The 60000-nt window shown below is 35.6% G+C and overlaps 4 protein-coding genes across 4 annotated transcripts; 3 read left to right on the top strand and 1 right to left on the bottom strand.

Moving 5' to 3' along the window:
- The first annotated feature begins 4822 nt into the window (after window positions 1-4822).
- On the top strand, window positions 4823-21274 carry LOC113060828 (XK-related protein 6-like). The gene is made up of 3 exons (XM_026230036.1): window positions 4823-5417; window positions 15560-15756; window positions 18412-21274. The coding sequence occupies exons 1-3, from the start codon at window positions 4837-4839 to the stop codon at window positions 19377-19379; spliced, it is 1746 nt and encodes a 581-aa protein (XP_026085821.1). The 5' UTR covers window positions 4823-4836; the 3' UTR covers window positions 19380-21274.
- Window positions 21275-28641: 7367 nt separating this feature from the next.
- On the bottom strand, window positions 28642-31561 carry LOC113060352 (ras-related protein Rab-39B). The gene is made up of 2 exons (XM_026229216.1): window positions 31240-31561; window positions 28642-29657 (listed from the first exon to the last, which is right to left on the bottom strand). The coding sequence occupies exons 1-2, from the start codon at window positions 31452-31454 to the stop codon at window positions 29234-29236; spliced, it is 639 nt and encodes a 212-aa protein (XP_026085001.1). The 5' UTR covers window positions 31455-31561; the 3' UTR covers window positions 28642-29233.
- A 10901-nt stretch (window positions 31562-42462) lies between these two features.
- Window positions 42463-46772, top strand: LOC113060826 (bis(5'-adenosyl)-triphosphatase enpp4-like). The gene is made up of 4 exons (XM_026230034.1): window positions 42463-42634; window positions 43827-44709; window positions 45551-45721; window positions 45880-46772. Exons 2-4 carry the CDS (start codon window positions 43860-43862, stop codon window positions 46248-46250), a joined length of 1392 nt encoding a protein of 463 aa, XP_026085819.1. The 5' UTR covers window positions 42463-42634; window positions 43827-43859; the 3' UTR covers window positions 46251-46772.
- A 2573-nt stretch (window positions 46773-49345) lies between these two features.
- On the top strand, window positions 49346-53028 carry clic5a (chloride intracellular channel 5a). Its single transcript, XM_026230035.1, has 5 exons — window positions 49346-49914; window positions 51756-51865; window positions 52120-52245; window positions 52324-52430; window positions 52652-53028. Exons 1-5 carry the CDS (start codon window positions 49864-49866, stop codon window positions 52864-52866), a joined length of 609 nt encoding a protein of 202 aa, XP_026085820.1. The 5' UTR covers window positions 49346-49863; the 3' UTR covers window positions 52867-53028.
- Window positions 53029-60000: the final 6972 nt, after the last annotated feature.

The raw sequence follows: 60000 nt of genomic DNA, 5'->3' as shown, positions 1-60000 counted from the left end.
AACTATAACATAGTTTCATATACATGTACATACAACATTTTTGGAGAATTGCGACTAAAATGTCACACCACATGTGAATAAATAAACATTTACAGTTAAATGACAGAAATGTATGAATATTCATATTTAATTAACACACATGTTAATATCTATTCTAAAAATAACATATATTTAAATTAAAAATGTAGATCAGTATATATTTATAAACTCATACATGTACAGTAAACACATCCCTTTTGGAGAAGATTTTACTAAAATGACCCAAATGTGAACATATTGACTCTTATGGTTTCAAGAAATAAAGGTGCATGAAGTCAGCATTTAAAATTAAGAGCCAAAAATCTAAATAAATTATAAAAAAATAGCAAACATATAAATCAATAAATTAAAAATACTTAAAGAGGCATTTCAATATTTCTATATTATAAACATTCTTAATTATTTTTTTATATATTTTATTTAAATAATGACATTTACAGAGACCTATAATAGTAAATATTAATTTTTTTTAAAAAAGAGTTAAATTCTCAATATAGATCAATCTATATTATTAGTAAACTCTTTGAAACTGAAACATTTTAGAATGTAGAAGTCTAGTATATATAGAAGTCTTCATATATAAACTCTGCATGTGTACATGAGAAGAAATATGACTAAAATGTTTCTATTTCAATGATGCTGCCGACCATATATTGATATATATTGATACCCATCACTTTGGTAAACATGAGCTGGAGGTTTCCTGAGATCAGACAGAATTATATTATATTTTTCCAAACTGCTTCCTGTATGAAATGGGAAATAAACAAATATATATATATTTAGAATGCTGTGCATAAAATATCCTTATAACCTGACAGATATTACTGTGACAACCCTAGATTCTGTTTCGAGTAAACTCTCCCGTGGTGACATCTGATTGGCTGAAATGTCATAGGGGGCGGGGTCTCTGAAAGCGCTTCAGTCTCACCTGAGCAGTTTAGCGAGCCCCACTCCCAGCTGACCCAGACCTCCTCAAATAAAAAACCAGACAGAAAATATGATTAAATCTCATCATCAGTGATGTGTTGTCATAGAGACTGCATTTCATGCTTCAGAATGTGGTAACCAGGGAAACATGGCATCTACAGGTTTATATAACACCCATTTAGGCCTCAAAGCTTAATCTAAAACACAATCTTTAAAAATAGGATAACACAATATAGGATGCATCACAAACACCAGGTCTCCTTCTGTCACACCGGTAATGAGAACTCCGTTCTATGTCATTTTACGTCATTCATGTGCTTTAAAATAGATGTGACAAAATAGATAAAAGAATAGTGATTAACTCATTTTTGCATGTCTAGGATAAAAGAGGAAAGGCCTACTTTACTAACTCTGCACATCCAGACTGTGCAATTTTTGCCTACTCTTCCTAAGTTCAGTTAAATTTGATGGTGAGAGTTATCCTGACTATAAGTGCTATAAGACATATAGTATAGTTTGGGGTTGAGGCCAGATAATTCAATTTTACTCAGAATCGTTTCTTGAGAGGTGGCTTTTTCTCGCAGCCCTTCCATACAAGCCACATTTGTGGAGAATCTGTGATATTGTTGTCACATGCACACAGTGGCCACTCTTTGTCATAGATTCCTGCAGCTGTCGAGCATCTTGGTCACCTCTGAACTCATCTTAAAAGATAACTTTAAACGTGAATTGTTAGGCTGATAAAATTATGTGTAATAATATAGTAAATTATTAAACAACAATTGTAACAAATATTACTGTTTTGTCCATCTCTCAAGAACCAGTGATTCCAGTCTTATGTCATTGGTCATTTGTCTTGTGCGTGCTGAATCAATGGTGCCTCTTTCACGGCATGAGCATTTGTGTGCAGCAGTCATGCAAGAAATATACATTTATTGTCTGCTTCAATAGCAGCCCATGAAAGCGCCCCTGAACTCCAGGGATCTGCAGGCAATTATCTCACTTATAGCATTCACTGCCCCTACAGTCACAACATTAGCTTTCATAAAAATTTCATGCCCTTGTGCTTTTGCATTTAGTAGCTGTTCTGTCTGGTTCAAACGCGCTGCAGAGAACAGTCACTCTTCTGAACAGGGAAGCATATGCTCTTTTCAATTCAGATTTTGTGTAAATGGGTTTTGCTTTTGCAGTCAGGCAGAACGCTGCACTCTTCTGAACTGTTTTGTATCTCTCATTTTTTCTTTCTCTACTTTGCATTAATTTATTTCTTTGTGCAAAACATTTGAAATAAAATAGCCTAGTGTACGATGTCCACTAGTGACAGCACAGTATATTCTACAATGCAATGCTTTTGACTTGATCTTACATTTCAAATGTGATGAATGAACTGGAACTAATTACAAATGCAAATTCTCTTTTAAATTAATTACATTTTTAAAGCAGACGTGGGCCTATGTAGGTCTATGTATGTTTTATTAATTTGAGATTGAAATATCAGGTTCAAGTTGTTGAGCCAGGTATGAAAGTCCGTGAAAATTGTTTCAGATCAATATACAAAATCCTACAATCGGGCATACAATCAATAACTTTATACATTTGTGAAGATGAAATAAGCCACAGAGAGTTAACAGTTATAACACATCATCCAGCTCCTTAAATCTGGATTCCCAAATCAAAAACAGTATACATTAATTATTTCAAAACTAAAAAGGTTGTTGTAAGCAGAGAACACAAGCCAAGATATTTATCTCCAAAAATCACATTCAAAAAGTAAGTGTGATATTGTTTCCATACAATATCTGTACATTGTGAAAAACTTCAAATTTAAATTCAGAGAGTAAAGAATTACAAGTTATTTCATCTGGTTAGGTATACAGAAATGTGTTAATACCAGAACATATTTTAATAGTAGAGAGAAAAGGGACATTTCATTTCCACTTTAAGGGTTATTCCAAAAAATTTACATTAGAGAGCTCCACTAAGAACTGTAACAATATGCACTAACCAAATAGAATTAATAACCAATTAATACACTCTAGTCAAGGTATCCACTTCAAAGATTGCTGAAAATTCAACCGAAGTTACCATCCATTTAAAAAAAAAACGTATGCCGTATATATAAGTCACACTTTTTTTCATAGTTTTGCTGGTCCTGCGATTTATAGTCGGTTGTGACTTATTTATAAAAATTAATTTGACATGAACCGAGAGAAATGAACTGAGAGAAAACATTACCGTCTCCAGCCGCGAGAGGGCGCTTTATGCTGCTCAGTTCTCCTGTAGTCTACACTGAAGACATAGAGCGCCCTCTCGTGGCTCTAGACGGTAATGTTTTCTCTTGGGTCTAAATAAATGCAACTTATAGTCCAGTGCGACCTATATGTTTTTTTCCTCATCATGAGGTATTTTTGGACTGATGCGACTTATACACAGGTGCAACTTATAGTCCAAAAAATACGGTACTCTGAAGGGCTCTGGCCCTCCAGGAAATTGAGCTTGACACCCTGCGTCAGAGGGTTAAACAGTCATGCTTCTTCATGTGCACTTTTGAGCATTTTTCCCTTTTACTGAAAATGAGGTTTCCACTACTCCTCTGGTTTTATCATGACAGTTTAATTAGCTCAGAGCGGTTAGGCAGCCCAGTGTCTCTGTCAGATGTGGCGCAGTGTCTGTTTGAAGATTTGGACTCTCTCCGCTGGGACAGAACTAAAGACAGGGGCTTTTGTCATATCCCTTTGGCAGAGGGTTTTGCTTGTGCTCTGCTAATCTAGAAAATTCCCCATGTGCTGGAAGCAACTGCATTGGATTTTATGGAGCTCACAGATAGTGTTCAAGGAGGCTTTTTTTTCTTCAGTATTTTTCTTTTTGACATAATAATCAATTTAAATATGAATTGAGCAGTGCGATGTGTTTTAAACAGAACAGTAATAGTAATGCACAGGAACTTTACAAAATATGTATGCCTGCATCTGTCTTCAAATAAACTTATAGAAAATAGATGATTTCTTTGTGCTTTATAAATGTTACTCTTAAAATTTCTGCAGATTTCCATTGACATAAAAAGTCAACATGTGTTAAACTATATGTTTTATTTATTTATTAAACCCACCTTCAGTGTATTCAGTGTTAATGAAAGGAACATTTACAATTATGGTGGAAACATTTTATTTATTTATTTGAAACCTTTACAAATGTGTACAGAAAATAATAATCATAATATATAGAATAAAAAATAAGAAGTGAGAAATATTCTTAAAATTCATAATTTTTGATTCATTAATTTATTATAATGAATTAGTATATAAATACAGTTCTCTATGTCTCTCTTTCTACACACACACACACACACACACAAATATACTTCTTATATAAATATTATATAAATATCTTATATAAATAAGAAATATTCTTAAAATTCATAATAATTCATGTAATTTATTTTAATAAATTATATATATATATATATATATATATATATATATATATATATATATATATATATATATATATACAGTTCTCCCTCTGTCTCTCTATACACACACACACAAATATATTTTAATATACAAAATATACTTCTATAGTAAACCTATATTGTACAGTACACAATATATTTTTTCGTATTTTATACGTACATTATATGTGTCACTACACGACTATGATATTACAGACTATTATTGTTCAACGTGAAAAACTCTCATAATACATGATGTGTCCAGACTTTTATCTAAACTAAAGTAGCATCGACTCACGCCAAAAACATGCAGGTATCACGGAAGTGACGTCACGGAGCACGGCTACAGGTATCGCGGAAGTGACGTCACTGAGCACGGAAAGAGGGTGGGGGGGTGAAGCGTTTCAGAGAGCAAGATGGCAGCAAAATCCGATGGCGTGGGGGTCGTTACCGGTTTCGCCCAGCTGCACAACCTGGACGAGGCGGTCGGCGACGACGATGCGCTGGACAGCGCGGCTATACACATCTGTCACTGCTGCAACACGTCGTCGTGCTACTGGGGCTGCAGGAGCGCGTGTCTGCAGTCGCTGCTGGGAGACAGGGATGCTGAAGGATGCGAGCGGCCGCAGCATCAGCACCAGCGGGAGGAGCGCCTGTGGCTCGACTGCCTCTGGATCGTCCTCGCGCTGCTCGTCTTCTTCTGGGACGTCGGCACGGACTTGTGGCTGGCCTTGGACTACTACTCGAAACGGGACTATCTGTGGTTCGGGCTCACGCTGTTCTTCGCGCTGGTGCCGTCGGTGCTGGTCCAGATCCTGAGCTTCAGGTGGTTCGTCCAGGATTACACGGGCGGTGGTCTCGCGGCCGTGGAGGGGCTCAGCGGAAAGGCCACAGCGGATCTGAGCTCGCGCATCTACGGCAGGGACAGGTGCTGTGTGATCTACATTTGGATCTGGCATGCTTGTGTGCACATCCTTCAGATGGGACAAGTGTGGAGGTAAGACGCGGAATGTCTCATTAGGGTGATGCACACATCCAGTTTTGATCAGATGCACGTGATGTGCTTCTTTAGAATCAAGATGTATTGTATATTGGATATGCACACATAAACATGCGGTTGCATGCAGATGCATCAAATAATTTCTTCTCTATCCATCAGTTGAAACACTGTGGTTTCTTTCTCTTGCTTTATGGCTCGTTCAGTGTCCTCTAACCATCTGTATAACGATGCCAAACTCTTCATTTCAGCAGAATGACGGGCTCACTTCGGGCTGGAGAGTGTGAAATCGATAGAGCTTGTAATTAATTTACTTGCATGACCTCTGCAAGAGGAAAACAAACCTCGGTCTGGTTGGGTTGGTTTTGCTGCATCCAGCTTGGGCTTGATCTTGTAGGATGTTGCTCTCACTTTCAGTCATGTCTTCAGGATGTTGTCAGTATTTAAGTTGTTCAATGGTCATATTTCATGCTGATTGAAAAGCATATGTGTTCTGGTGAGGGACTGCACTGACGTCTCTTATCTGTGAGAAAAAACTTATTTTAATATTATTACATATTTTCGTTTTGATATTATATATAATCTTTATTTTTTTCTTACTCCATATTAATAAAAGGAATAAAATAAAACATGATGCATGAAGTATTCTACAATTTTACTAATATATTCTTTTTTTTTTTTTTTGCATTAATGAGGATTAAATTATTGTGGGATTTTGAGGAGGTAAAATGTGCTGAACTGACATAATATTGTTAATAATAATAATAAGACTAATTTAATTAGACTATTTTGTTTTACAAAAAATATTTTATGAATTTACAATTTTAAAAGTTTATTAAATGTGTAAAATTGTAAATGTTATTCATTCTTTTTTTCTGCATTTAAATAATAACAATTAAATTATTGTGGGGATTCTGGGGGTAAAATGTGCTTAATTGTCACTAAATTAATAATGACAATAATAGCAACAATACTGTAGGAGCAAATATGTTGTTGACTGATTTTGTGCAATTTATCTAATTTCCTTTCATTAATTTACTGCCATAGTTTAGTCTGTTGGTGAAATTATACAGAATAATTCATATGAAGTTATATAACATAATATGAAGTGGGAAATTCTTTTTAAATTGCATCTTCATAGAAATAATTAGAAGAACGAAGAAGCTGCATGATTTTTCCGTCAATCCAGTTGTCAGAATAAAGTTAATCACAGTAAATTACAGTTTTGTGCTCCATTCTGTTCAGACGCCTGTGATTAGCTCCATACAGTGCTGTAACCTGTTATGTGAGAGTATCCAGTGATATGTAAGAATAGCTTGTAGTTGATGTTTTTCTTCATCAGCGGGGTGACAGGAGAAGTAGTCAGTGTCTGCAGGCCTGAATAAAACAATTAGTTGACTGTCACGCCGTTTAAGATCATGTGTCGTGCTCAGGGCTGACCAGAAGCTGACAGGCGCAGGCAGAGAATTCGTTCCCCGTCGGCAGCGCTCACACTCTCTGGATGCACATATGCTTCTCTTGGCACAGATCTAACACTGATGAGGACTGATTGTTGTGTTCAGAGTGTAAGACCTCAACTTGACTCTGAGCTCTCACAGCGTGTGAATCCTTTCAGCCCTTGCATGCATTTAGTTTAAACATGCAGATCATGACCAGTTGTTATTCTGTTATGACATTCTGATCTTTAAGACCAAGATAACATACAACTAGAAATAATCAACAAAGAAATGAACTGGCAGTTTGTCTCTTGTCTGCTATTTAATTTTATTGAATATTTCATCTAATATTGCAATAATAATATTTAATGTTCCATGCTTAATTGTATTTGGTTTTGTGTACATGTTATTTTTGGCTGCATATCTAGGCCAGAAAATTCCTTTAAAAGAGAGTTTTAATTTTGAGAGAGGATTTTTTGTTTTTCCCTGGTTAAACAACAATAACAACAACAATAATAATAATAATAATAGTTTAAAAAAGAATAATAATTAAGTTTTGGTGTTTTCATAGACTATTCAATTTGTGGTTCTTTGCACTGAAACATTTTTGTGAAACTATTTTCACTCAAAAATGCTAGAAAATTACACAAATAATTATAAAAAAGCCACATAGCATATTGAATTATACAGTATGTGACATTTTGAAATAAATAGACTCAAATAGTATTTTCTTGCAAAATATACTCCAACAGTCTTTGATTTATTTGTAACAATGTATTTGAAGTTACTGATTTGAACAAACCATCAGCCGTAAATACCGAACTTGCATTGCAAAAAAAATAATAAATAAAAAGATTTATTCACTGTCTTGTTTTCCTGTACAATTATCTAAACAATATTAAATCAAGAAACATTTACTTGACATTTAAAATTATTGAGTCTTCATTTCTGAATAATGTTGAATAACGTTTCTGAATAATGTGAATAAATAAAATAACTTTGAAAGAGAAAACTAGTTATTAAATTAAACTAGTATTTGCCTTATTAGCAGATTTTGTTCTTGTTTTAAGGAAAAATGTACTTAGGTTTTTCAGATTACAAATTTGTAATTGTACAAATTGTAATTGTAATTGTAATTGTAATTGTAATTTTTCCTCTAATATTTAGCTAGATATAGAGATTTAGCTTAAAATAAAAATGGATACAATCCCACAGACGTGCATTGAAGAAAAAGCTGAGCCATATCTAGACTTGAGCACTGGCTACAGGACCAGTGAGAAACCACCTACTGCAGCAACCTAATGGCATCCACCAATAGCAAGAAACACATAAACCTAAGTTGCATTCTAGCATCTGTTATTAACCCTCTGGACAATGTCCTGTAGAAGTGGGTGAGCTCTGGGTCCTAGCGGTCTTTTACAGGCATGAGATGTGGCTGTAGATGTTGGCACTGACCTGAATTCTCCTGTATCTGTTCAGTGCACTTTCGCTCACACCTTTCAGCGGCCCGACACTGAGCTTTTACTGCCTCCACTTAACCACAGCACGAGCGGCTCCTGGGACGAGACAGACACAGCTGCTCTACACACTTCACTGCTACACACACCCCTCTCACAAGCTGCTGCTTTCATGTTCTCTAGTCCACCCACTCATGCAACCGTCACCTTGTTTAATGTTCAGCACTTGTACATTGTTTAATTACTTAGCTTGAGCTCTTTCTGTCGAACGACATGAGAAATACAACAGAAGGTCTCCAGCACCAGTTGCTCATAGCGGGAGATTTATAGTTGATGTGTGGAAGGTGTTTGATGTTTAATTCTTTCTGCCATACAGTTTACAGTCATGCGTTTTATCCAAAGCAACTTACAATAGAGGAAAATAAGCAACCTGTCACAGAACCAAACAAAATGCATAGTTCTTATAGTGTACTGTACAATGCAGCTTTGTTAGAAAGCTATATTAAGAAGAAATGATGAAAAATGTATATTAATGCATATTGTTTTTTTTTTTCAAAATATGAAGTATTCATTTAATATTCAATACTGGTTATAATAGTGTTGCTATTGTAGTTTTTTAATAACTTCTCAGTTTTATTTGATGTCTTCCAAAAAAAGTTTGAGTAATTTTGTTGTTGTTGTTTTTTCGTTGCTGTCATTTACACTATATATATATATATATATATATATATATATATATATATATATATATATATATATATATATATATATATATATATATATATATATATATATATATATATATATTATGCTTCTATAGTTTATTAAATAAAAATGTGTATTGTGAATTAACTGAAATAAATATTTAATATTTTTAGTTTCTATTTCATTGAACATTTATTTAATTTCCCTGGAAAGTTATTAAAATATTGATTTCTGTTTGAATCAGTTATTTATTTGAATCTGTTATCTGTTATTTTTCAGCAGATAAGAATATGCATCAGGGTTTTTAATAGTTAACTACAACAAAAATGAAAACCATAAAAATAAATATTGAAATACTTAAACTGAAAAATAAATAAATAAACTTTTTATTTGTAATTTTAATTGTTTAATTTGGTGTACAACAAAAAAAGAAGAAGAAACTTTTAAGACTTTTTAAAAGCAATTAAAAAAATATTTACTATATTAAACAAAACAAAAAGAAACAAACAACTGATATATATTTACCTGACCTTTAGATGTTTTCATGATCGAGCCTCTTTAATAAATGCTCAGAAACATGTCTCAACAGCTGAAGAAGAGGTCTAAAAGTCTGTTTCCTCAGATTGTATTGCTAACTGCTCAACAGTCTGTTCAGCTGTTAAACGTTTTATGAACTAAGCCATGACTATTTCCTTATAAAAGATTCTGCTGCGAAAACCTGAGTTGTGCACAAACCTTAGTGTTAAAGTTGTGTTCAATTATTGATTGCAGGCACCATCTGTGAAATTTTCAGGGCAAAAGCATCAAGCCTGTGAAATGAATCTATCCTCCCTGTGGGGGTTTCAGTAACCGTTCTCCAGAAGAGAAAGAGAGAGAGTTTGCAGTGTCTCAGCAGGTTCTTTCTCTTAGTCATGATGCACTTGCTAGAAATAGCACCTGAATATTCATCTAGGGGTCAAACGAACGAGCAGACATGAAATTGTCTTGTTTCACAAAAATCCAGACAATTTACTGTAGACATGTATATCTTAAACAAATAGTACACCCAAAAATAAAAATCTGGTATCAGGCCATACCAGATGTAGAGGAGCTTTTGTCTTCATCAGATTTGGAGAAAAAGTAGCATCACATCACTTGCTCAACAACTGATCTTCTGCAGTGAATGGGTGCCGTCAGAATGAGAGTCCAAACAGCTGATAAAAACATAGTAATCCACAAATAATCCACATCGCTTCAGTCCATCAGTTAATGTCTTGAGAAGCAAAAAGATGATGTTTGAATGAACTGAAAATCTGTTTCAATGAAGAAACAAACCCATCTAGATCTTTGATGGCGTGCAGGTGAGTTCATTTTCAGCAAATTTTTCTTTTAAAAGAATGCATCCCGGTGTAATGCTTGTTCAGTGTTAAAATACTTTTTTTGTATGTATCCAGAGCAGTGCTTTAAGTGGCCCAAAAGAGGTGCCGGTACTCTATTATAGCCACATTTTATTTTATTTTATTTTATTTTCTGTTTTTTTGTTTTTGATGATTCCCCTCATCCCCTGAGGTAACAACAACTATATTGAAGGGGTTTTATATACAGCAGTCAACAGGCGACCTTAATAATAAATCCTTTTATTAGTTTGTGGATTTGCTTGAGCTAGAAATAACTACTCAACATAGATAAAATGTGCAAAAGGATTTTGAAAAAATACCCTTAGAAAGAGCTACTGCATTACTGCATTCAAACTTCCAAACTGATTCAAATGATTCACGCTCCGAACTTCCAAAATGATTCAAATGATTAGCGAATCCGCTTTGAACTCCCGAACTGACTCAAATGATTCGCAAACCCGATATGAACTCCCGAGCTGATTCAAATGATTCGCGATCCTGCGCCGAACTCCCGAACTGACTCAAATGATTCGTGAACCCGCTACGAACTCTCGAATTGATTCAAATTATCCGCAAAGCCGCTCCGAACTCTCAAACTGACTCAAATGATTTGCTATCCCCAAACTGACTTAAATGATTCGCGAACCCGAATCAAATGATCCGCGAAGCCGCTCCGAACTCCCGAATTGATTCAGATGATTTGCGATCCCGCTCCGAACTGCAAAACTAACTCAAACGATTCGCGATCCCGCTCTGAACTCCCAAACTGACTCAAATGATTCGCGATCCCCAAACTGACTCAAATGATTCACGCTCCATACTCCGAACTAGGAAGAATTAAGCGTGCATTGTGAAGGGAGCTCTGAAAAGCAGTAGCGCAGGAAAAGGATTAAAACCTCTATTAAAACAGATGTCCAAATGATGTACCGGTATGCTAAAAGCACGGTCTGGGCGCATGGAGAGGTGGCAGTACGCTCAAGAGCTATATTTGGAAGTGCCGGTACTGATACCAGTGCGTACCGGCCCTGGATGCACTGGAGTTTTGGAAAAAAGCACATGAAGGTTGTAGCTATTCCCTGACGTTTAGAAACACTCTGCATGTGGGAATCAAAATTTGATTCAAAACGTATTATTATCATTATTATTTTAAAACTTGTTCTGCAACATACCGTTTTAGAACTAAATTAAATTAATACCAAGCAACAAAATGATCTTTAATTAATGCATAGGCAGCATAACAGAATAAACTGACTGCTGGAATGCATTTGAAAAGCATTTTCTGATTCTTGTGTTGAATTATGCAGGTCTCTGCTGAAATCTGTCACCATGCATCTGAATGTATTTGTTGTTTTGCAGTTGTCAGTGTTTTTAAGGATGTTTTCTAGATGATATTTTATAGCTAGGCCTAGAAGAGCATTTTTGTGTGTGCATTTTACAGACAGTATCTGGGGCTGTTTTGTCTCTTTCAGTGGTAGTTTTGCATGATTTCTGACCCTCCTCAGTGTTTTCTTTAGCTCTTTTTCATGGCAGTTGTATGATTTTGATTTAATTTTCATGTTGTGGTGTTGATAAACGTGTGAGGGATAATGTAAAGTTATGATAATAAATCTCATATCACCCTGTATGGGGTTGATTCATGATTAATGACTGACTTTTATTTTGTTTTTTGAGCGTGTATAATATTTGTATAACTATAGAGTTTGTTTTGAATTTGTGGGGCATTTTTACATCTAGCGCTATAGCATTCAGGTTCAGAATCCTCTTCAGTCCCTCTGCTTTACAAGTTTCTCATTTCTGCCTTGTTTGGAGTCATTTAACCATTTTCATTTGATGTCTTCTCGATCCCATAATTGTGTTGCAGTTTGGTTGTTGTGTGTTCCCCTCACCTCATTCTCATTTCATGACTCCATTATGTTCTGTTTGTTTCGCTTTAGTTTTCCTGATGGACTGGTGATCTAGACAGAAGCAGTTTGGTTTGGGACAGGGAGGTTTACTCGCTCACAGAGAGGAAAAAAGAAAGAAAGAGGCTTCTGGAACAGAGCGAGAGGAGTGTAAGTCTACCTCTCTCTCTCTCTTTATTTTCCTTACTTTCGTTTCTAACTTGTTTTACTTTTAAAATTTATGTTGCGCTCTGCAAAGTGAGACAGAAAGAGGCGTATCACATGCATGCATAACCTTTCTAATCATTTTCCCATTGTCTTTCTCCATATGTTTGTTGAGTGATATGAAACAGTGGAAATCCTTTTCCCATAGTATTTCCCAGGAAGGATTTAGCAGGAAAACTCCAGGGTGCGAATCTTTCATCCGAGATGTCACAGTTTTAGATGGAGAGCAAATCTCTGTAAATCTGTTTGTCTGTATTTAGAGTCTATTGTTTTCTATGAAACCATGTGCCGGTGTTTATTTTCATTCATAGTTTTGTTGTCTGTATTCCAGAAATGGAGAGATTTTAGATAGATCGATAGGTTGCATTGATATGACACATCTATATTTTCTCTCTTCGAGAAAACATTCAAATATTTCTACTCCATATAAAAACTGTTCAAAAAACCCTCAACACTGAGATAATAAGAAATGTTTTCTTAGCAGCAAATCAGCATATTTTCATGATTTCTGAAGATCATGTGACACTGAAGACTGGAGGAATGATGCTGAAAATACAGCTGTGAATCACAGGAATAAATTACAATTTACAATATGACCTTACACCACAAAACCAGTCTTGAGTGTTTTTTTTTTTTAAATGAGATTTATAGAGTAAATCATCTGAAAGCTGAATAAATGAACTTTTCATTGTTGTATTTGTTTTTTAGGATCTGACTATTTGGCCGAGATACAACTATTTGAAAATCTGGAATCTGAGTGTGCAAAAAATCTGTATACTGAGAAAATCATCTTTAAAGTTGATTTAAAAATGAATTCTTCGCAATGCATATTGCTAATCAAAAATTAGGTTTTGATGTATTTACGGTTGGAAATGTACAAAATATTTTCATGGATCATGATCTTTACTTTATATCCTAATATAAAAGAAAATCAATAATTTTGACCCACACAATGTTTTTTTGGCTATTGCTAAAAATATACCCCAAAGACTTCAGACTGCTTCTGTGCTCCAGGGACACAAATATTCAGATAGAAAGCAGCTATATAAATTTTGTACAGTATTTCACAATATTACTGTATTTTTAATCAAGTGAATACAGCCTTGTTGTGCATATGCTGCTTAAAACACTTAACTATATGTCACCGTACAACCTATGAATTTGTGGCTGAACTGATTAGTTTTCAAACAGAGTGATTTTAGTACATGCACTCCATGCTTTTAAGGTGGTATTGACTAACACGGGAAACCGCTTGGATGACATGAAACCTAACATTACAGTAAGCTGCACCCATTCTCATCCCATCCGGGTCGATATCGGTGGCACAGCTGCGTATGGTGACTCATTCAGCTGGAAACATAAAGCAAATAAAAGCCACTCACTGAGTGACTTCCTGTGGTGCTATTAGAGAGATTTGAGATATAACTCTTTCTGTCTGGCATTAGACTCATGCCTGAAGCCTGCTGGATCACAGAAGCTATAGTATCCCGGTTCATGCAGTGCAGTATCTACTGGCTATATATCAACACAGAGAGGTTGTCTGTTTGTTTGCATACAGTCAATATTGGCCATTAATCATTATAGTGCAGAAACGTCCTACAGTGACTGTAAATAAATGCAGTGTTAATATGCAAAACTGTGAAATCGCTGAGATGCATATGTGATGTAATGTGATGTCTCACTCCGTTTGTCTGTTTTCGTGCCTTTACACACCGGAGTATGTAATTTAATAAAATAAAACCCAAAAAAAACATTGTCATACTTGAAATAAAACATAAAAATTTATAATTATTTCAGCTAGTGCTATTCAAAATATCAACAAAAACTGGAGCAGGGATGCCTTGTCACATTTATGTTGTTGCAATGTAAATATTGCCTAAGTTTTTGTTCTAAAATAGGTGTGTGTGGTATTTGGGTCCTCCAGGATCAGGATCGAGGAACACTGATGTGATAAGTCTGCCCTTGATGGGAAACTCCTGCTATGTGCTCAAGCTCATTTTATAGACATAAATAATTCACACTCAGATCCAGAGCTGCTGTGTTTCAAGCAGCCTGTGAAAATTATGAGCACATGCGATCGCTTCAATTTATTGCACATCTCTTCTAAATATATGGTTACATCAATGCTTTATTTATTTAATTCCAAATACCATATTTTTGAGGACCCTTAATGCTTTGTAACTGTGTCCATCTCTGATAAAATCCATTGATGGGAAGTCTGATGGTGATGCCAAGTGCACAGGTGGAGAAATAGATGCTAAATGGCTAGTTCTTGGATGAAACACCACAGATAATGTAGATTTATTAGACCTTAACCTGCATTAAATAATGTCCTGAAAAAGTAAGGTGACCAGATTTCTGAAATCGCTACAATTCTTTAAAAAAATCCTTAAGTAGTTTTTATTTAATTCACAAATTACATTGCAAATAGTAAATAGTATTAAACAGTAATAATTATGACTTTCCACAAAAACATTACAAAAATAAAACAAATATGACTACATAAGATTAATAAAACCGTATTTAACAAATATTTTCAGTTTTCTAATTGCATGAAATATTTTCATTTTCTCATTGTGAAATTTTAATTAAAATTTTATTTTTGTGCTTCAAGAAATGGATCACTACTATCTCTTAACTTAGGCTGATTAATTTACCTTTCAGGCTAATTTTGAGCACAAAGTATGTGCTTTCTGCAAATATAATTGGAAGTGTATTTAGGTTTTTTCTTTTATTTGTTATTATTATATCAACAAGCATTTTCACCCACATGGTATAATTAAGATGTGTGTGGGAATTCCTTTATTGTGATGGCAGAACTTCCCTGAACATTTAAAATTATGTGCAAATAATGCTATTTATTGATGAAAGACCGTTTTGTGCATATGTTGTGTGTTTCTCTGGTTTCTGTGTAACATGGGATCACAACATTGAACTAAAAAAGACCACTGCATATGATTTTCATATACAAAAAAACAAACAGATTCTGTTTACAAGAACATTAGTTATTTTGTCAAGAGATGCATGTGTTTTTTAGCTGTGCATCTTTCGATCTCTGAACAGGTATATACGTACGATGTACCTGGGCATCCAGAGTCGACGGCAGAAGGAACACAGGCGACGCTTCTACTGGGCGATGATGTACGAGTATGCTGACGTCAACATGCTCCGGCTGCTGGAGACGTTTCTAGAGAGTGCCCCCCAACTGGTGCTACAACTCTGTATAATGATCCAGAAGAACCGGGCCGAGACGCTGCAGTGTAAGTGTGAACCATACGTTAGTGGAGTTAGTTCAGTCAACTACAGTTTTGAGCTTGCAATTGTAAACTTTAAGAATGCATGATAAATGCTAGCTAAACAGATCCCTCTATGTCACATAGACGTCTACAGAAGGGGACTACAGTGGTTTTTGGGGACTTTATGAGGTAATGTCATCTACTCACTAGTCCGCTTTCACAGCACAGCCTCGTTGTGTTTACATATTTACATTACATTTAGCAGACTTACAAATGAGGACAATACAAGCAATCAACCAACAAAAGATAAACAATATGTAAGTGCTGTGACAAGTGCCGGTTAGTCTAACACAGTGCACGTACAGTAGCAAGGTTTTTTTTTTTATAAAGTAAATAGTAAATAGAATATAAAAAGAATAGAGAGTGCTAGTGTTAGAGGTCAATTTGTTGAATAAATAAAAATAAAACAAGTAGATTGAATGGAAATGGAATCAAGAGTGCTGGTATTAAAAGTTTATTTTTTTTAATAAATAAAAAGAAAACAAGTAGATAGAATAGACAGTGCAAGGGTTTTTTTTATAAATAAAAGAAAACAGGTAGAATAGTGCTAGTGTTAGAAGGTTAAGTGTAGATGCAAGAGACAATTTTTTTGCCATTTCTTGAAGATGATCTTTAAGATTTCGTTCCACCAGCAGGGAACAGTTGATGAAAGTGATCCATGAAAGTGATTTTGTGCCTCTTTGGGATGGCACTATAATGCAACATTCACTTTCATAATGCAAGCTTCTAGAGGGCACATAAGTCTGAAGTAGTGAATTTTGGTAAAGGGGTACAGATCCAGTGGTTGTTTTTGTAGGCAAACATCAATGCCTTGAATTTTATGCAAGCAGCTAATGGTAATTGGTGCTAATCGATGAACAGAGCTGTGACATTCACTCTTTTCAACTCATTAAAGACTAATTTTGTAGCCGCAGTCTGGATTAGTTGAAGAGATTTGAAAGAACTGGATCGAAACCTGCCAGTATTACAATAGTCCAGCCAGGACAGAACAAGAGCTTGAACAAGGAGTTGTGTAGCATGTTCCAAAAGAAAGGGCCTGATTTTCTTAATGTGTTTATAAGGCAAATCCACAGGACTGGGCAGTTCTAACAATGTGGTCTGAGAAAGTCAGCTGATCATCAGTCACAACTCCAAGGTTCCTGGCTGTCTTGGAAGGTGTTATGGTTGATGCGCCTAGCTGGATGGAGAAATTGTGATGAAGTGATGTGTTGGCTGAAACCACAAGCAGTTCTGTCTTGCCAAGGTTGAGTTGAAGGTGACGGTCCTTCATCGAGCAAGAAATGTCTGTTAAACAAGCTATCATTGAATTATCAGGATGGAATAAGATGAAGAGTGTCATCAGCATAGCAGTGATGTGAAAAGCCATGTTTCTGAATGACAGTACCTAGTGATACCATGTACACAGAAAAGAGAAGTGGTCTAAGAACTGAGCCCTGAGGCACCCCAGTAGCTATATTTTACGACTTGGACACCTCAATCCTCCAAGATACTTTGAAGGACTTATCAGAGAGGTAAGACTCAAACCATTGGAGTGTGCAGTTCCTGAGATGCCCTTTGCCAAAAGGCAAATTCATGCACTCTTGCAACCTTAAACTTTCCAACATTTAGATTTTAAATAACGATTGAAAGAGTTGTCGGAAACTTGGTGTTGATGTTGAAGTCATGCAACTGTCATGCAAGCTAAGTTTAGTTTTTGTATTTAGCCTTTAAACTTCATAAAAGTTGTGTTCATTATTTTTGACGAACAAAACGTATGAATAGCAGTTTTTGGTCACAGAGCTTATTTTCTGCAATGAAAAAAAGCCAATTTTCTCATTGGCTTTTGGATAAAAGGAAACCAGGGTGATGCTAACTTGCTTGCTGGCCTACAAACATACCTCTTCCCTGCAGCACTCTGTTCAATGTGATTTAAGTGAAAGACATCACTTGGAGAGTATTTTTGCATCTGCAGTATGTCTTGAAAACATTTCTGGTCAATATTCAGCACATTTTTGTAATGCTTATGATTTGAAATGTATGTTGTCAAAACAATAAGTCACTCAAGGCCATACTTTGTGCTGATTGCATGTAAGGCATGGTCTAGAATCTGCTTAAGTTGATTCTCCTTCAACCCAATCAAACACACATGAACCAGGTAATGAAGGTGTTCAGGGTTACTTGAAAATTAGAGGCAGGGGTGTTGAAGTAGGGTTGGAACTGAAGTCTACAGGAAGGTAGATTTGCAGAAAAAGGGTTAGAGACTCTTGGTCTAGATTGAATTCAAACAAAAGTAGTCATAGAAGACACATTTAAAAATCATGTTAATATCAGGTGTAAACGGTAGTGTGTCTTGGCTGACCACTTGTGATGGGGTCACTGAATACATATTTTAATATCAGGTGGATATTACAGTAGTTCTCAACCACATTCCTGGATCCCCCCAACGCCACACATTTAGTATGCCTCCTTTGTCTGATACACCCATTTCAGGTATTGGAGTTTCAACTAATACTAGCTGATGAACTTGATGAGGTGTTTTGATCAGGAAGACATGCATAATGTGCAGTGGAATGTGGTTGAGAACCACTGGTCTATGATAAGTATACTGAAGAATGTCTCTCATCATGAACACCTCCACAGGTGTCTCCTCTGTTGCCTCCCTACTCTCGCTGGCCTGGGTCCTGGCTTCGTACCACAAGCTACTGCGTGACTCCAGAGATGACAAAAAGAGCATGAGCTACAGAGGCGCGCTGATCCACATCTTCTGGAGGCTTTTCACTATATCCTCACGGGTGCTCTCCTTTGCACTCTTCGCTTCCATCTTCCACATCTACTTCGGCATCTTCGTGGTCGTGCACTGGTGTGCCATGGCGTTCTGGATAGTTCACGGTGGCACGGATTTTTGCATGTCCAAATGGGAAGAGGTGCTCTTCAACATGGTGGTGGGCATCGTCTACATCTTCTGCTGGTTCAACGTGAAGGAGGGCCGAACCAGGTATCGCATGGTGATCTACTACTTCGTGGTGCTTGCCGAGAATACGGTGCTTACTTGCCTGTGGTACGCCTACCGAGACCCAGTCACCACTGACTCCTATGCAGTGCTGGTGCTCTGCGGGGTTTACCTAACCTTCGCCTCAGGGGTGGTTTTCATGGGCATCTATTATGGGCTCCTTCATCCAATGGGACCTAAAATAAGGCTCCTAGCTAGCTCCTGTTGTGCCGAGCTTCTTTGGGGACTTCCGTTACCCCCGGAGGCTGAGCCCATGGCGCCCACCCCTGGGCCAAGGGCGTCCCAACCTACTCCCTCCCGGGCTTCCATGGGGGCCTTTGGTCAGCAGGATGACGCCACAGCAGACACCTGCCTGCCCGTGTTTCAGGTGCGCTCGCCCGAGCCCACCACTCCCTTGGGGCGCTACCGGCAGGAGGGACCTCTGATCAAGATCGACATGCCCAGGAAACGCTACCCAGCCTGGGACGCGCACTTCGTGGACAGGCGCTTGCGAAGGACAATAAACATCCTGCAGTTCATCACGCCCGCCACTGTCGGGATCAGATACAGGGATGGACCGCTGCTATACGAGCTCCTGCAGTACGAGTCGTCCCTGTGATCTCTGATGTCCACATTTAGTTTCAGATCTGCCACGTTCCGCGAAATGCATGCCATTTTGGTTTGCATATAAATGCGTATTTGTGTGTAAAAGAGTGTAAGCATCAAGCATTGCACATTTTTCTTTTACATCAAAAACCTCCAAAAGATGTGTATATATTTTGTATGTATATACTGTCTCTTTTTTACAATATCCGTTTAAAAATGTCTCCCCATGAAGGGATATGTATGTGTCATGGTGTTTACAGCCAGTAGAAACCATTACATTGGAAAAATGGAGATTGGTGGACCACATCAACACCGCCTTGAGTTCTTAACAACTTTTATTAATCTATACTAGCTGATCTGATATTTCAGAGCATGTTTTCACACTTGTGTTGATTTGATATGGGTTTTTTTTTTAGTTGTGGTTTATATTCAAAGAGCACCTGCTATAACTTAGATTTTCCACTTGTGATTTGCATTGACAATGCAATCAAAAGTCACTTATTTTCAGTAAGAGTTGTCGTTTGTTGAGTAGGGAGTTCTACTAGCAAAATACAGTAGAGTGATTTGGCGACCTCTTGTGAATCGCTGTTGATCGCGTCTCTTTACACTGACCTCTGTAGGCGAGAATCCGCCTGTCAGCCAAAATACAAGTGGCATTCATTGTCTGTTTGCCTTAAAATCTATATAGTATGTTAAAGTGTCTTGACTATTGTATTCTTTGGTTATTACAGAAATACCTCATTGACTCTGTATAGCACAGTACAAATCCATTAAACCCTTTGCACAATAAGTATGGTTAATATTGCACAGAGAATCATGTTGGATCTGTTTAGTGAGAAATTTATATTAATAAATAAATAATAAAAGCACACAGCTCATGCATGGTTCTGAAGGAACAGTTCTGCAAAGAGATTAGCACATTGAATTGATTTTATTATTATTGTATTATTATTTTCCCTCAATTTTTGGGATGCTTTTGTTTTGTGGCTTTGTTCACACCACAATCCAAAATCCCTCATTCATTTATAACTGTTTTATTATTACAGTGTGTAATTTTCAATTATATAATTTATACATATATAACATCATTCTGCCGACCAAGTGTGAAAGTGTGTAGTTATGATTTATGTTGATTTTGATTGGTTCACACATGTGAGTGGAAATCAAGTCAGAATTAGCCCAGATTCAGCTGCGGTGTGAACATAACGCGTGAAGCACATAAAACCCTCAACAAGGTGGCGTTGTATGACTGGTCCTCTCCATTATTTCAACCTCTTTCCACATTTAGACTGCATAGTGTGTATATGGTTAATACTTTCATCTGTTTGTGTGGTCTCCTCATCCAAAGTTCAAAGTAATAAACTTGTGAGGTGCAGAAATGTGGCTGCGGTTCTCTGAGGAACCCCGGCCCACATATTTTTCCTATGTGTAATGACTTAATTGTCAGTTTTTTAACATTTATTTAATTCTAAGGTGCAACAAGATGCTAAGCTAAAGGTATTTGAAGTTATCTTTGCCTGAATATACCTGAGTGTATTTACACAAGTAAACTTGTCAGAGTCTGACCATAGGAGGATTTTGCGATCGTCTGAGAAGAGGATGATAATTGCCTCAACACACAGGGCTCGCTGCCGCCCGCAGTGCGAAACAAAGCCAAATCACATCCTCTACTGTAAAAGTCTCTCTCTGCTATTGGTGCACCCAGCCGCCTGTCAAGGTCATCCTCCTTCCTGATTGGTGCTTATAGTGAAGCATTTATTTCTTGCTATTTTAGCATGCAGTTTGCTTATTTGGTGCTACTCTGATTATTTTGCCATGTGAAAACTGTGGGTTTATGAAAAGTGCACTAAGTATTTTATAAAAAAGAATTTATGTAAAGATTTATTCCCCTAAAGAAATAACTGTATTCTGAAAAGTGTTTAAAATGATGCACATTCAAAAATAAATAAATAAAATAAAATAAAAAGCACTTCCTGTTCAAAATGCATGAAATGTAAAAATATTAAAGTAACTATTTTCACTCAAAAATATGCAAATAAATGCAAAAAAAAAAAAAAAGCAGTTACTGATTGAATTAAACGTGAAATTTATTATTTCATATTTGAATCCAATATTTCAATTACAATAAAACACTGAATCAGCACAAGTTTTTTTTTTTTCTGCATTGGTCAGTGAAACACAAACAAAAAATTACTTGGTGCACCTTACTTTGAACTGTCTCCAGTGCCATGGCCCTTGCTTTTCACATGAATTCATTGCCATTTTGAGTTTCCAAATAAGAGTGAACCTGAAGCAGCGCTGGCTTGGTGCACCACATAGAGGATATCACTTATGTCCTTGACTCCATTGTGCCTGCTCTGATCCCAACAACCAGATGCTATACCGGTGCATCCAGCAGGTGAAAAGGGTTCTTGCCAGGTTGGAAAAAGAGCTTAAGATTAATCACCAATTGGCACGTGTTTCCCATAAAATGGCTCTTTAACACTGGGTCTCTCGACTCGGCTTCCTCCCTGGTTGCTGCTAGCCCTTCCCTCACATTAACATGTGGCTCAGGTGTATTCTGGTGCAGATATTCATCTTTTAGATTTCCCTGCAAATATAAATATATAGTAATGCTATATAAATCTATAGGTCATCATTGAGGACAGTCCTCCTCTGGCGTTCATTTCAAGGCTGTGTGTGTGATTTCTGTGAATGTTTTGCTTTGATTTCAGTCATCCGCTGCATTCTGGATCACTGTTGTTTGCTGGAAAAACCTGCATCTGTTCATGCTATCATTTTGAGTTTTGCCAAAGTGTGTTTTTATTTTATTTTTTGTGCCGTATTATGTCCGCTGGTGCATTTTCAGTAATGCACATCTGTGCTGTAAATATTAGGCACCTATTGGCCTCCTCCAGCCACTAATACACTGTGACGAGTTCTCTTTCTAACCAAGCATTGAGCATTTAAATGCATTCAGCTCGTTGAGTCTATAAGGTTTAGAAACAATGCTATGGACTGTATTATGAAATATAACCATGCTGAAAAAACCTCAAACATTACTGTTGTCCTGTTAGACAGTACTTGATATGATGAAGTAAAAAAAAAATAGTTTGTTTACTCAGGCATTTTATTTTCCTCTGACAGACTTGAATATGTCAAACTGAAATGTTCTTCAGCTACTGTCAGAGAATGCAAGGGCTTCCTTGATAAGGACAGTATTAGACAATATTGCAGCATTCAGTTATTAATATAAGTGTATGTTATGATTATGCATTTATCATTATACAGAATAATGAAGCATTCAGCCACCCCTTTTGGAAGCTTTATTTTTAACACTGCGCTTGGTTTTCAGACATTTTAAAATGATGGCATTATTTATGATGTCATCATTAGGATGTCATGTCGATAGGAGTTTTAATTTGCCATTATTCCATTTTTCACCCATTTATTTTACCCTTTGGTGCCTTATAATGTCGGTGCTTCTAACCGCCAAGGCCACCAGTTCAGCAAACAACAATGCCAGTGTATTTCTGTTTTGTTTTCTTTCAAATGTGCCAATGCAGTAAATGGAACTGTACATAAACACATGTAACATTGCAACAAGACAGAACGATGCTGTAAACATTCCAGCGTTGGCATGGTTACGTGACTGCATTGGAATAGATGCTACACAGACCGCAGTGAAGCAGTAATAGACATCGGCTTATTAAAAATGACAGATTTAAAGCCCATTATGACATTGTGTTGCAAACGTTAGGGCTGAAGTTGATTTCTGTATGTGATGTCCAGTACTGCTTCACCAGTGACTAGAACAGGATCTTCAAGGTGCTAAAACTGAACCATATTTTGTATATTAAGTTTTAAATGTATAGATTTGTTCTTGTGAAGCCTTACCTTGTACTGATCAATGTATCAGACTGTTCATCCCAAAAAAATTACAGAACAGAAATGTCTTGTATATAATGTACAGGAGAAGTATATGTTTCTGTTGTTATGTACAGACGAATAATGTTTTCTCTATATTGGTTTGTTTTTGTGATTTGGTGGGAACTGTAGCCCTGTAATGCTACAATAGCACTTAGAATAGGTGTATGGTTTCATTTGGATTTGTTTTGAATTCCCCTGGGAACTGAAATATTAGAGGATGTTTTTTTTTTTTGTGTGTGTGTGGTTTAAAACAAATGAGTTTTTCACCTTATTGTAAAAACATTTGTATTGAAATTGTTGTATTTAACCCTTTTTTCACTTTCAATTTAAATGTTCCACATAAATTTGTTTTACTAAAATGGTAAACCATGTGTATATAAGTGACTTTATGTTCAAGCAGGATTGTGAAAAGGACAGGTTCAGTGCTCAAATGGACAAAACACCGCTAAATGAATACAAATTCAACAATCAAAACGCAGTTCCTCAATTCCAGACTATGCAATTTCAAAAAAATATTTAACATTTGATTTAAACTGATTTTACTTTGATTCACTTGAAAAGATTTAAAAGTTTTGATTCACTTTAAAAGATCTAAAAGTTGTATCTCTTTAAGTTTGGATTATGGTTCTTGTTTCTATTCTTTTTTTTAGACAGCAAGAAAATATGCTGGGCAGTGATGTCATTGCTTTTGAATAATTGCTTTAAATTTTACATTTTGAATAATTTAGCACGACTGATGGAACAGTAACAGTTTAGAAGAACTCACAATCTAAAAATGTTTTAGATTAGTTGAGCTTTATATTTACATATATTTTTTTCCCTTATTAAAACTATTCAGTGTAAAATGCAATGCAGGCTATACTGTCATTTATATATTCAGCTATTCCTCCTGTAGGGTTATAAAGACCAGCTATCACATCTTTTTGTCAAAGTCAAAGTTGTTTCAAAAATACCCCTTCAGATTATAAATACAGTATCACCTTTGTTGTAATATTTCCACAGATTTCTGTTCCTGTCAAACACGAGTGTATTCTGAAATACTGAAGTTGCTTTGAGAAGGAATGTTACTTTTATTTTTATCCCACATATGATTTATTCACATAAGAAACGTGTTATACAATATATATATATATATATATATATATATATATAAATACTATATTTGCAATATATTTTACCAATTCTGATAGTCTGAAGGAGGCTTAATTTGTATGTTCTGAATATTTCGTTTATGATGAGCTTTTCATGTGTCAAAGTAGGATTTGAGTGTATAATGGAAACTTAAGATTATGTTTTTCATGAAATGGATTCACCTCAAAGAAAATAATTGAATGAGCATGTTGAGTTAATTTCCACATAAATTCATGTTGCAATTCTTGGATTGTGTTGAAAATCCTCTTGATGAATGTTTATTTCTATATTTATTTTATTTTATTTTCTTGATTGCCCTCGACGAACAGGAGTGTGAAATAATGTTGTGCATGAACATTGAGATTTCATGTTTGGGATTCGCATAAAGAATAAGTTGTATTCGTAAAATCTAAATAATGTCAAGCTGAACTACAGGTTATGTTTGGATATTGAATATAAAGTGTTTTAGCTCTATGACCTCAATATGATTATTCAGGTTCTCTGGTGAGATCTGGATTGTCGTTTTTTTAGTTAAATCTCAACATACATCATAATGTAATATAGACAACTTTTATTTCATGCAACAGTGTAGTCGTTCCAAGCAGGAGTCTGAATTGTCTAGTGTAAAAGACATCTCTGTTGTATGTGTTAAATGAAGCCTAGCTTTTGCTATGTGCATCCTTGTGGAATGTGAAATTTAATGTTTTGTGTGTTTATGTATCAGTCTGTACTGAAAGTGAAGCACATCTGAACTCCAAACTGTCTGGTTAAACATGCAGGGAATGTTAACTCGAATAATCTGTGTTTGTTTGTTTTTGTTTGTTGCATTTACAATTTAATATTAAATGCTTTTGGATCAATAAATTAATTAAAGGAATAGTTCACCCATTAAAAATGTATTTGCTGAATATGTGTTCACCTTTAAGCCATCCAAGATGTAAATGAGTTTGTTTCTTCGTCAGATTTGGAGAAATGTATCATTGCATCACTGTCTCAGCTGTGTGTCCTCTGCAGTGAATGGGTGCCGTCAGAAAAAGAGTCCAAACAGCGGATAAAAACATCACAATAATCCACACCACTCCAGTCAATCAGTTAATGTCTTGTGAAGTAAAAAGCTGTGTTTTTAAGAAGGAAATCCATCATTAAGGTGTTTCTAATCCACAGTAATAACACTGAAAAGTCAATTTCCTGTTGTGTCCCACATATCATGCATAAAAGTGCACGATCTGTGCAGATTTCTCTATGGCTTATTCACTGGAGAAACTTGTGGATTGCTGGTTACCTGTTTTTATCATCTGTTTGGACTCTCATTCTGACGGCACCCATTCACTGCAGACCATCCATTGGTGTGCAAGTGAAGAAATGCAACATTTCTCCAAATCTGATGAATAAACAAACTCATTTACAACTTGAATATACCGAGGGTGAGTAAATTGTCAGCTGATTTTCATTTTTTGGTGAACTATTTCTTTAAGTTAAATGTTCTGTTAAATATAAATGAAATTTCAGGTCCAAAACCAGTTCAACTGAATGGACAGGATGTGAGGCATGTTGTCAATTAAGGCAGAAAAGGATTTAAACTCATCTCTACATTTGTAAAAACAACAATATATTTACAATGGATGTCAGTGTAGTTTAAAAACAGAAACATGCACCAATAATGTGTTTAATTTAAGCTGTATAATCTCAATCATCATAATGCAGTGTAACAATTAATGTGTTCACATGGTCAGAAGATGAAATGTTGATTTTAGCTTTGCACAGACAAGTTAAGTAAGCAATTTTCGCAGATATTGTGGCTTTAATTTATGTTTATTTCAGTGCAATGTCTCATAGACTTCCATTGTAAGTGCATTTTCTAATGATTTTCTGATGCTTTCAGTAGAACTTGTTTTGAACATGGAACATGATTTTTTTTTTCTTACTTTCTTTTGTGCATAAAGTTTGTTTATTATTTTTCTCACCACTGAAATTATAAATACCTACTAAGGACGGACCATTTATTACTTTTGAGAGACCAAATATAAATAGTGACAGACCTTTTATTTATTAACAATTTATTAACAAAGCAGTGCAGGGTGACCTCAAGCTAAAGTACCCACATACAGATATACAACTACATCTGATTTCTCAGTAAGGGGTGATTGTATTTGTGTTTTAAGGATATTCTCTTACTTGAAAGGTAGTTTAGCATTAGTTGTCTGGTCAGGGTTTGTATTCTACAGTATGTGTTTGAAAGGTTTGCTAGTTTATGTTTTTTAGAGACAAGGCTGTTTATTTACTGGTTAACTGATTATAGTTGATTTTTGATCGGCTCTATGGATTGTATTAATGTCATAGCATTTATTTGAATGTTAAAACAGATTCAATAAATCTAGGTGTACTTTTATTTTTGAATTTTGTGTGACGTGTTGTCTAAACATTTATGGAATCTGAATGTATATTATTCTTTAGATCTCTGACTGTTTCGATTTGGCTGTATCTTTTTGATTTGAAAAATTGTCCGTGTTTCAGTAGCTTTTACGATTTTATATTAAAAAAGATAATACCGTATTTGAGAATGAGTATAAGTCGCATCAGTCCAAAAATATGTCATGAGGAAAAAAACATATATAAGTCTCACTGGACTATAAATCGCATTTATTTAGATTAGAACCAATAACCAAGAGAGAACATTACCGTCTACAGCCACAAGAGGGCGCTCTATGCTGCTCAGTGTAGACTACAGTAGCAGTGAGCAGTATAGAGCGCCCTCTGGCGGCTGGAGACGGTAATGCTTTCTCTTGGTTCATTTCTCTCGGTTCATGTCAAATTAATTTTGATAAATAAGTCGCACCTGACTATAAGTCGCAGGACCAGCCAAACTATGAAAAAAAGTGTGACTTGTAGTCGGGAAAGTACAGTAACTAGAAGCCCATAAATGGATATAAGAAGAACAAAAAGTGTCTGTGTAATTTTGCATGGATGTGCCATAGTTGTTGATTTATCAGCATTAAAGGTATTCTGACAATTCGGTATATATATTTTTAATTTCTCTTCTCATTTTGTCTGGTGTCTTCATAATTCAAAGGATTTTTTTGTTTTATCATGTCAGATTGTGAATGGTTTTCTGTGCTGTCGTCTCATAAAGTGAAAGTATTTGATTTCATGAGGCTGCTCTTCAATAATCACCAGCAAAAAAATCTTTATTTACTGTTTTCAATTTGATGCTGGTCTTGTGTTTCTGAAAAAACAAGGGTTGAAAGATAACTGTTTTTTATCTGTTTTGCAATATTACTAGATCTCAGTCTTAACCTCAAACTGTATTTTAATGGACTAACATCAGCCGGCCGCTACACACCATGTGTACAGGGCAGATCAGGGTAAATAGCAGCATAGTTCATGTGTTTTATTTTACTTGCATAAAGATACACAGAATACAGATACAGTTGTCTCCAAGGGCAAATATGAGACATATTTTATGAACTTTTTACACCATGTTTAGGGGTTTAGGGAATGTGCCAGAACTTCCTCTTTTTTTCTTCCTTTTTTTCCCTTTTTTTTTATACATGCCATTATAAGTTCAAATATCTTTATCTCTGTTCTGTTGTTTGAGATTTTATGCAACATCTAAAATTTTGTTATGAAAATGATACAAAGCTTATATGTATTGTACAGATTCCACAGATACAAAACAAGATACAAATGTACACATGGACAGATGCTTAAATTTTGTATCTTTGTCATTTTAATACAATAAAATGTGACTGAAATGAAAACTTTGTATGTAGTATTATTAGTTTTCCCACATGTAGACTCATTTTCACTTTATCTGCTTCTTGAGCAATTAAATATTACCTGAACACATAATCTGAAATCTAGTCTGAAACCATCATTAAATGTCGGTTTAGTTTTAGTCGTATCAGTTTCATTATCACTAAATCTATCAGAGTTAAAGACATAATTCATTTCAGGGGAGCAATCTAACTTTGAAAGCATAAGAAATTAAAACAATAAGGTTCAGAACTTGTTTGCAATATTAAGCAGCATAACAAGCTGTCTTAAGTTAAAAATAAGATGTAAAAGCCATTAATAGTGATGATAAAATAAAAAGTTATTGTGCTTGATGTGAAACATTTCAGACGCTTTTATTGCAATTAAAAATCAGATCTACTGCAATAAAAGTATTGTCACTGTCCGAAATAAAATCAGTTGTTCTGTATCACCAATGGATGCTCTGCAGTGAATGGGTGCCGTCAGAATGAGAGTCCAAGCAGCTGATAAAAACATCACAATAATCCACATCAGTTAACATCTTGTAAAGTACAAACGTTTGTAATTGTTCTGTTCTAGAATGAAACTATTTCCATTGGAAGGTGCTTGTCAGGGCCTCTAGATGGTGCTGTATTATTTGAGACCCATTTTTATAGAAACAAGACTTGTGGAAGGCCATAATTATTAAACAAATAATATTTAATGCATGCATTTTTACAGATGTGCAGGTTTTTCAGAGCATTGTTTTCTGTGCAAATGACAGCTGTAAACATTGTTGATAATGTCAGTAAGCAAAGCCACAATACTCATACAGTATATATATATATATATATATATTGCATGAAGTTAGTTTTAGTTAGGTCTGTAATTGCCATTAGCTCTTTCTGTGTCACAAATCTGATTAACAGACAGGCATATAGAGAGAAAAGTACTTGTGAGTGGCATGTTACAGACATGCACAAAAACTTACAGGGCTCATGTTATAGTATGCATGTAAAATACTTAAGTAAATGTCATTTTCAATACAATTCTATGTCCAGGAAGGTTTGTCTGAGGCTGAATCTCACAGTAAAGTCATCCACAGTTGCAGCAAGCAGACTTTTTAGTCACAGGTGACTCTTTTTGAACGGTGGCCCCAACCGTTAACCCCTGCCAGTCGCCTCTGGTGGGTATTTTGCCTTGCTGGAAGAGGTTATATATGCCTCTGGTAAGGGTCTCAAACGTCTCCTTGACGTTAATGTTCTCTTTTGTCGAGACCTCAAGATAAGCCAGCATGTTGAGTTTTTTAGCTAGAGCGTCTCCTTCACTCTTCCTGACCTGTCGGCCCACGGCCAGATCACATTTGTGTCCCACAAGCACGAAGAACATCGGGTTCGGTTTCACATAGTCCAGGACTTCCTGCTGCCAGCTGCGTACGCGGTCAAACGTCTGGCGCTGTGAGACGTCAAACATCAGGATGCAGCCCACAGAGTTCCTCATATAAGACTTACAGATGGACCTGCGGAAAAAAGGCTCAGATTCACGCATGCTGAGGAACCGAGCAACTCCACTCAGTATTTTAGAGTGGGTTTATTTCAAATAAATGAATAAATATCATTCTTATTTATTTTATTTCATTTTTGGATTGAAAGAAATTTAAAAGTCTTGACAATTACAAAGTACTGCATATTTTTTTAGTTATTAGCAGAGAGAAAAAAAATAAAGATCATTTAATTCAGGTTGAAAAAGTTGTTTATTGACACTGACTTATGAAGAACACCTCTATTTTGAAATATGAAATATACAAGTATGATATATGGTTGCCATTTCTCACAGCATAACTTTATGCCTTTATGTCTTTAAATATTTTCCCCTTTCACTGCAAAATTTAAACAATGAAACTAAAAATTTAAATAGTGGTAGTGATTTTGCATGTTACAAAAGTTTTAATTCCTAAAATCAGAATGATATTTTATGTTTTTTACAGGAGTTTATTATGCTCATAAATGCTGCATTTATTTTATCAAAATTACAGGAAAATATTTAAAATTGTGAAATATTATTATGATGTAAAATAAAGTTTTTCTATTTTAATGTGCATTAAAATCTAATTTATTCCTGTGATGCAAAGCTGACATTTCATCATCATTGCGCAATTCTTCAGTGTCACGTGATGTTCAGAAATCCTTCTAATATTCTGATTTATTATCAGTGCTGAAAACTGTTGTGCTGCTTAATATGTTTATTATAATATTATATATGTTAATATAATATGCTGTTCTTTGTATCTTTTAATTCATCCAAGTAAAAAAGTATTGCAGTTTAAAAAAAAAATAAAAAAAAAAAATATATATATATATATATATATATATATATATATATATATATATATATATATATATATATATATATATATATATATATATGGCAGTACAACTGTTTGATAATTCTAATAATAAATCAGTATATTAACGGTTTCTTAGTGGTCATGTGACACTTTATACTGGAGTAATGGCTGATGGAAATTCAGCTTTGCATCACAGAAATAAATTATATTTTAAAGGATACTAAAATATTAAACATTATTTTATATTGTAATAACATTTTGCAAGATTACTTTGGTTGTTTTTTATCAAATAAATGCAGCCTTGATGGGCATAAGAGGCTCCTTTAAAAAAAACATTACAAGTCTTACTGATCCCAAACTTTTATACAGTACTATATTTAAAATGGCGAAATATATAATATAATATAAGATAAGATAAGATAAGATAAGATAAGATAAGATAAGATAAGATTCAAAATAGTGTAATAAAACGCAAAAGATCATCAGATGAATTTTGGCCAATAGAAAAGTTTAAATAACTAAATGACAGCATTTAATTTATATTATAATGACTCTTCTCTTATCTATATGTTTTGTGTAATATGCATTTACCCACATAATACCTACTTAATCTTATTATAATGCATATATAGTCTGTTGTCCCACTTCTATAATTTATAAGCATCAGGTTTTGAATTTGCATAAACTTTCAACATGTCAAGAAAGAAGTACCATCAGTGTTAATATCTTCTGGGTTTCACTGAAAAACACTCACCGAAATCTCTCCTGGCCTGCAGTGTCCCACAGAAGCAGTTTGATCACAACATCAGGGTCAAAGTACATGTTGGACACCTTGAAATCAATTCCCAGCGGAGACTGACGGGATTCATCAAACGTTCCTTCAGTATAGCGATGCAGAAGAGACGACTTCCCCACGGAGGAGTCTCCGAGGATCACTATCCCGAATCTGAAGTTCCACGGCACTTGCATCGTGAGCGGCTTGAGCTACAATCTCTGTCAGTGTCTTAAAACTCAAAGTCTTTACTATTGGCCTAACCCTCTGGTGACTGAACAAACAGGTTAAATAAATAGTACAAAGAGGGAGAGGTTTGCTGAATAATAATGGAAACACACCTCTTTCATTACAATAGCAGTCTGTGAAAACGTGGCATTGCAAACAACAGATATTGCACAATGAGAAACAGTATGTCTGTGAGGCGATGTGATATGTGCTGTGTACACCAGTATTATAATTTAATAAGCTATAATATTTGTGGCTGTTCCTGACCTTCTGAAAACTTTCTCCTCAGGCTCTGAGATCTCAGACAGAAGCAGTCGCAGAAGAAAACCGTGTTTATCTTTGTGAGAACCGGTTTGAACTGTTGGCAGCACTTGTCTTTTGTTAAAAATAGTTTATGGTGTTTTTAACAGACACGCTAGAAGGGTTTTAATCCTCCTAATACTTCAGCAAGAGAGGAAAGGATCTGCAATAGTAAATAGCAAAATGAAAATAAAATATTTGCTATCAAATATTTACTTATTTCTTGTTAGAAATGTTCACACTGAAAAGTAAATAAAACTAAATAAAATTTCAATATTTGCTCTGTAAATTTCTTCAACAAAGTATTGATTTAATCTTTTTTGTGACTCTTGAGAAGTTCAGTTTTATGAAACAAATTTTCAGCTCATGTGTGACCCAGGACCACAAAACAAAACTAAGTGTCAGTTTTCTGAAATTGAGATTTATACATCATCTGAAAGCTGAATAAATAATGATTTCCATTGATGTATGGTTTGTTAGGAGGACAATATTTGGCAGAGATACAACTATTTGAATATCTTGAGTCAAAAGTTGCAAAAAAAATACAAATACTGAGAAATTCGCTTTTGAAGTTGTCCAAATGAATTCCTAGCAATGCATATTACTAATCAATATGCATTGCTAAGAATTCATTTGCCGAGAGCCCTAATCCAGGAGACATGGGGACGTCACACAGGTCAGACATAACTGCGCAGATGCATGAGCTGACACATGCTGCTGGTCCTGCAAACGCATCTCTTCCTGCGACATCATACCAAATCGGAGTGCTACTTTTAATCTTAGACGTCTTTTCAATATTATATACACAAAGAGAGGTCCACCCTCTGATCTTGTCATACTTGCACTTGACGCCGAGAAGGCATTTGACCAGATCGAGTGGTGTTATTTATTTGAAGTTCTTAACAGGTTCAATTTCGGAAGTAAGTTCCTGTCACTTATCAAACTCATTTACAAGAATCCTACGGCTCAAATCCTAACAAACCGGACAATGTCCTCCCCGTTTAGTTTACATAGAGGGACAAGGCAGGGGTGTCCACTATCCCCTTTAATTTTTGCGTTGGCTATCGAACCTCTAGCCCAATGTATTAGAATGGAACCCCAGATTCATGGATACTCCACCAAAGACACAAATAATAAGATATCATTATACGCAGATGACATCCTTTTATATATAACGAGGCCTCAAATTACCATCCCTAATCTTCTTGACAAAATCAACCTGTTTGGGACATTTTCGGGTTATCGGATTAATTGGTCTAAAAGTGTTTTAATGCCGGTCCAAATGAGTGACTTAACACACCTAGATCACTTTCCATTTACAATCTCTCCAGAGAAATTTACCTATTTGGGGATAGAAGTGACAAAGCAGTACTCCTCTCTATTCCAGGCAAACTTCCCCCCTCTAATAGAGCGATTACAGACTAGAATATCATTTTGGGACACGCTCCCAATTTCTTTAATTGGGAGAATTAATGCTATAAAGATGATCTTTCTCCCGCAATTGTTATACCTATTTCAAAACATCCCAATGTTTCTAAAAAAATCTTTTTTAAAAAACTTAGATTCTTTGATAGTTCCTTTTCTGTGGGGACACAAAGTTCACAGAATAGGTAAAAAACATCTCTGTAGGCCAAAGCCAGAGGGGGGATTGGCACTCCCAGATTTTTTGCTATATTACTGGGCCTCAGCGATTAAGATGTTTACCTTTTGGTTGGACACTTCAATACCAATGTCTGATTGGCTAATGCTGGAGCGGGAAGACTGTCACCCGTATTCTATGGCCGCAGTCCTACTAGCTCCAGCTGCGGTTAATAAGTCCCTGTATAATAACAATCCCATCATTCATAGCATGATCTGTACCTGGAAACAAATCAAGACCACCTTTAATCTTAAACCAATCTCTCTTCTCTTACCCATCACTAGAAATCCCACATTTGCCCCCTCCAGTCTGGATGGAGCCTTTTCTACATGGTGTGAAAGGGGTGTCCAATGTATTGGTGATCTATACGTGGGAGGCATCTTTGCTTCATTCACGCAATTACAGAAGAAATATGAACTGGGGAAAAATAATTTCTTTCGTTACCTGCAAGTTAGGGACTACGTTCGGAAATACTTAAGAGAATTTGAGACTGAACCACAATCTAAAATAGACGACTGTCTGAAATTGTCTCCTAACGAAAGTAAACTGATATCACGTGTCTATAACAGCCTTTTACTAATAAGCTCCCCATTGACTGAAAACTATAAAAGAAAGTGGGAAGAGGAACTTGGTGAATCTATTTCAGATGATTTATGGAAAGATAGTCTTGAAAACATACATAATTGTTCAGACAATGCAAGACATTGTCTTGTCCAATTTAAAATTATGCATAGGCTTCATTATTCAAAAGAGAAACTACATCACATATACCCAGAAGTGTCACCCATGTGTGATAAGTGCCACTCTTCCGTAGCAACACTTCTCCATAGTTTTGCTCTATGCCCAAGGGTTCAATTGTTCTGGGTTGATATATTCAACATTATGTCTGAGGTCATAAATACTTCAATCGAACCTGAGCCCATGTTTATCATTCTTGGAATATCGGAGACCTTCAGAGAACTGAGCGTGGCACAACAGCGTTTTCTCTCTTATTGCTTAATAATAGCAAAGAGATTAATCCTCATCTTATGGAAGAGCGCAACTGTACCTACCTCTAAGATGTGGTTAGAGGATTTAACTAACACACTTCATTTAGAAAGGATAAGATATACAATGAGAGACAGGCTCAACTTATTCAATAAAACATGGAAACCCCTCATATCATACCTAAAAACTACAAATTCGGTGCAACAGTCCGCATCCTAGCACACGATATGTGACAATGTTAATAGTTTTAGAGTGAAGGTCTACGAGGAAGGGTGAAGATAAATGGGAAGGGGTTAGATGGTTGAATAGGGGGTTGGGATATTGTGGGGGATTGTGGTCAGTCTGGTGGGTTTTTTTTTTTTTTTTTTTTTTGTCTTTATATGTGTGTGTTCTTGTTTTGTTTTTGCCTTTTTAATGTTGTACCATTTTAAGTTTTAAATTACCTTTTGTATTTTATTTTATCTATTTTTTTTGAATTGGTTATAAAAAAAGAGCTCTCAGAATGTACAAGTGAATTGTATGTCAAATTACCTGCTTTAATAAAAAGACGTTTGATAAATAAATCTCTTCCTGCGACAGAAGGGAATAAAGAAGGTAAACAGCTACTAAAAATATAATATCCTGTATATATAATGCATTTTATTGTGTGGCATTTCTGAGAAACTTGTGGCAGTGAGAGGAGATGTAAAACAATAACTGTTTCCAAACAGGTTTCCAGGTGTCTCTTCAGAGGAAATCTGCCATTATTCAGAAAACAAGTTGAAATTGAGGTTGACATTTCAAGTGCCCTCAAGATTTGTTCACTGAACTCTTGAAGAATGCTGATCCAATAAATAATAGTAAAAATATATAATAATAATAAAATAATAATAATTTTTATAGCATTTTTAATAAATTGGTTCAGTAAACAAATGGTGTAACAAAGTAAACGGCCACTGAAATAAAAAAAACAAATCAATCTAACAAAAAATTATTTATAAAATTAAATAATTTTTTATTATTATTATTATTATTATTATTAGTATAGATTATTAAACTATGATAATAATAAATGGATTGTCAAATGTATACAAATAAAAAATCTTAATAATTGGTCTTGGTTTGATAAATAAGTTATACAAACACACACACACACACACACACACACACACACACACACACACACACATACATATATATATATATATATATATATATATATATATATATATATATATATATATATATATATATATATATATGAAATTAAATAAAAAAATACATATGCTTTTTTGTCATTGTGGTAAACATACAAATTTAGAAAATGAGGGGAAAAAAATGACTTTTTATGACTGCTGAAATATAGGCATCTGAAATATAAAAGAAACAAAAATAACATCAAACAATGCAGGAAGCAAATATTAAAATCTACTGTAGCCTATGCTTTAATGTGCTAAACTGTCCAATAATATAAAATAGAAATGGCCTTGTAAAAGAAAACATACCTGTGCAGTTCTGTAATGATGACAGTTTACACACAGTGCGCTAACACTTGTTTTGCTAGTTAGTCTTCTTTTATAACAAGCACTTCCTTGTAATTGTGTTCATGACTCATCGTTGACTCTTGTTCATAATATATCAGAGAAAAACTGACAACAAGACTCTTACTAACAAACATGAAAAAGTCCATCTCGTTTTGAACTGTTTTCACTAGTAAATGGTGCTCGATCTGTGCATATTTCTCTCCGGATTGAGATGATTTTTGGACTAGAGAAACCAATATTATGGATTATGGACCAGGGGCGATGAACTCCCGAACTGATTCAAATGAATTGCGATCCCCAAACTGACTCAAATGATTCGCGACCCCGCTACGAACTCCCGAACTGATTCAAATGATTCGCGATCCCGCTCCGAACTCCCGAACTGATTCAAATGATTTGCGATCCCCAAAACGACTCAAATGATTCGCGAACCCGCTACGAACTCCCGAAATGATTCGCGAACCCGCTACGAACTCCCGAACTGACTCAAATGATTCGCGAACCCACTACGAACTCTCGAATTGATTCAAATGATCCGCGAAGCCGCTATGAACTCCCGAACTGACTCAAATGATTCGCGAACCCGCTACGAACTATCGAATTGATTCAAATGATCCGCGAAGCTGCTCCGAACTCCCGAGCTGATTCAAATTATTTGCGATCCCCAAACTGATTCAAATGATTCGCGAACCCGCTACGAACTCCAGAACTGACTCAAATGATTCGCGATCCCCATAACTGACTCAAATGATTCGCGATCCCCATAACTGACTCAAATGATTCGCGATCCCGCTACGAACTCCCGAACTGATGATTCGCGAACATGTTTTGAACTCCCGAACTGACTCAAATGATTCGCGATCCCGCTCCGAACTCCCAAACTGACTCAATCCGCCGGGCACCAACTGAGACCATAGCTGTCAACATTGAACATTGAAAATAAGGGACATTTCCCGGAATCCATCCCCAAAATAAGGGATTTTTTTTTTTTTTTTACACGATTCTTATCCACAAACTTAAAAAAAAAAAAAAAAAAGCACTAATCATTAACAATCTAAAGAGTTTATAACTACACAATATATATTAAAGAATGACAGACCAATTGATATGTTAAAAGTGATTTATTTATGAACAAGGTAATATTAATAATAATTTAATATTAATAATAATTTCGTGCTGAGAAACGTCGTTTTTCCTGACAACGACTAATTTTGCAGTAGGCATAATTTGGACCTACATGGCTGCTTGTCAGGTAGTGGAAGGTGGACCCCCATTTACTCAAATATCGGCATAATTTTGGTTGGTGATTAATTCAGTGATTTTGGCATTCGGTGTCCTAATCCATCATCGCATATCACACTCATCTACTCTCTCGAAGTTCACTTCCCGCTACTTTTTCCCTCTTCCTCCCGCACGCTGGCGCCGCTGCAACATCTTCTTCTTCGATGGTAGCCTAAGCTACTGCCACCTGCTGTACTGGAGGTAAAGCAACCCAAGTGCAAGCCACTTCACAGACACAGATAGATGCGTGTTCTGAGTTAACACATAGTGTAAAATTACGGGATATTTTACGGGAAAATACTAAAACGGGAAGACAGCGGGAAAAGACCTAAAATACGTGAGAAACCCGGAAAAAACGGGAGGGTTGACAGCTATGAGACGGTCCCTAAAGTTACATGCGATATTGGTATACACTTTTCTAACGTCAGTAGCATTTGAGGAGAATGACTATAGTCATAAAAACAACTGTAATTGTTCATGTAGGTGTCAGCTATAATGCACAATTTAATTAAATGTTTGATATTTATTAAAATAATCTGTAAATTATATGTAAATTATGCTACTCTTTCACATGGGCTCAAACACAAATTTGAAGCTCAATAGCATTTGAGGAGAAAGACTTGCATTCATAAAACAATTGTAATGTGTTAATTTAGGTGTCAGCTACAATGCACACCTTATACATTTTTAATATATATTAAAATAAAGTATAAATCATTTAGATAAAAATGAGGCCTGTTTATCACTTTCAGGCACATTCCTGTGAAATATTTTTTTTTCAGGTTCCCTTACGAAAATTACACATGGTTTTAACAATAACACCACAAATCATCTTTCTTGTAGCCATGGTAACTGCAAATTAAATATTCAAATATTCACTTCATCTTTCATTTTTGGACACCTTTTTGCTTTAGATGACACGGCCTTTATAATTTCTTCAACAAAAAACATGCATATCACAACCCTTACAAAAATAAACCATGGTTTTATCATAGTAAAACTGCTTGGTTTCCTTTTGCATGATTTCTGAATGCTTGAGACTTTAAAATAAATTAGAATAATAATAAAGTTATAGCCAGTAAATGTCGAGAGCTACAATTGTGATTTGTAAATAATACAATTTATTCATTGAGTTTTTTATTTGATTAAAGTTCTATTTTCACTCCTATAGTAGATGAGAGGATTTCACCATTTCATTTGATGAAACTATCATCATTCATTCGTATCGTATACACAGACTGACAGAAACGACAATGTCTTCATGACAACCTGTCAAAATGAAATCTCGTTATAACTTGAAGAAATTCAGACAGAAATATAGTACTATTGCACAGTAGAGTATGCTATACTTCAGGTAGGCTTAATAGCTAATAATAATAGTTAATTAAAAAACACAGAAACTCTGTATACAACTAACCAAAATAAAAGTTTGGTCCAACTCAAAGAAATTATGTAAGAAATTGCTCAGTAAAATATACTTTTAAAAAGATATACTAAAACATTATTTTAAAGGAATATCACACAAGTTTTCATAGAAGTTTTAATTTAAACTTGCCAAAACAATAACACCATATTTTTCAAAAACAATTTCTAAAAGTACATTTGTATTTGTGTGTATAATGTTTATTTATTTATTATTATTGTCAGCTAATAAAACCTATGCTTCAGGGACCATATTCATATAACATCTAAGGCTAAATCTAGCTCTTGACTGGTTGAGTTAGATGATGATTAACACTAAACAGTAGAAAATCAGTTGAGTCTCCCCAGCTGGAAATGTCATAGGCTGTTAAAATCTTGTGTTTCTCTTAATAAATTGACATATTGATAACACTGAACCTTTTATAATGCTCTTAATTACATGTCGATGCATACTGCAAGCATTAGTAAGTGTGGTGGTGCTTATGGGGTATTGTCACTTATTCCTTATATGAACTGTTTCAAATGCAAGACATTGATTGCATGAGATTAAGTTTGTAAATGAAAGCCTGAGTCCTTTTGTAGTGTGCACATATACTATTTAGCATCAAACTGTGATAATTGTGACTAAATTAAGTATATATTCATCTGCCATATGTTGCCACCCCTTAAAAATTCCTGCCCCCTTCTCGCCACCCCATCAATATTTTTCTAGATCCGCCACCTGATTATGGACTTATATTTTAGGCTACTGTTTGGAATTAAATTTTTGTAGTTACAAATGTCTTGATGGATTTGTTTGTTAAGAGAAGCCGTGTAATGCAGCTCACTCTATTAGAAATTCAAGAAAAATGCTTGGAGAACCAAACAAAGACTATGTTTGCTAACTAAACAGAGAGTCTACTTTGGGAAAAATTCGTCTACTGTGGGAAAAAAAGGATGAAATGGACACAAAAAGTTCCCGTGGCTCAGTATTTTTGCAAAGCCCTGATTCCTGCAAAAGACACCATTGCACTGAGCTTTATTGATGCTAATTTGTTATTGCAATAATGTTATTTATAGCGGAAGCTCTCTGGGTTTCTTATTAGGTTTTACTGCCCTCTAGCGACCATACTTAGTATCACACAAATTCACAAAAACACAACATCTCCCCTCATTCATGAAACTCAGAACAGTTTTTAAAGCACATTTCTTTTACAGCTTGGTTCAACTAAAACTGTTCTTAACCTTTCAGATCTCAGTCAGCCACATTACATAATCTATGTGCCACTTAGGTTTGAATCTAATACGTGGGTGTTTCTGAGAAGTGTGTGACATCTCTTCTCATCACTTAGATTAGAAGAAAGGTGTTTGGACTCGTTCATTGTTAACGGAGCAGAGCATCTGGAGTGTGCTTGAGGGACTAAGTGAGGAATTCTGTCCCTCATTCTTTACCCCTTGATCAAAAGTTGTGCAAGTTACTTCCAAACATTATAGATTACTTGTTACTGTTATTTAAAAGTAATTCCTAACCTTACAATATTACTGTCTCAGAATTGTAAATGCGTTGCATGACTCCTGTATTACTTTTGAGTTACTTTCGCCAAAATATCTACAGAAGTAGATCTTAACATTATGAAATGTCAAAATGTGCTGCAGAGCATTTTACATCCAGTAGATGGCGATATTCATGTAGCATAATGACTGGGTTATCCAGGCACTAACAATATCATGGTGCATCTCAATTAATTATAATGTCGAGGAAAAGTTCATTTAGTTCAGAAATTCAACTAAAATTTTAAAACTCACGCATTAAATACATTAATTGCACACAGACTGATGTAGTTTAAGTCTTTGGTTCTTTTAATTGTGATTATTTTGGCTCACATTTAACAAAAACCGACCAATTCACTATCTCAACAAATTAGAATACTTCATAAAATAAAAAATAAAAAATATTTAGTGAATTGTTGGTCTTCTGAAAAGTATTTTAATTTACTGTACATGTACTCAGTCCTTGATAGCGGTTCCTTTTGCTTTAATTACTGGCTCAGTTTGGCCTGGCATGGAGGTGATCAGTTTGTGGCAATGCTGAGGTGGTATGGAAACCCAGGTTTCTTTGACTGTGGCCTTCAGTTCATCTGCAAAATGAAATCAGTATCTTCAAAGAGCTGGTCAGCAGAAGGAAGCATGAAGTGCTCCAGGATTTCTTGGTACATTTGTACTTTGGTTTCCAAAAAACACAATGGACCATCACCAGCAGATGATGCACACAAAATCTTCACAGACTGTGAAAATTAACACTTGACTTCAAGCAACTTTCGCTATGAGTTTCTCCACACTTCCTCCAGACTTTAGGACCTTGGTTTCCAAACGAAATACAAAACAACGTCTCATCTGAAAAGAGGACTAATGGCTTTGGACCAATGGCATCAGTCCAGTTCTTCTTCCCCTTAGTCCAGGTAAGATGCCTCTGATGTTGTCTGTGGTTCAGCAAAATCCTCGACACGTCTGTGTGTGGTGGCTCTTGATGCCTTGACCCCGGCCTCAGTCCAGTTAGTTGTGCATCTTTTTCCTCCACACTTTTTCATTCCACTCAACTTTCTGTTAACATGCTTGGATACAGCACTCTGTGAACAGCCAGCTTATCGGCAATTAATTTGTGTGACTTACACTCCTTGTGAAGGGTGTCAATGATTGTCAGAGACCATTTTGAAGGCTCAGGAAACCATTGCACGTGTTTTGAGTTGATTATCTCATTGGCATATCACCATATTCTTATTTGTTGAGATCTTGAATTGGTGGGTTTTTCTTAAATGTTAGCAAAAATCTTCACAATAAAAAGAACCAAAGACTTAGACTATGTGCATTAAAGTAATTTAATACACAAGTTTCACTTTCATTTTTCCTCGACGTTCTAATTTATTGAGAATCACCTGTATAGTTTATAATTGACAAAGTGAAGGCTCAAGACAATGCAAGAAAGGATGACAGCAAGACTCATAAACAATCCAAATCTGTTATAAGTATGATGTAAAGTGATTATCTGGCAATATCTGTGAATTGCTTGGGTCAATGCATATTAGACACAACAAGGATTATTTGTAAACTCGAATGCCATGTGCAACTGTAAATTGACAAGATGCGCAAACGTCCATCTCGCGAATATACAGTCTTCTGCCATCTTCATCCATTAGCTGCTTTTCAACTGGCCAGTGCCATGTCCTGTTGGAAAATGAAATCTGCATAGAATAGAAAAAGTAAGAGAATGCTTGTTTTAGAGGCTTAAAAAAAAAAAAAAAAAAAAGTAGTGAGAATAGAAAATGAAATAAATAATAGTGTATAATAATAATAATAAATAATTCCGTAAAAAATAATAGTGTTCCTTTAGCTCAAGTGGTAGAGCATTGCATTAGCAAGCAAGCGCAAGGTTGGGGGTTCGATTCCCTGGGAACACATGATAGGTAAAAATTGATAGTCTGAATGCACTGTAAGTCGCTTTGGATACAAGCGTCTGCTAAATGCATAAATGTAAATTTAAATAAGAAAACATAAAAGGGAATATTATAATCACATATATATATAATTGAATTATTATATATATACATACATATATATGTATATATGTGTATATATATATATATATATATATATATATATATATACATACATATATATGTATATATATATATATATATATATATATATATATATATATATATATATATATATATATATATATATATATATATATATATATTTTTTTTTTTTTTTTTTTTTAATTGAATTGAATTGAATTGAAATGACTAGAAGAGCACCTGCAGCGGGACGTCCCTCGCTCTCATTGGCTGCTGCATCTGTCAGTCATGTCGTGACGTCACACTGTATTTTCGTTTGAGGAAACGCAAGAAACCGCATCAAACCCAGAACATACTTGACTTTATTAATCAGATCGACATCAACGAAGAGTTTAATGTGTTTGCATTTAAAAAATACTCCTTCCGACGTCCTGAGCAGAAAGGTACGTAACTTTCGTCTTTCGTCTTTTTCTTTCAGGTTGCAGTTTTCATAGTTTATTGAGAACAGTTCTGTCTTCGAAACGCACATTGGACTTTAAATCATAGCGTTGTATCATAATCAGGTCTGTATCGATTATTGATCAGCTCCAGTAAATGTGATCCAATATGTTTTGCACCTGCTCACTTTTTAATATTGGATTTAGAAGCACGTTTTATCCTCCGGTGCTTCCTGTATCACTTCCTTGTTACACAAAACATGTTTTATAAGTTCTACTTATAGGCTAAATATCGATATTTATAATTATATGGCATTTTCTTTAAATTATTATTATTATTTTTAAGTTAAAGTAAGCGAAATTGGACATTTATTAGGTGAAGCATCTTCTGGACTGTCCAGTATTTAAGTTCCTGGTCATGGGTTCAGAAATATTTAATGCAATTGAAAACATTTGATTGCTTAAAACTGTGAAAAGTTTTCTTATTTTTATTTTTTATAATTTGTCTTGGAATATAGATGTGATGATGGCACTGACCTCCAAGAAGATCACGTGATCAACAGACTTTAACACAATAGTATATACTAGCCTTCAATTAACTTTGAATGTATAAAGATAAAATTGACTCCGAATTAAAATGAATAAATAAGTTCTTTAATAACTAATATTTTGCTACAGCAAAATGTATTTTTATTAACTAGGGCTCAACTATTATTTTGATGATTATTTATGTATATATATAGATATATGTATATATATATCTATATATATATATTATTATTTTTTTTATTAATATATATTAATATTAATTACAAATGAGCACAAAACTGAATTATCTTATTTATTATACAATTATACATCATGTGCAATTATCTTGAGTATTGAAATAAGTTAAAGAATAGTAATGTAGTTGTGTATTTTTGTCTTTTTTTTGTTACTGTTGTGTTTTGTATATGTCTATTTGCAACTATTTGATATAAAGTACGTGAAAAAAACTACATGCAATATACAGTATGTTTTCAGTAAAGTTTGATGTAGGTTGGTAATGGTCACTAGTTAAGTATGATTGTCCACTGATGAATTATCAAGTGTTAATGAGGAAACTGATGGCTTGTGGGTAAAAATTATTTTTGTTATGGGACTTTTATATGACCAAGCGTTGGTCTGTCTGTTATAAATAGCTTTCATATGTTCACAGTGAAGAAAGTGACTGCCCCACGCGCACCTCAGGATGCAGGTCAACAGTTATCTGTACGTACTCATGATCGTCTGTAGTGGATTAACCCTGTGTGTGCCGACTGGAAACCAAACCGGACTGGGATCTGGGAATGAGGTGCCGCCGCTCCTCCTGGTGTCCTTCGATGGTTTCCGTGCAGACTATCTAAACAATTACTCTTTTCCCAATCTGGAGAAGTTCTTCTCTGATGGCGTTCTTGTGCACGAGCTGACCAATGTGTTCACGACGAAAACCTTTCCCAATCATTATAGTCTCGTCACAGGCCTGTACGCTGAGAGCCACGGCATGCTTGCCAATGTTATGTACGATTCGGTGTCCAATAAGACATTCTCCATTAAGAACGACAGTGATCCTTTCTGGTGGGACGAAGCCACTCCGATCTGGGTGTCCGTGGAGGAGTCTGGGTACAAGGCAGCCGCTGCAATGTGGCCAGGAACGGATGTCAGTATTCAAAACCACACGTTAAAACACAAATTCAAGTACAACCCCAAAATGACTTTCCAAAACAGGCTGGGAAACCTCACGCAGTGGATGACCGAGGACAGATCTGTGAAGTTTTCCACTCTGTATTGGGAAGAGCCCGACAGGAGCGGACACATGTACGGCCCGGACAACACCACGGAGATGAGCAGGGTTTTAAAGGAGGTGGATGGTCACATTGGCTTCCTGATGGAGCAGCTCAACAGAACGGGATTATGGGGGAAGATAAACGTCATCATCACTAGTGATCACGGCATGACGCAGTGTTCTCAAGAGCGTGTTATAAAGCTGGATGACTGCATCCATCCGAGCAGCTACAGGGTGGTGGATCTCACTCCAGTGGGCGCCGTAATCCCACTGGGAGGAAAGTATTTATTATTTATACTTTTTAAATTAAAAAAACATTTGTCTCCCACGGTGAACTGTGATTTTATATTTTATTTATTTATAAAAAAAATTCCCCTGGCATCCTGATTACAGTTCAGGTTGCTATAAAGGTTTTTTTAAAGGCTGATCTAAAATAATGCATGAAAAGGTGTGTATATATATAGAAATATGTGTTAAAATATGAATTTAAATTCAATATTATATGCGTTAAATTAAGCAAGGTTATTATAGTTCACTAAAACCATAAACATTTTTTTTACATGCAATAAAATTTAAATTAAATAAACACTGACTGAAAAAAAAAAATCATATAATTAAACTAAATAATCTAAAAAATAAAAAAACTACAACTAATGAATAATCATTTAAAAAAACTAATACAATTAATAAAAAACATATAGATAATACTTTATTAAAAAACTAAAACTTACATAAAAATGATTCTCCAAAAATGACAAAAAACTACTAAATTATTAAAACTTGGAACAGTTAAAACAAAATATTAATCAGTGATATACTGATATCATTTTAAAACATTACATTAAATAATATTGAATCAGTTTTAGTTTTTATAATATAGATTTAATTAAACATTATACAACATTAATATTGAATTTAAAGTGATTCTTATTTTACGCAATATTTTAAAATGTTTTGCATTAATGCATAGTCCACAGACAAGGCTGTAGATGTTGGTCTGTCATTAGCAATCGCATTTTATCTTCTTTATATCCATTCCTCAGAATCCCACAGTTTTTCCTTCTAATAGGCATATTTCGTTGTATTTTTAGTTATTTATTTATTTTTTTTATTCACAGATAATTCGACTGTATATAAAAACCTGTCCAGATGTCACCCTCACATGAAGGTGTACCTGAAGGATGAAGTTCCCGATCGGCTGCACTATAAAAACAACGCGAGGATTCAGCCAATCATTCTGGTGGCAGATGAAGGCTGGACGATCGTCAAAAATGGCAGACTCCCGCGCCGTAAGAGTTATTTTACATCTGTCTTCTTGAAATGTCCTTGTTAAAAACATCTAGAGTTTGAAATTCCTGGAAAATTTAATTTTTTCATGGTATTTGCAAAATGCATATTGTTTTTATGTTTTGTTAATATATATATATTTCTTTTTTTTTTTTTGCAGTGGGCGATCATGGCTATGACAATACATTTCCCAGCATGCACCCCTTCCTGGCCGCCCATGGGCCTGCGTTTCGCAAAGGCTACAAGATGTCGAGCTTGAACAGTGTGGATCTCTACCCGCTCATGTGTCACCTGCTGGGCATCCCTCCGAAGCCCAACAACGGCAGCTTCACTTATGTGCGCTGTGCGCTAGTTAACGAGCAGTGCGGGCAGCTAGCGCTAGCGGTGGGCATCGTCATCGGAGTTCTGATCATCCTGACCACCTTCACCTGTCTATTCAAGCTGATGAAGAACAGAGATGTCTCGTCTTCACGTCCGTTCGCCCGCTTGGAGTTAGAGGAGGACGATGATGACGTGCCACTGCTGGAATGAAGCAGTTATTAGACGCAGGGACTGTCTCGGATGGAGACATTTGACTCGATACAAGCACATTTTTAAGGAATAGTTCATCTAAATGATGACTGCATTTGCATTTTAAGGCGAACTGTTCCTTTAAATGCTGAAATGGTGCCGATGTGCCAATCGTATTGAAACTGTAAGGTAACAAAATTCTGCGAAACACTGAAGACATGACAAAACATGTCCTCAACATTATCAGCAGCTCTTGAGATAGAAATATTTCACAGATGTTCATTTTGAAAATGTCTCACTCTTTTTCTTAAAGGGATAGTTCACCCAAAAATGGAAATTCCAAACAGTTGCTGGTCAACATTGACTTCCATAGAATGGAAAAAAATATACTATGGAAGTCAATGGACTTGTTTGACAACCAACATTCTTCAAAATATATTCTGTTATGATTAACAGAAGAAAGAAACTCAGACAAGTTTGGAGTTAGGTGAACTGTTCCTTTATTCCTATTCCTTTTCCTGATATGGAAGCTAATTTCTGCCACAAAAAAAAAAAAAAAAAAAAATTATTACTATTATTATTATTATTATTTTTTTTTACATATATTTTACAATTCTGACTTTATAATTGATTTCCTCAGAATTGTGGGATATAAACTGAGAACTGGAACATGCAATTCTGAGGAAAAAGGTCCAGCATCGTTTTGCAGTGGAATGAAAGATTAAAGGTATTTGCTACTTTTAATCTCGAATTTCACACTTCTCTTCAAATTCTGAGGTAATATTTTGCAATAAAGAGTTTATATCTTACAATTCTCAATTCTCCCGAATTGCAATGAAAAAAGTCAGAATTGTGGCAATTTGTATTTTTGTGGTGGAAATAAGTTTCCATACCCTGGACAACAACAATATTCAACAAAAAAATATATATTATAATTGTGTTAGAAAATTTCCTAAAACATCTCACACGCACAAGCACGCTATCATTACATTTAACAGATTTCCGAATGATTAAATGCTTTTTAGCGTTATCATATGCATATACAAATAGCTTTATATCTATGCATACTGTATGTTAGCAGTCAGGTTACTGATGCACACCATGCTTCATGCTCTTAAACTGCGGTGCGTTTCCCAAAATCATCGTAAGTCTAAGTAGATTCTAGAATGCATTGATGACAATAGTTTCTACTTAGCTTTGCAAAACTTTTGGGAAATGCAGAACATCATAAGCAATAACAATTATTACAAGCTTCTTTTGGGTGAAGAAACAGGATACTGAGGTTACTTGAAAATGCCCGTACTGAGCTTGCCTGTAGTGAAACTTTATTTATTGAGTCACATGTTTGATCCGTCTTCACCACCAGGGAACACACAAACAGTTAAATATTAATATTTATTTATTTTTTATAAGAGGTTGCATGGTTTTTATTACTTTTTAGAAAGGGTTTATTTTGAACCGATGTGACTAAAGAAATGCTAAATCTCCCATTTCTTCTTGAATCTCTATTGAGGAATATTTCTAGGGTTTATGAGGGCTTTTACCTGAATGTTTCTTGTGTGGTTGAATGTTTCTCAGAGATCGCTGTATGTGTGAATGCACTGTAAAGCTGGTGTAATCTGTAGCTTCAGATTTGGGGAAGGGAACATTTTGCTGCTTTTAACATGAGCAATTTTTATTTTTTTTGTGTATATTTTGTAACAGATATTTTATTTTTTATTTTATGGCAGTCGTTCTTCGTTTTTGACTTGACGAGAAATTACATTTGAAAAGCTGTGTAAAACTTTTTCTTTTTTGACTTTTTTTAGCCATTGCTTGCCATTTTATAGTATTTCTTGCAGTCATTTCTGTACATTTAACAGTGGTCAATATTATTTCGCTTCAATCTTTAGTTACTGAAACAGGAAGTCACCTTGGCTCGTGCAGTATTTGGCTTTCAAATGTTTGAGGTCGTAGGTTCTTCATGAAACTATGCAAAGCAAAAACTCTATGGATCCTTTTGTCACTCAGAAATACATGACATTTGTCATCTGAAAACCAAATAAAACCTCTATTTCAGATATTTAAAGTTTGTGTGTGACTAACTAAAGTTGTTTTAGTGTTTAGCAGCCACTAGAGGTCTCACTTTGTTACTGTAAACATGCAGGTGAACTACAGCTTGTTACTGTATATCATGACACTGTTGTAAGGACTTTTATTAAGTCGTCTCTCATTCTGTGGAACAAGAGAGAAATATGATGTAGATTTTTTTGTGTATAGAATTGATGTTAATTTAGGAGAATTGGGCTCTTGGCTGATAGTGTATCTTTATATCTGCTCACTCAGGCTGCATTAATTTTAGTAAAAATACAGTAATATTGTTAAATATTCTTACAATATAAATATCTGTCTTCGATTTGGATATATTAAAAAAATGTAATTTATTGCTGTGATCAAAGCTGAATTTTCAGCATCATTAGTGAATCATTTTAATTTACTCATTTGCTTATCAATTCTTAAATATAATAATTTCTTATTATTTTCAATGTTGAAAACAATTGTGCCATTATTTAATAAAAAAAAAACATTATCAGGATTTTTTTAATTAGTGTAAAATCACACTAAAATAAAGGCATTCATTTAAAATAGAATTTCCAAAAAGACTTTATCGTCAATTTTATTTAGATTAAATTTAAGTTTGCTAAATAAAAGCATTAATTTATAAAAAAAAATACATGGACTTGCATAGCCATGTGTATAGTCTTATAAAACTATTTAAAATAATTTAATTAAATTTTTTATGATCGATATAATGCATTCCTGCTAAATTAAAGTGTTAATTTCCTTAAAAATAAATAAAATACATTTAATGCCCCCAAAACATTTGAATATTTGTGTATAAATAAATCGTATTACATATTTTCAGTGTGCTTAATCGAATGTGACGTACCACAAATACTTATCTGCTTAGTTGTTGTTGAATACTGAGCATTGGTTTAGTGTGTGACTGTTACTGTACAGTCCTGAGGTCAGTAATCATGTGTAAATGAGTGTTCAGGGAGCCTACAGCTCTATATTTAGAGAGAACTTACCGGAATAGTTTCCCATAACCCTCCCAAACCGAACCTCCAGCTGATTATGAAGTGGGGCCTGAGAGACAGTGACCCCATTAAATGTGTTACTTACAGTACGCCACATCTGTCTGATTCTCATCTGATTCGTTAGTAGGGAAAAGAACATTTTTTTTTAGTATGACTACTAAACCTAGTTTGGATTTTCACACCAGTGCTGTGAGAGGTCAGTGATTCGTGACTCAGGTTTTGACAGGAAGGAGTGAAATATGATTCATCACATTTCTATAAAGGACCTGAGTGACACTGAGCTGGTGTAGGTGACACCGAACTCCTCCCTTTTGCTCCTGCGCCGTGCAGAGGCTATTTTTGGCTTTTCTGTGACAGTCAGAGCGGCTCTCACTGACAGCTGACCGCAGGGGCCAAATCAAAACAAGACCGCACCTCCACCGACCTGTTACAGCATCGAGACCATCACAACACCCCGCCACCCGGACACATAAAAGACTCCCACATCCAAGGAGAAGGAGGTTACAAACCAATAATTCTCCATCAGCTTCTGAATTTGAGTGAGTTTAAGCGATATGACCTCAAATGAGGAGGACAAAGACCCTGATATCGAGCTTTTCGTGAAGGTAAGCATGACAATCAGCTTTAATGTGCATGGATGTTGCACATTTAATCAACAGTCAGGAATCAATACTTTGAAAAGCTTTCTGACCGTTCTAGCAGTTTCGTTTGAGGTTAAGATGGGTCCAGGACAGTTTCAAAGCAGATACTTTGGGGTGCTCCTGAATTATTTCTTCCTTTCTATCAACACCTCATGCTCTAATTCCTCTGTGTTCAAGTGTCTCATTTCTTCAGCTGCTTTCTGTGGTTCATTTGCATTGTTTTTTTTTATGTTTAGATAATGTTAACAGCTGAAACTGGTGAAAGAATGAGGGTGGAATCTTGATAAAGACGTAAAACATTTATAAATCGAAAATCACAGAAGGTCAGACACTGTATTTCTTGCATGTAACATCAAAGTTATTAATAAAGCAAATAGTGACAGTAAATTAGTGACAGGGTTTGGAAAACTGTTTTATTCTTGCTAACTGTTATATGACCTCATCTAATTGGCTTAAAATTAGATTTAGTGATTTGACAGCCCATAACTTTTAGTATTAAACGTTTGCATACTGTGTATGATTGATTTACTCACTCTGCATTTGTTTCAGACTTGTATGGTTTTCTTTCTTTCTTCTGTTGAACACAAAATAAGATATTTTGAAGAATCTGTATGTTGCCTTTTCATTGTTTGACTCTGAAGAAGATGCATTAGTCGTTTTTTATTAATAAATTATTAAAAACGTTGTGTGCTCCGGTTCTGTTTCCTTGGTCCGAGCTAGACCTTGGTTTTCCTCTCTTGTATTTTTTGAAGAATGTCTTGTAATCAAGTGGCTAATTTTAACTGTTTAGCACAACAACAACAACAAAGCAAATGCCATAGAAGAACCATTTTGGGTTCCTAAGTAAACTTTTCAGTAAACCATTTTTCTAAATGTATAGACTATTTTAATAATCTATAAATAAGGATCACTATAAGGAACCTTTTGTGCAGTGGAAAGGTTTTATGCATGTTGAACGTTCTTTGTGGAACCACAAATTCTAATGAAGAACCTTTATTTTCAAGAGTTCTGCATGGACAAAGCTCTGAAATCCGATGCACAAATTATATTCAGTCCTTGCTCTGAATATACTTTATCCTATGTGAATGTGGATTGAGTTTGTCAGATGTCTTAAAGTGTGACATAAGCAATAACTCAGACATTCGTTCTGAGCCAATCAAGCGTTGCCCCTTTGAAAACCAACCTCTGTGCATTTTTTCCCAGCATGCTTAAGTGCTAAACACATTAATTTTAGGTGGCGAGGCTGGTGTCTATCTCATAGTTGTGTTGACAGGTACAGTATGACCCCAAACCCCTTTGCTGTGGGCTAATGGGGCAGGTAATGGAATTTCCATGAATAATTCAGCTCAAGTGCAGATCTGATATCTGGCTCAGGTTACTGGCCCAGTTAAGGATGCTATTGGATAGCTTGATTGCCTAATTTCAGATATGGAAATTTGGCACTAAATCCCAATTGGTTCTTTGTGCTGTGTACTATTGTGTTGAAGATTGCAAATCATGCACTGAATGGTGAATGACTTTCAGGGGTTTAATAATCTCATATCTGACCTAATGATACTAATATATATATATTCATTTTTGACTTATGATAAGAATTATATTTAATATATATATGTATTATATAAATTTTAGGTCATTGTTCATTGCATGAATTTTTATGTTGCTGATTGACAATAAACAAGTTCATTATTTTCAAGATGTTCAAGATATTGAAGAATGCACAAAATAAAAAAATACTCTGGTGATAGGCTACTAAGGCTATGACGTGATGCATTGAGTCTGATTTATCAGTCTGTGTTCCTCAGGCTGGCAGTGATGGAGAAAGTATTGGGAACTGTCCTTTTTCTCAAAGGCTTTTTATGATCCTGTGGCTGAAGGGAGTCGTGTTCAACGTCACCACTGTCGACCTGAAAAGGTAATTAAATTGTATTTAAAAATCTGCTTTGGGCATGAGAGTTGCTGTTAGAAAATTGTGTGGCTTTTAGTTAAAGTCTGATAGCTTTTGATAGATATGTCCCTCCCATTAAGTCCCGTTTCAATGAGACAAGCACAAAAAAAAGCTGTGCTTATCAAGCATTTCCACTGGCTTTAATTGACTGTGTTATGTAATCATCAAAATCAAATGTGAACATGCATTAAAAATAAAAACAAAATCCCTATTTCTTCAAGGAAACCAGCAGATCTTCATAATCTTGCTCCCGGGACTCCTCCACCATTCCTTACCTTCAATGGCGAAGTGCGAACAGACGTCAACAAGATCGAAGAATTCTTGGAAGAGATGCTAGCGCCTCCCAAGTAGGTGGACAGGATGTTCATTGATGGATTGATTGTTTATGCAACGTGAACAACCTTATTTTTCGTTCACGTCCAAAGGTATCCAAAACTGGCTGCGAAGAACAAGGAGTCAAACACGGCGGGAAATGACATCTTTGCAAAGTTCTCAGCCTACATCAAGAACACAAATCCAGGAGCCAATGCAAGTGAGTTTAGTGTCTGCTTCGTGACTTATTAGACAGGTTCAAGGAATATCTACAGCTCTTTATGGATGCTCTTCTGTCAGCGGTGAAATATGGAGCCACATGTTATCCAGAGCTCATAGCATTCCGCTAGGCCTTTACAGGGATTGTCTTGAATTAAAGCCGCTGTATTTCTTCAGATAAAAACATTAGCACAAGCACATATCAAACTTTTGGCTGTGCAGGTCTGGAGAAGGGGCTACTGAAAGCTCTGAAGAAACTGGACAACTTCCTGAACTCCCCTCTGCCGGACGAGATTGATGTCGATAGTACGGGGGAAGAGAAGTGCTCCAACCGCAAGTACTTGGACGGCAATGAATTAACGCTCGCAGACTGCAACCTCCTCCCCAAACTGCATGTAGTGAAGGTGATGTACCGCTGGGAGATCTGCTGTAACTGATCATTTAGTGCAAGATAAAATAGTGGTGAATGCTGAAAAAGTTCCTAAAACATTGCTTTTTCATTGCTGAAATGTTCCTTTTATTGCATTGAATGTTTCTCAGGGTGGGTTTACCTTTTAAAGTCAATTTCTGCACAGATACACACTTTAAGTCTTTCGAACATTCCCACCATTTTTAACCATATATATATAAAAAAAAACAGCAAGTCATGTTGTCCCACTTAATATATGGGCTTAGTTGCCACAATGGGATCTTGCAGCTTATTGATGTCAATTTGACAATAACAACTTTTGCTGAAATATCAAATACTACCTTAACTAACAGAAAAAGTAATTTACCCCATCATATATTTATTTAAAATGTATTTAAGCCTAGTTAATGGCTAAATTAAAATGGTAAAACAATTCCAAATAAATTACAAATTGAAGTATCTGTTTTGAAACTATGTCTATTGTATTAAAGCACAACAAAAATGAAGGTCACAATATATTGTTACATACATTGTTGCTGTTTCATGAATAGCAATTTGCAATTGATGAATTGCAACATATATGATATTGACAACTTGCCCCAACTTGACATTTTTTTTAAATCCTTATAGGATGATTTGTTTGGATCATAATCTAGCAGTGTTCATTTGTTTCATGTCATTCCTTTTTTTCCCCGCCACATTCAGGTGGTTTTCTAAGAAATACCGTAACTTTGAGATCCCATCAGAGTTCAGTGGGGTTTGGAGGTACCTGCAGAAAGCTTACGCCCGGGATGAATTCACCAACACCTGTGCGGCAGACAATGAGATTGAACTGGCCTATCAGGACGTGGCAAAGCGGCTGGGCAAAAAATCAGTGACTCCTAATAATCGTATGCAAACTGCTAAAGTGGTGACCTTTCTCTTGGTGAAAGACTGTCTCACAAAAATATTTCCTTCAGCAGTTATTTGAGCAGAATTTGCCTTCAGGACATTGACTTGGGTCCTGTAATCCTCCTGTCACGCTTGTGTGTACTTCCCATAGGCTACTACTGCCATTATGTTTACTGTCTGTAAATGACATAAACTCCTCTATCAGTGTCCGCTATCTGTGACGGTCCTGTGCCACTGTTTCTCTATACATTTTCAGGGTTGGATGATGATTCTCTTCATTTAAAAGTCCAATTCGTGTTGCATAAACCCTTTCAAATTATGCATTGTATAAAGATATTTTTTGCTAGCTTGTGAAACAGGGAATGTAATTTTGTGTTTTATCTAAGAGTAAGGTATTTAACTTTACAGTATTATGGTTAATGTGTGGTAAATCTCCACAGGACAGAGCAAAAAAAAAAAAAAAAAAAAAAAAAAAAGGTGAGCATGTAAGAATGTAATTTCTCTGAATTAACTTGAGAATAATTATATTTAGGCACACAGCTCCACCTAGTGGAGAAAATAACTAAAGCTGAGCTATTTACAGTTAAATGAGCCTCATCAAGCTGATATAAAGTAACATTTGAACGTGGATCAAAACATTCATTCAAAGATGTCCTAAAACCTAAAATGCGTTTGATGAACATTTTATGATTTACTGACACAAACATCATATTTAAATATAATTATTGTTTCTAAGCCATCAACACAAAATAGGCACATGTTTAGGTCTCAGGAATCTCAAGCCCTGTCTGGAATTTTCATATATTTGAACTGAACAACAATACTAATTGTCTCTTCTTTAATAAATTTATTTTTTTCATAAAGCTTGTGACGTTTCTGTTGTTTTTAAATCACGTGTCATACTGGCAAGACGAATTTAAGTCATATCGTCGATTACTGCAGACATTCGACTCTGCTGAGATAAAAGGGAGAAAAGGTTAGCAATTTTATGTTTATGCATTTATATTAATTCTTCCAATAAAAAAACTGGTAGTATGTGATCTGTAAATTTGTCGAAATCATCACTGTAGCTGAGGAACTATTTTTTAGGGCGGACGGTATTCATATTTAATGGCGCTGCTGTTTTGTATCCTTCCGCGTGTTGTGTGAAAGTTATCGCATTTACCGACTTGACCTTAACGGGACTTGAAAAATACAGGTAATTTAACGATTTTTTTTATTTTAAAGTACATTTAAACCTAAAGTAAATTGTTGTTTTTTTACTTTCCTTTTATAAGAAGACACAATTTTGTGTAACTGTCAAGAAGTCGCAGTTATCTTCAGAGAGGTAGACAGCATGCCACAGTTAGGCCTTGTTTATCTTGTATTAAAATTAAACCTGGAGCATTTATTTTCCCTGCTGAAGAAAAATTCAATCAATATCAAACATCTGCTAAGTTGGAGCACCATCTGCATTTATATCGGCAATCTTTATTTGGGCAGTGGGGCAAAGGGCCGGTCAACATGCACTTGGTTCCTTCCTCGATTGTTTCAGAAAGTCTTCTGGATGAAATGTCCTGCAGCCTCAAGTGCATGAAGGGCCTGTTGACTCACTCACACCCCACAACACACCTAACATGCAATCATCCATCTTCAGATGGAAATCTTTCTCCAACATGCTCTACTTTTTCTACTTTCTCTATGAGGAATCTCCATGCAAGCATAATTTACTGAAGAATATGTGTTGTTTTCCCAGTGTGCATTGATAGAGTGATCAGAATATGGATTTAAATTCACTTATTCAATTCATGTAACCCAATTGACTGGATTTCATTCAACGAGGTATTCTTATTCCATCCACACTTGGCTATATACAGATATATGTAAAGCAGACGATGCTAAGCATTGTGCTTGATCAAGACTTGACTTGTCAAAAATGTTGCAAAATATTTTTTGTATAACGTATGAATGTTGGAGTTGTGCAGTTGCTTCATTTATAATTGCTTGCTTATGTAGATTACGGGGCTTCCAAATGTCTGCCTTTTAATGTATTTCCATTTGGAGGAGTACATTTTACATATGTGGCTTAAACAACCATGCATTAACAGTAAGCTTGACTGAGTTGCATCTTGTATTGGATCTAAGATGCACCGTGGAGGGCATTTACACTTGGCTTAGGTCTAGGTACAGAAGATGCCTTGAAAAATCCAAGATGGCAGCTATCTAAGATCTGCTCAGTGTCTCTCTCTGGACTGATTGCATTTAAATGGATTTCATAGTATTTACTCCTTTTAAGTTGTAGTTTTTAAGTTGTACAAGTTATTTATATGGAAATTTCATCTTGAACTTTTAAGAAGATTGTGGACTACTATGAGTTTAAAATGACACTTTTAAAAATGACACTTTACCTCTGCTCTGAGCTAACCTGATCCTGATCCAACTGATCCTATTAGCCCAGGCTAAACAGAGCTAGGCAAACGGGCTTGGAGCCTGCTATATCCTCTTGGAGATTGGGCTAACCAGCCTGAGCCTGCTACATCTTCCTGGAGCTTGGGCTAACCAGCCTGATCCTGGTATATCCTCTTGGAGCTTGGGCTAACCAGCCTGATCCTGGTATATCCTCTTGGAGCTTTGGCTAACCAGCCTGAGCTTGCTAACAACCTCATTGGAGCTTTGGCAAACCAGCCTGAGCCTGCTACATACCCCTGGAGCAAAGCTAGCGGGCCTGGCGTGCTTCATTCTCCTGGAGCTTTGGCAAACCAGCCTGAGTCTCACCCATCATCCTGGAGGCTAGGCTAACGGGCCTGGCCTGCTACATACTCCTGGAGTTAGGCTAACAGGCCTGGCCTGCTACATTCTCCTGGAGCTTGGGTTAACAAGCCTAAGCCTGCAACATCATTGTGGAAGCTGAGCCATACTCTACAAGATAAACTGGTACTGTTATTAGTCAACTTTACTATTAGTAAATTAATGACGATGGCATTTTTCTTAAATTTTCTTATCCCCTGTTGGTCACTTGGAACCTTGAAACCGGACACTGATTCTAGGGTGAGTTGTTTTAATAATATGGTGGGCATACAGGATACCTACTATAGTGGCACAAAAACCAGTATTGACATGCACCAGGAACCATTACACTTTTGTTGGAACCTGGATTTCTGGATGGATCTGTACTGGGATTTGCCTAAACTGCAAAATTGTTTTGCTTTGTATAATTTGTCTTTCTCAATTAATGACAGGCATTGCCTGGTTTCAGCATATGATAGGCCGGCTTCAAAATATACTGTGAAATGCAGATTGATTATTACACTACTCCTACTTTTATCTGGAAATGTGCAGCCCCAATCCTGGCCCCGGTTTGCAATGTGTCTTGACCCCTGCTGAATTTAAATCAATGCCTGGACTTAAATTTGTTTCATCTTAATGTTCGCAGTTTACTACCCAAATGGACATGGTTAGAATTTGGATTGAATCTACAGATGCAGACATAGTGATAATTTCGGAGACATGGTTTGACGAAATCAATTACTAATGAAAGATATAAATGTGCATGGGTATAATGTTTTTCGCAGTGACAGGCCAAGAAAGGTGGTGGTGTTGCTATCTATGTTAAGTCAAGATTTGGTGCATCAGTTGTTCTGTCTGAGTCTCTCTGTAAGCAAAATGGAGTTTTTGGCCTTAAATGTTGAAATATTTAAGTCCCTTTCAATTACTGTTGTGGGGTGTTATAGACCTCCATCGGCCTCCAGGGAGGCTTTATCATCTTTAAAGCTTCTTTTGTCCAGATTAAACTATAGGGAACTTTACTGGCCGGAGACTTGAATTGGGACTGGCTAAATGTTGTTTCTGATGAATTTAAATCTTTCTGTGATTCTGTCAATCTTAGCCAGTTGGTAAATGTACCTACAAGGCCTAATCTCAAATATCCCAGATAAATCTACTTTAATTGACTTGATTCTAACAAATGTCCCTCATAAATTTTTATCCATGGGTTGTCTTTTGTAATGATCTGAGTGATCATTGTGTTATTGCTACTTCGAGAGGCAGTAAAATACCCAAATGTAAATCACAATTATTAGAAAGAGGAATTTGAAAAATTTTAATGAACAAGCCTATCATCATGATCTATCTTTGATTAACTGGGGACAGCTAGGCCTGTTGCCTGACGTTGAGCTTGCCTGGACACTTTTTAAGGAGAATTTGAGAAAATTGTAAATAAACATGCTCCTTGGACAAAGCACAGAGTGAAGGGACGGGAAAACCCTTGGTTTTCTCCAGAGTTGTCAGACATTATCCATCAGCGAAATGTGGCATGGGCTAAAAGCTAGAAATGGTGATTCTGCCACTGACTGGTCCATTTTCAGACAACTAAGAAATAAATGTACCTCTCTTATCAAAAAGGCTAAATCAGAATATTATTTATCAGTCACAAGTGAAAACCTCAATAATACACAGAAATTTTGGAAAGTCATCAAGTCTCTTTCTGTGAATAAAAGTAATGAAGCCCTCCCAAAATTTGTCTTAAAAAACTCTCTCCCAGTCTACGACAGAGTTGATGTCTTAAATTGCTTTAATGAGCATTTTGTATCAGTTGGTTCTCTGTCCGAGTCGACAGGAGTAGTCGCTGTCACTCCATGCACATACTCATCAGTGTTTTCTGGAGAGCCTTTTAATTTTGTTTCTTTTACTGTGCAGCAGGTGCATGGAGCTCTTAAAGCATTAGATCACAGAAAACCTCCTGGACCAGATTTAATAGAGCCTTACTTTTTGAAAAAGGCGGCTGATTTTGTTGCAGAGCCCCTTACAATTATTTTTAATCTGTCAATTCAAAACAATGAAATACCATCAGTTTGGAAGTCAGCTTTTGTTACTCCTTGTTTAAAGGAGGTGATCCAGCAGTTTTAACTAACTATCGACCTATATCTAATTTGTGTGTTTTGTCAAAAATTTTAGAATCCCTTGTTTCAGACCAAATAAAAGAGTTTTTATACTCAAATGAACTCCTTTCTAAACTGCAGTCAGGCTTCAGGAAAAAGCACAGTACCATCACTGCTGTTACAAAAGTAATTAATGACATACTTGTCGCTCTTGATAGAAAGCAATTCTGTGCATCACTTTTTCTTGATCTGTCGAAAGCTTTTGACACAGTGGACCATGCTGTTTTAAAGCAAAGGCTTCTTTGTCTGGGGATTGTCTGATTGTGTAGTTTCCTGGTTCATGAATTATCTGAGTGACAGGACTCAGTGCATTAAATGTGATGGTCTATGTTCTGCATTAGTGAAGGTCCAAAAGGGGGTGCCACAAGGCTCAATATTAGGTCCTCTATTGTTTATTATGTATATAAATGAACTAGGCCACAATATGTCAGATGCTAATATGCATTTCTATGCTGATGACACGATTATTTATTGTTTTGGATCATCCCCAGCTAAAGCGGTTGAGTCTTTGCAGAAAGCTTTTGATGTGGTTCAACGTACGCTTATGCAGCTTAAGCTGGTTCTCAATGCTGATAAGACCAAACTGATGCTGTTTAGAATACTAAGAAGGTTTCTCAAGCTCCTCCTCCTGTGTTCACTTTGACTGGAAGTGTCATAGAGGTGGTTCATTCTTATAAGTACCTTGGTATCTGGCTTGATGATGCTCTCACTTTTAAGCCTCATATAGACAACCTTGTGAAGAAACTCAAACTTAAACTGTCCTTTTTCTTTCGAAATAAATTTTTTTTTCTTTTAAAGCAAAAAAGCAGCTAGTCACTGCAACATTTTTATCTGTCTTAGATTATGGAGACCTGGTGTATAGGACCGCTTCAGCACAATGTCTGTATAAGATTGACACTGTTTATCATGCGTCTCTGAGATTTATTACGAATTGTAAAAACTTGACCCATCATTGTGAATTATATTCCAGAGTGGGATGGCCATCATTGTCCAACAGGAGATCAGGGCACTGGCATACTTTTATCTATAAGGCCATGCTTGGTCTTTGGCCATCCTACATCTGTAGTTTAATCACATGGAGAAGTGTTGATTCTTATTCATTGCGATCAAATGATCACTTGCTGCTCTTTGTTCCATTTGCCCGTACAGAACTGGGAAAAAGGGCTTTTGTCTACTCAGCTCCTTCTGCATGGAACTTTTTGCAAAAAGACTTGAAATTATCTGAACTCATTTCCTTAAATGCTTTTAAGTCCAGATTGAGAGAACCTGAAATGACCTGTTTAAATTGCAAATGTTTTTAATTATTTGTATTGTATAACTTTTATAAATGTAATTGACTGTGTTTTTGCCTCTTG

Source organism: Carassius auratus, chromosome 42 (genome assembly GCF_003368295.1).
Source record: "Carassius auratus strain Wakin chromosome 42, ASM336829v1, whole genome shotgun sequence".
NCBI classification, from domain to species: Eukaryota; Metazoa; Chordata; class Actinopteri; order Cypriniformes; family Cyprinidae; genus Carassius; species Carassius auratus.
Note: the sequence above shows the minus strand (reverse complement) of the source record. Positions and strands in the feature narration are given on the sequence as shown.

What these genes read in the sequence shown, in the direction of transcription:
- LOC113060828 (XM_026230036.1), top strand. Translation starts at nt 4,837, where the DNA reads ATGGCAGCAAAATCCGATGGCGTGGGGGTCGTTACCGGTTTCGCCCAG. An exon ending in CAGATGGGACAAGTGTGGAG is followed by an intron (nt 5,418 to 15,559) that starts GTAAGACGCGGA and finishes ATCTCTGAACAG; the next exon opens with GTATATACGTACGATGTACC. An exon ending in CCGGGCCGAGACGCTGCAGT is followed by an intron (nt 15,757 to 18,411) that starts GTAAGTGTGAAC and finishes ACACCTCCACAG; the next exon opens with GTGTCTCCTCTGTTGCCTCC.
- LOC113060352 (XM_026229216.1), bottom strand. Translation starts at nt 31,454, where the DNA reads ATGCAAGTGCCGTGGAACTTCAGATTCGGGATAGTGATCCTCGGAGAC. An exon ending in GCAGGCCAGGAGAGATTTCG is followed by an intron (nt 29,658 to 31,239) that starts GTGAGTGTTTTT and finishes TTTTTTCCGCAG; the next exon opens with GTCCATCTGTAAGTCTTATA.
- LOC113060826 (XM_026230034.1), top strand. Translation starts at nt 43,860, where the DNA reads ATGCAGGTCAACAGTTATCTGTACGTACTCATGATCGTCTGTAGTGGA. An exon ending in CGCCGTAATCCCACTGGGAG is followed by an intron (nt 44,710 to 45,550) that starts GAAAGTATTTAT and finishes TTTTATTCACAG; the next exon opens with ATAATTCGACTGTATATAAA. An exon ending in AAATGGCAGACTCCCGCGCC is followed by an intron (nt 45,722 to 45,879) that starts GTAAGAGTTATT and finishes TTTTTTTTGCAG; the next exon opens with TGGGCGATCATGGCTATGAC.
- clic5a (XM_026230035.1), top strand. Translation starts at nt 49,864, where the DNA reads ATGACCTCAAATGAGGAGGACAAAGACCCTGATATCGAGCTTTTCGTG. An exon ending in GAGATGCTAGCGCCTCCCAA is followed by an intron (nt 52,246 to 52,323) that starts GTAGGTGGACAG and finishes TCACGTCCAAAG; the next exon opens with GTATCCAAAACTGGCTGCGA. An exon ending in AAATCCAGGAGCCAATGCAA is followed by an intron (nt 52,431 to 52,651) that starts GTGAGTTTAGTG and finishes TTGGCTGTGCAG; the next exon opens with GTCTGGAGAAGGGGCTACTG.